Raw genomic sequence first — 72,089 nt, 5'->3', positions numbered from 1 at the left:
TTGCAAGGCAGAGCCAATCCCTTGCAACTTTCTACCACTGCAAGCTCATGGACATACACACCAGCCTTGGCACATAGAGGCAGACAGCACTATTATCCGCGGGACCAACCCCCCTCAGGTTCTGGACTCCCGTCAGCAGCAAATACATCACCTGGCTCATGTCCAACATCCACTGGGGATCTCCATCAGGCCCCTTCCCACACAACATCTCAACCACATCATTCCACATCCTTGTAGCCCCCGTCCAGCACGTCATGAATGTATCCTTTGAGTTATCCGCATTCCATGGTAGATGAAGGCATGCAGAGACCCAGGCCCTTCTTAGACAACGGACGGCAGTACCGCAGGCTCTCCGGGAACATCACTGTGCTTCCCTACCCAGCAAATGTCATCAAGAAGACAGTCAACGAGCAACTGACAAACTTCCTCCACGCAAAGAGCTCCAGGCAACCTGCACCAGACCATCTTCCACAGTAATCACACCACTGCAACCGTCATCATTGCCACCAACACCGACAACTTTGCCCTGCTCAACAATGGTGAGACCACCCCCCTTGACCTCTCAACAGCATTCTACATCATGTGCTACCACACTGTCAGCTCACACATCTCCAACACTGGTATCCAGAGGAGGGCCCATGATGAAATCATCAAGTAGCTCACCAGCAAGGCCCATGGAGTCGGCCTCAAGCCTTCAGCATGTAGAACACTGGGGTCATCTGGCACATGCCCCAGGGCTCATCTCTCAGCGTGACAATCTTCAATGTGTCCATGACCCCCCTCTCCACCATCACATGCACACACAACCTCATCATCTTGTCATACGCCATTGACAGCCAGCTGCTCCTCACCCTCACCAAAGACCCAGCCATTGCCAGTTCCAACCTTCAAGAAGGCATGAGGTCCGTTGACGAATGGCTGAACATCAGCCCCCTGAGGCTGGACTTGGACAGGACTGAGGTAATCATCTGAGGATTGTCCCTTTACGGCTGGGTCAACTCCTTGTGTCCCACCGGCCGGGGCACTGCACCAGCACCCAGTGGCCACGCACGCAAGATGGTGTTCATCATGGACTCGTCGCTCACAATTGCCATGCAACTCAACAGCATCTGTACCTCATGCTGCAACCTCCTCCGCATGCTGCAAATGATCCACAGATAGATCCACTCCAAGGCAAGACATACCGTCCCCCAGGTCCACGACACCAGCCGGCTCAACTACAGCACCGCACTCTACGGAGAAACAACAGCCAAACTCCAGGAGAACTTGTCCACTTCCAGGGTGCATCCGCACACCTCAGCTTCAACATCCCCCGCCCCAGCCACATCACCGTCCAACTGAGATAGCTGCAATGGCTCACTGTCTGCTGCAGGATGACCTTCAGACTCCTCACCCACACTCAGGAGGCAGTCCACAACCCCAGACCCCAAACCAACCTTGGACGTCTGTCATCCAAGACCCCGTTGGCCCAACTCCGTGCGGCCAACCTTGCCCTGGCCACCATTCTTCACATCCACAGAACTACAGCATGCAGGAGATAGTTTTCCCACCTCACCAAACAGACCTGGGACTCCCTCCCTGGACCCCTCCACATGACCCATGATCTCTACGCCTTCATGATACTCTTCCAAATAGGTCTGTCCGCGCAGTATTGCAAGCCCCCTCTCAGCAGCTTGAGGCCATCACGTGTGAGTATTGGGCTCCATGTCTGTATTGGATGATACATTGTGACCCATGTGTGTCCTCGACCGGACTCAGATCCCAGGGTTTGGATGGCTGGAGTTAGTTCAACACTCAGGCATACTTTGACATTTCCCCACACGTATGTTGTGGACTCATGCTAAATGACTGCAACATCAAATTTCAAATATTTTGTTTTGTTCTAGGTCTGGGGTGTGATTTGTGCAAAAAAATAGGTGCTATACAGGGACCATAGAATCCAAAGTTCACAGGGGGAGATGGGATCCTTGGCATTTGAAGTCAGCAGAGTCCAGACCACAGTGTTTGGCATCATTGGTCAGACTGTGACCAGCAAGTACATGTGGCAGAGAATGTCCGTCAATGAGGTGATGCTGTTGCACATGAAGGCCAGGTGCCAGGCCAGGTGACCTGGGAGATGTAGATGGCCCGCTGCCTCTCACAGTCTTTTCCGTGGACGACCCACCTTCCTCGCGGGACCCTCAGATGCAGGCCTTGACGATGCTTGGGATGCTCCGTCGGACGAATCCTCCTCCTCCTCCCTCCCTGTGGCTGGTGGTGGTCTTCGCTTGGTGGCACAGGGAGGGTTGCCCATGTTGTCGGCGATCCGACGGAGTGAATGGCTTATGTCCCTTTGCACCGCCAGGAGCTCAACCAGTCTTGCCTCCATCCATCCTTGGTGTTCTTGTTGACTGGCATGTTGCTTGGCCTGCTGGTTCTTAATCTCTGTGAGGGTCTCCACTACCTGGCTGATCACCCTGGTGTCACGCCGGTATGCGTCCATGATGTTGCGTATGTGTGACATACCGGTCCCTTCAGCTGGCTGGTCAGGTTCTCGCCTCCACTTGCCTCCACTCCCACCACCACTGCCCACACGAGCCTGGCCTGCCGTGGTGGGCACATCGGGTCTACGGGACCCCTGAGGGATGGCAGTTGCGGGGTTGTCTGCCTCCTCCTGGGTGCCCGGCGAACCTTGTCCCTCCAGGTCTGACTGGCTCAGTTGTTCACTGCGGGCAGGGCTCCTCGGTGTCTCCTGGGGGTGGCAGGAATGGGGGTGGTGGTTGGCACAGATGTTCCTGAACCAGGTGCTGCAGGTGCTTGGACACCAGAGGGTCCAGGTGGGTCGGGGTCATCCGCGGAGTGTTGAGAGGCGTCACTGCCGGTGGGATCAGGTTCCTCCCGAGCCTGGGACTGTGATTCTTCTCCCCCATTGTTGGGGGTAGTTTGCTCACGTTGCCCTGTGTGTGAGAGACAGACAATGTTAATGCTGTTTCATGCAACATCCATGTTTCATACATATTCAAGTTGGCACAGTTCCTCCAGGTAGTTGTATGTGCCCAGCATTCTCCTCAATGTTCACTTGTGAATGGGTATGTTGCGGGGGACCGATAGATGTGTTCTCCAGAGTGTTTGACATGTAGATTTTTGGCTTGGATGCTTCTTCGGCTATGGATTGATCTTGTTGTGTGACATGTCCATTGTGTGAGTGGGTAAATCCATTGCCTGCCCCGGGGGTGTGTGCTTGTGTAAGGGATGTTTGTGACAGGGCTTGCTGGTGGGTGTAGTGTGATTTGGCACTGGGGCTCCCAGGTGATGTAGCTGTCCCCCATGGAGCATGCTGCCATAACAGTGAGTGTGAGTTCCTGTCCTAGATATCTGAGCTTGTTGTGTTGGTGTTTGAGTTTGCACTTGTCACAGGAGGGCCTTGGGCTGCCTACAGCAGGGCCAAGTGTCAGCTATCTTGTCAGTACTTTGCCAGTCCCTGTGCATTGAGCATGGTGCATGGGTATGTACCTGGGCCATATGGGATGAGGGCAATAGTGTCTGATTCAGAGTTGAACAATGCGTTTTGTGACACCCCCCCTTCCAGCATGCCGGACATCCATTCTTGGGTTAGTGCTTTGTGTAGCATGGGACATGGCATGGCCTTGCTTTCTGAATGGGGTATACACATGTTAGTGGCATGAGCGTTGTTTTTGAGTGTGATTGTGGCCGGTGAGGGCTTGGTGGTAGTTGCGTGCATTTTGTGTAGTTAGGGTGTGGATGCCATTACCCCCATGTTACATGAGTTGTTTGTGTACTCACCAGGCTCTGGAAGTCCTTGAAGTCCATGTACTCCCACCGGTGGAAGCAGGGCCATCACCTTCTCCTCCCAGGGATAGTAATGTACCGGTCTGCAGGGCGCCCCACCTCCAGTGATGTTGCTCTGGGCGCAGTCTTCGTTCATTTTTCTCTTGACTGCCCTCCGCAGATCGTACCACCTGGCTTGGCATTCAGTCCTGGTCCTTCTGATGGGTGCAACAGCATTCACCCTATCGACGATCCTCTGCCACAGGCGTGATTTTTCAGCTATGTTGGTCTGTCTGACCAATGTTCCAAAGAGCTGTGGCTCGACTCTGATGACTTCGTTGACAAGGATGTCCAGCTCCTCCCTTGTGAACTTTGGATTCTTGTCTGTGGGCATGGTGTGGGGTGAGGCTGTGGATGGTTGTGGGTGTGGGTGTCTGAATGTGAAGGTGTGGGTGTGAATGTGAAGAGGGGGTATGTGTGAAGGAGGTTGTGTGAAGTTGTATATGTTAAGGTGGATGGGTGCAGTTGTTGGGGTGTGCTCTGTAGCTGCAGTGAGTCTGTTGCAAAGGCTCATGGTTTGTGTGTGTGGGCCCTTTTTATTGGTCCATTTGTGGATGTGTCTGAGTTTGAAATTTTGGTGGGTGTGTTATAAGGGGAGGTTGTGAGTTTGGCCCTCTGTTTGCCTGTTTGGATGTGCCAGGTCAGTGATTTCCATGTTTTGTGCACTGTAGATGTGTTTTGTCCTGGTTCAGTATGAGTCGTTTCAACATCGCGTATGTAAGGTGCGTACATACGTGATGTTGTTGTACCGTGCTAGCATACGCGATGTTGTTGTAAGGTCCGTTTATATGCGATGCTGGGGTACGGTGCTGGGTGTACGGTGCGTACTGGTATGGTGCTGGGGTATGGTGCTGGGGTACGGTGCTGGGGTACGGTGCGGGGGTACGGTGCGTACATCTACGGTGCTGGGGTATGGTGCTGGGGTACGGTGCTGGGGTACGGTGCGTACATACGCGATGCTGGGGTATGGTGCTGGGGTACGGTGCGTACAGCTACGGTGCTGGGGTACGGTGCTGGGATACGGTGCTGGGGTACGTTGCGTACAGGTACGGTGCTTGGGTACGGTGCTGGGATACGGTGCTGGGGTACAGTGCATACATACGCGATGCTGGGGTACAATGCGTACAGCTACGGTGCTGGGGTACGATGCTGGGGTACGGTGCGTACAGGTCCGGTGCTGGGGTCTGGTGCTGGGGTACGGTGCTGGGGTACGGTGCATACATACGCAATGCTGGGGTACGGTGCTGGGGTATGGTGCGTACAGGTACGGTGCTGGGGTACGGTGCTGGGGTACGGTGCGTACAGGTCCGGTGCTGGGGTACGGTGCTGGGGTACAGTGTGTACATACGCGATGCTGGGTTACGGTGCTGGGGTACGGTGCGTACAAATGCATTGGGGGTGGGGAGTGGGCATGTACGACTCGTACCCCACACAGCTTTCCCCAGGATACGAGTCGTGCGGGACGTTTTACGTACAGTTCGAGAATCGGAAAGCCGGTCCGGATCGTACTTGAACGGTCGGACTGTATTTTCCTGAATCGTACGTAAAAGTGTCCGGGGACGTCTCGTACAAGTTTTCCCGTTGCGATTCGTATGGATCTGGCTGATCCGTATGTACTTTTTCCTGTACGAATCGTAATTCATGGGTCGGACGTGACCTGTACGATTCGTACGGTAAAAAGTCCGGATACGAGTCGTACAGGGAAAAAAAAATAACGTATCGGAATCTGCACTGTTAGAAATGGGATTTCTGGTTGGCTAGGGCTTGCGCCAAAGCCAGGCAGAAACCACCACTCTAGTCAGGGCTGGGGAGTTACACGCCAAAGATCACCCCTGCTCAGCCTCTAGGTAGCTTGGCACGAGCAGACAAGGCTTATCCCGGAGGCAATGTGTAAAGCGTTTGCGCGCGCACACAGCAACAACACCCTAGGCCCACAACAAAAGAAACTCCACACAAGGTTATATATGAAAATAGCCTTTGTATTATAATAAACACATTAGATGATAATCACATAATTTACACTGTGCCAACTGGCACTGGGCAGAAATTTACAAGGGACTATTTACACGGGACAGGGCCACATGGACCACTGTCAGGATCAGCAAAAATCACCAATTGTACATGTAGAACATATACTAACTGTAACACAAATTATCACTGTAGAGCACAACCAGTAACTACTGGCGCAATAATGACCTCAGCGTCATCACACTAGAATCAGGTATAAAACCTATCCTGCATCCATCACAGGGGCATAAACACATTATGCAATTTCTTATTAGTCTAACGCATTAGACCTTACCTCCTAAGTATAATTACACTAGGGGCATACATCACACAAGGAAGTATAATCTCCCTGACATCAACCCAAACAGGTAAAACAACCTCCTATGCAGAAATATCTAGAGGTATAAAACACAGGGTGCGCAAAACATGCTACACACAGTACATTTCCTAACACCCAACGCATTTAGTATATAAAGCACAATAACACCAAAATCACATTAGGGCCTAGGTTGCGCCAGAACCTAAACGTAGCAGCTGCCCACTACTTGCTGGGCAGCTGGGGACAAGAACAGGGCCTAAACGCTGCAGCTGGCACTAAGTGCTGCGCAGCTGGGGAAGTAAAATGAGGCATGGGCTCTCAATGGCCCCTGAAACAGTATCCAAAAACGTTGGAGTCTACACACACCATGTCCCCCAGTACTGTGGAGCGCACTGGCGCTTTAAATAAATGAAAAGTGCCCCCAAAACGTGGAGTGCCCTGGCCATCGGGGCAGCAGACAACAAAGAATAGGGGACTGGCACCTCGGTGCCCTCGGGCCCCTACAGGGCGTGGAAATAACTTGCCCCCAAACGTTGGAGCCATCCGGGGCTCTAAATATAAACCTGCCCCCGTTGGAGCCAACTGGGGCTCGAGAAACAATCGTGCCCACATGGGAGCGGAGGGGCGCTTAAACACAACATGCCCGCCTCTTTGGAGCCCACTGGGCTCGAAAGCACACCTGCCCAGCATTGGAGCGGCCCACTATCAGACGGGGCCGCTCTGACTCTGTGCCTTCCCGGCACCACACAACGGAGAGGCCCAAACTTACCGGGCTCTCCAGACGGATATGGCACCTCTTCACCCGGGCCCCCTCTTGGGACCCGGGACTCAGCATGGAGCTTGCGAGGCTCCCAACACACAAGGCAGCACGCGGGGCTCCTCTCATCACTGCTGGAGCCCCGCCGATGACACCGCCTCCTCTTCGCTCGGCGCAGTCCAGCGCGGGGTGGGTTCCCGCCTGGACTCTCCCATTACTCCTCTTCCCGGGACTCCTCAGGGGGCGGCGGGACTTCCTCTGCAAAACCGGAAGTCCCGCCCGCCGCCAGGCACATCATTGCCTGACTTCCGCCTCGGCCGCGCTGCGATCGGCAGCCTCCGGCCGGCTCACTTCAGAGTGGGCTGTGGCGGCGATCCTCCCACAACAGCACGCGGGGTGGGCACCCGCACTCAAACACAATTGAAAAGCGGCCATGTGGGGTAGGCACCCACCATTCAAAATAGCAGGGGAGCGGGGTGGGCCACCGCTCTCCACAAATTGCAATCAGCACTCCAAACGTGGGGTGGGCACCCGCCTCTCTCAAAAAGCACCACGGTGGACACAATCGCGGGGTGGGCACCCGCAAGTCAAATGAAGCAAGTCACCAGAGGGGTGGGCACCCGCAACACATCGGACAGAATGGGGGAATCCCCATGTCGGGATTCCCTCGGCGGTGATTGCAGCCCAGTGCTGCCAGGCAAAAACAGGAGCTCTCCTCAGGACTCCCAAAGCGCACCTGGACATATAAAACACGGGGCCCACAGGGTGCAAGGGCCATCAAAAGCAAGTCCTTTTTGGCAGCAAGGGGCAATGCAGGGCCCAGGGAGGCAAGCCCTCATGGCAGCCCCCCTGGACCCCAGCAGCAGCACACCAGGCAGGAACAGCACTCCAAGACTAAACATTTTCATGGGGTCACAGCCTCTCTTTTATACACCAAATCCTTTGTCTCAAGGTGCAGGGAAGGGGCGAACCAGATGCAACTGGTTCGTGAGCACTTTGTTTTGCTCAGCCGCTCTCCCTATTCACAGGACAGGCCAGGGACATTAGACACACCACAGGGGGTGGAGCCAGCATTGTGTGGGGAAAGCCCAGCCCTATTCAGGTCCCAGGTGTACTCCTCCCTGCCATCAACATGCAGATCTCTCCACCCACCACTGGGGCAGACCCATCCTGACTCCTGGAGACAGACACACCAGCCAATCACAAGCCAGACAGTCACTGCCCATTTATTACACAGACATGCCAGCTTCTAGAAGTGGCACTTCTACACTAGCCACATTAACGCCGCACACATCATCGCGCAGCATTCACTCTCACGAGTTCACACATACCAAACTCGACCCTGCACTCCTCTCACATCCGGACTTAACACGGTCACTCAGATCCCCCATGCATTCCTATGGGAGGGCAGGTCAGTCTCACTAAACCATACACAGAGCGCACGCGCTTTCCACTGGGACACAGAGTGAAAGCGCCTAGAGGCCTAAAACCACTAGTACAACACAGGAAAAAGGCTAGGGTAAATGCAAAAAGTTCTAGGGGTGAACTTGCCAGAGGGCCAGGTCCAACACAACCCCCTTCCAGCCAAAACGCAAGGCAGACCAATCACCACCGTGATGGTCTTCCCTGCTTGGGGCGATAGAACACAGACGCAGGCCCGCACTGCAGGGACACCCTCCGGTTCTACGCCATACTGAATAAACGTGGTTCCATCTGGAAAAAAACAACCGAAAAAAAACTCAGGCCCAACTAGGCTACCCCACTGGTCCTACCTAGTTGTCCACGGCCAGGACCAGGCCCTAGGCCACCCAGATATCACTGGTCCTTGCCAAACCCAGAGTGGGGGGTAGTAACCCCTGGCATACAAGCCATTCTCCACTCTCCCTCTCAGTGTAGTTCCAAACTACCACTGATCCTTCAACCTAGGGTCCGCACCCTCAGGCTGACCAGAGGTCACGGGCAAGAATGCCCCACCCTACCTCTACTTCTGGGGTTCCGCACCCTCCCAGAGAAGCACCCACCAGATTGCAACTCTCCCACCAGTTCAGGACCTCTCTCCACCAACTGGTCTACCACCTGTGATCCACGGGGTCAGAGGCGAGGACTCCCTCCCTCTGCACCCCCTTCCACTGTAGAGCAGGGTCTCTTCACGTACGATGAGCCCCACCTGCCCTCAGGACTACAGCTGCCCTTATGTCCAGATCCGGAAACACCGACTACCGGCTCCCCAACCAAGGGACGTACCCTTTGGTCAGATGCCTGGCAAAACAGGACTTAACGAGGGTGACACATAACTAATGTGTCGTGTGACAGTCTGCCTGGCGCTGATCTCACTACCTCCTGTCCATCTGACAGTGCGTGCAGACCCCCCAGGACAGAAGTGGCGACACCCCAGTCACTCAGTGGCGACTCAGCCCTCCCGGCTGGTCCCTGACCTACTGGTTCCCACTGGGGAATCCCTCCCCCTCTCACCCCTCCCTCTGGAATTCCGCACCCTCCCAACTGGAGCGGTACCGCCAGACACCAGGACTGCTAGAGCTCTGATTACAGACACTCCACGTCCTCTAGACACTGGGAGATCCTCCTCAAATGACCTATTGGTACAGCCTAGGCCCCTGACCTGATGTTCCCTAAAGAAACCATCCAGGCCCTGAGACTGGGTTTCGGGCACCTGGAGACACGCAGTCCCACCCAATCTTTCTCCGCAGAGTCAGGACGTGAGCCCCTACACCGAGACCTAGCTGGGCTACTCTGAACCTCTTCCTACCACGCTGAGCTGGAAGACACCTCAGCCACTCCTTTTGGAATCACTCCCCAATGCAAGTTCCCTATCCCAGAGAACTCACACCCAAACAACTAGCAAGCTCCTTATTTCAGAGAACTCACACCAAAGTATTCAGCAAGCTCCTTATTTCAGAGAACTCACACCATTCATCCACACACACACCCCCCAGACTGCTAAGACAGTTTCTACCACCCCTGATTTCTCAACCTGACCACCACGTGACACAGGTACTGTGAGACCGGCCTCGTGGCGTGGGTCCTCCCGACCAGCCAGCTACCCTGCAACCACTCCGAACCTCGATGTTACAGCCTCCTGGCCCCCGTGGGCCAACATCCCGAGGGCCGGCCAGATCCCCAACACGCATGCCCGGCCGAGGGAGGGCGAAACCCCCCCAAACCAGACCGAGAGGCGCCGATCCTGTCACACCTCTGGTCTCCTCCCCGAGGGAGGTTTCGATCGACCACCAGGCTCCCGGTGAGCAGGCACCTCGCCCGCTGGGTGTCTGGAGTCCCTCCCGGATCCACCTGAACAGATCAAAGGGCCGAACCCCCGACACACCGCCCCCAGGCATCAGACCCCTCTCCGCGAGGACTCCGGACTTCAAAGAGGAGGGGGAGTATAACAAGGGGTGCTGAAGGGAAGGGAGGCAGAGAAGACCTGGACTGACGAGAGCCCTGCTGACGCTGTCGCGGCTCCCCGAACCCTGAACCATCTGAGCCCTGCTGACGCTGTCGCGGCTCCTCGAACCCTGAACCATCTGAGCCCTGCTGACGCTGTCGCGGCTCCCCGAACTCTGATCCATCAGAGACCTGCCGACGCCGCCGCGGCTCCTCGAACTACGAACCTCCGGTGCCTGCTGAGTGACTCGCGGCCCGCTCCTCCAAGAGAACCGGCAGAGATTGCCGAGAGAAGCAACACCCCCTCAGCTCGAGGATTGAGAGCTGTGCGCCGGGTACTCGCAGAGACACTGATTCAAACACTGTCCCGCTACCCCTTACCCCTCATCACGAGACCGCTGCCGCTTGTGGCACTAATTCTGCTCCTGCCTTCCGGATCATAAAGATCCCTAACAACCTATGATAAAATCTATTTTCCTGCAAAGAACTATTGTGTGGTGTCCCTCTATCTGAAGAGATTAGGGGCAGCGTGCGCGATCCTAGGTACGAGACCCTTCCAGGAAGGGGCTCCCCGCTCTTGCTCGGCCTAACTCTGGGGAAGGTGGGCCTCCGGGTGGTCAAGAACGTATTCCGCAAACTTCCCCGGGGGAACGCTTTCCAACATTGGTGGCAGCGGCGGGATCCGAGCCAACACCTAGAGATCGTGCAGTAGACGGCTAACGCACTACCCAGAAGAAATGGAAGGAGAAACTTCCCTAGGTGCCGCCGGCACCAACCCGAGCACGACATTCCGAGAGGACCAGTTGGAATCTTATACGCACCGAGAACTGAAACAATTTTGCAAAGACCTTGGAATCGCTACCACCGGACTAAGCACGAAAGAGGACTTCCAGGAAGCATTAGAAACCTGGGTCGAGGCGGGGACTCCCCAGACACAAACAGAAGGAGAGCCTCCTAACGAACCCCGAAGCAGCCCGGGGAGGAACGGCGCCCCCGAGGGGGGCCTATCCCCAGAGGAAGTAGCGGACCGAGAAAGAGGTCGCAACCACGAACTAGAACTAGCAAAATTGAAAATCGAAGGAGAGATAAAGCTGGCCGAAAAGAAGCTGGCGGTAGAACAGTTGCGCCTACAAGGAGAACTTGAGGAAAAGAAGCGACAAAGAGAACACGAAGAAAGAAAACTCCAACTAGAGCACGAACGTAGCCTGAAGGAGATCGAGCTCAAGGCTAAGAACGCAGAGGTTAGACCCCCGGAAAACCGACCCCTTTCCGCCAACGTGGAACTAAAGGTCCACATCCCCAAAGATGTGGTGAAAGAATACTATAAGAACAACGACATCCAGCAATGGTTCAAAGCCTACGAAGTCGCCATGACCTCCCACTGAGTCCTGCAGAAAGACTGGGGGGCCGGGCTGTGGGGCCGGTTCCTGAGCGAGGGAAGAGATACCCTGTTGGACCTGCCTTCCACGGTGATGAACTCCTACAGTCACATGAAAGAGGCCCTAGTAGCCAGATATGGGCTCACCCCTGAAATGTACCGGCAACGGTTTAGAGACTGCAAGAAGATACCCGGTACCACCTGGGTGGAGTACGTGAACTTTTACAGCCGGGCCTTGGACGGGTGGATCAAGGGCAGCAAGGTCTCCACCTTTGAGGAGCTGTTCGACCTGATCGCTTGGGAACACTTGGCCGCTAATTGATTTGTAGAACTACGCCAGCACCTCCTGGACAGCAAACTCACAGACCCTCGAAAACTGGCCATCGAGGCTGACCGGTGGGTAAACACCCGGGCCTCCCGGGGTCCCGTGGGAGACTACGGCCGCCACAGTCAAGGCCCCCCCCGCCAGAGGGGCGGAGGGAATCAAGGCCGGCCAAGGGAACTTCCGGGGGATCCCCACGCAGCCCCCCCAGAGGACAACCTCCACCCTTTCCAGCTCCACCTCCAGCCAGCACCGGGCCACCGGGGAGGCCGGGGCCTCGCGTGAGGATCACCTGTTTCCGCTGCCAACAGTCCGGACACTATGCCAGCGACCCTCAATGTCCCATGTACCAGCGAACCGCCACAACAACTCCGCCGGCTCGGCAAATGGCCTCCGTAGCCCTGGGGGAAGAGATGGAAGACTCCGAAGAATGGGAACCAGCCGCCATGGCCTTGGTCTCCCTGGGGGACCGGGAGATGCTCCCCGGAACGCCCCTGCCCGCTAACACGAAGAAGTACCGACAGCAGGTGACGGTCAACGGTCACCGCGTCGAGGGCCTCCGGGACCCGGGGGCGAGTGTCACGGCGGTTCATTGTCACCTGGTCTCCGAAGATCAGATCCTGCCCGGCGCCTTTTGTCCCGTCATATCCTCAGACAATTCCGAGAGCCTCAGCCGGATGGCTCTGGTTCCCTTCGAATGGGGGGGAGTCACCGGCAAATTAAAAGTGGCGGTACGAACCTCCCAGCCCGTGGACTGCCTCCTGGGCAACGACCTTGAGAATTCCCCGTGGGGACAAGTGGAGCGAAGGGCCCATCTCGAGATGATGGGCCTACCCGAATGGGTATGCGCCACCACGCGCTCGATGACTCTCAGAGTGCCTTCCTCCGAGGGGGGGAGACCATGCCGCGGAGCACCGCCACCATCCCCGAGGTCCCGGATGCGCCACCCGAGGCCAACGACCCCCTTCCGGACGAAGCGTCCGTTCCCGACGAGGGGTCTGTGCCTTCCGACTCCGAACCCCTGACCGAGCTCGGGGACCTGCCAGAACTGGCCCAGTGGCACTGCGAAGGAGGCCCCTCCCGAGAAGAATTCTGCCAAGAACAATCCACCTGCCCTTCCCTCATTGGACCCCGACAACAGACCGAGGCCCAAGCAGCAGGCGACCAGACTGGCAACCACTGGGTATACTGGGAAAACGGCTTCCTGTACAGCGAACAGAAGTCGGCTGAGTTGGGATCGGCCCGAGTACTAGTGGTACCCCTGCGCTTCCGAAGTCTCCTCCTGGACCTGGCCCATGATGTACCCTGGCCGGACACTTAGGCCAAGATAAGACCTACCAGCGACTCGTCACCCACTTCTATTGGCCCAAGATGCGAGCAAATGTGGAGGCCCACTGCAAGTCCTGCCCCACGTGCCAGGCCAGCGGAAAGAGTGGGGGGAAGCGCAAGGCTCCGCTGCAACCCTTCCCAGTCGTCAGTACCCCTTTTGAGCGGGTAGGAATCGACATCGTGGGACCACTGGACCCCAAGACCGCCCAGGGCCACCGGTTCATCCTCGTCCTGGTGGATCATGCCACCCGTTACCCCGAAGCCATCCCTCTCCACACCGTGACGGCCCCCGTGGTAGGCCGGGCCTTGATGGGTATCTTCTCCCGCGTGGGGTTCCCCCGCGAAGTCGTGAGTGATCGGGGTACGAACTTTATCTCCCGGTACATGAGGTCCCTCTGGCAGCAGTGCGGAGTATCGTACAAGTTCACCACCCCGTACCACCCCCAAGGGAACGGCCTAGTCGAGCGCTTTAACAAGACACTGAAAGGAATGATCATTGGCTTCGCGGAACCCCTACGCCGGAGGTGGGACGTCCTCCTCCCATGCCTCCTGTTTGCCTACCGAGAGGTTCCCCAAAAATCCCTGGGGTTCAGCCCATTCGAACTGCTATATGGACACCCCGTCCGGGGACCCCTGAGCCTGGTCAAGGAGGGCTGGGAAACGACCCCCCAGGGGACCCCTCCTGATGTGTTCCGCTATATCCTGGCGCTCCGCAACCAGACCCGGAAATTCCGAGAACTCGCAGAGACAAACCTCGAGGCTAGCCAGGAAGAGATGAAGCGCTGGTATGACCAGAATGCTACGCTGGTCGAGTTTCAGCCGGGCCAACAAGTCTGGGTCATGGCCCCGGTGAAGCCTGCGCCCTCCAAGATAAATGGACTGGACCCTTCAAGGTGGTCGAGCGGAAGAGCCAAGTCACCTATCTCATCGATGTGCAGTCCCTGCGGAACCCCCTCCGGGTTCTCCACGTGAACCGCCTCAAACCCCACTTTGTAAGGACAGAATTGAGTTTACTCCTGGCCACCGACGATGGGGCCCGAAGAAGACACCGAGCCCCTTCCAGACCCCATGGGGGCGAAAGAGACCGATGGTTCCGTGGAAGGGGTGAGACTATCAACCACCCTCACAGCCCAACAGTCCGACGACTGCCGCCAGCTACTAAGGCAGTTCGCGGACCTCTTCTCCCTAACCCCTGGGGTCACCAACTGGTGTGTCCACGACGTGAACACCGGCGACAGCCCGCCAGTGAGACACCGGGCCTACCGGGTCCCTGATCGGGTCCGAACCTGCATCCAGACCGAGGTAGTGAAGATGCTGGCCCTCGGGGTGATTGAACCCTCCGACAGCCCCTGGGCCAGCCCGGTAGTCCTAGTCCCGAAAGCGGCTACCCCGGGTGTCGTCCCCGAGTTGAGGTTTTGCGTGGACTACCGAGGACTCAATGCGGTCACCCGAGCGGACGCTCACCCTATCCCCCGTGCCGACGAGCTCATTGACCGCCTCGGGGCCGCTCGCTACCTCAGCACCTTCGACCTAACGAGTGGATACTGGCAGATTGCCCTCACCGAGGGAGCCAAGGAGCGCTCCGCCTTCTCCACCCCGGATGGGCACTACCGCTTTAGGGTGATGCCGTTTGGAATGAAGAATGCCCCGGCCACCTTCCAGCGGCTGGTGAACAGGGTCCTGTCCGGACTAGAGGGGTTCAGCGCAGCGTATCTCGACAATATAGCGGTATTCATCTCCCAATGGACCGAGCACCTCCAACACCTTCGACAAGTCCTGCTGGCTCTGCACCGGGCCGGCCTCACCATCAAAGCCAGCAAATGTCAAATTGGACACGGCTCCGTGACCTATCTGGGGCACCAGGTGGGAAGCGGGCAGGTCGCCCCCCTCAAGCCGAAGATCGACGCCATCTTGTCCTGGGAACCCCCCACGACCCAAACGGAAGTCCGGGCCTTCCTGGGCCTCACCGGGTACTACCGGCGGTTTATTAACCCCTTCGCTGCTAGGCCTTTTCCCCTCCTGTGCTAAGCCTTTTTTGGGCTATTTGGGGTAGTGCGCGCTTAGGCCCCTGTAACTTTTTGACCACATTAGGTATCCATGCCAAATTTGCGTCCTTTTCTTCCAACATCTTGGGGATTCTAAAGGTACCCAGGGTTTGTGGATTCTCCTACAGGGTTCCCAGAAATTAGTCAAAATACAGCAAAATTTTGGTTTTTTTGTGAAAAATTGGAAAAATGGACTGCAAATGAAAGCTTCTGGGTTTTTCTCTGCAAATGGTATCAAAAAAGGGTTTGTGGGGCTGAAATCACCATTTCTCCAGCTTTTAGGGAATGACAGAATTTTGTTAGAAAACCAACATTTTGTACACAGTTTTGGCATTTTTCTGGGACATACCCTATTTTTGCTATTTTTTGTGCTTTCAACCTCCTTCCAGGTAACGGTAGAAATGGGTACAAAAACAATAATGGATCCTGGAAAGCTATACATTTTTGAAAAGTAGACAAAATTCTGAATTCAGCAAGGGGTCATTTGTGTAGATCCATCAAGGTTTCTTTATAGAAACTTACAGGTAAATATAGGAAAAATTAAAAATTTGTTGAAAAAAGCAGCATTTTGAGTCAACGTTTTCACCTGTAACTTCTTCGAATTATGACATCTCTTTGAAAGCAATGTACCGTTACATCCGGAGGACCTTCCTGGTTGTGGGGACATATAGGACTTGTAGGTTCACCAAGAGCCCAACGAACCCAGAGTAGAAAACTGCGCAGCATTTTGTAATGTTTTTTTTTTTTGTTCCGGGTATATAGCAATTATTGTGGGAAAATGTATACATGGAAAAATCGGTATGAAAGACACCTATGTATTTCTGAAATGGGAACAAATTACAGAGTTTAGAAACAGTGCATATTTGTACATTTTCGAAATTGGGAATACTCATATTTGCATGACAATTATTGGTCATTTTTCAAAATGATTATTTTTTTACACAATGTCTTTCATTTGGAAGGGAGAAATGCATCAAAAATCAATAGGTAATAACAGTTGCTTTACAAATCTGAACTACCCTAAGTCTCCCGATAAAAATGGTACCTCACTTGTGTGGGTAGGCATAGTGCCCACGACAGGAAGTGGCTCAAAACCTAGGGTGAACGCACCACATTTTCACACTGAAAATTTACACTTTATTTGCGAAGAGTCTAGCTGTAGTTTTTGAACCTTAGCCCTGCCGGCACCTAGGGAAACCTAGCAAACCTATACATTTTTGAAAACTAGACACCCAGGGGAATCCAGGATGGGGTGACTTGACTGCCTCCCACCATGGTCTGTTACCCAGAATCCCTTGCAAACGGAAAAAATTGACAAAAAAAACACATTTTCCCCACATTTCTGTGATGGAAAGTTCTGGAATCTGCGTGGATCCACAAATTTCCACCCACCCCGCGTTCCCCAAAGTCCTAAGGGGAAAAATGGTACCTCACTTGTGCGGGTCGGCATAGTGCCCGCGACAGGAAACGGCGCAAAACGCAACGTGGTTTTGCAGTGAAAAATGACCCTTTTTATGGCAAAGTGACTAGCTGTAGATTTTGAACCCTAGCCCTGCCGGCACCTAGGGAAACCTAGCAAACCTATACATTTTTGAAAACTAGACACCCAGGGGAATCCAGGATGGGGTGACTTGACTGCCTCCCACCATGGTCTGTTACCCAGAATCCCTTGCAAACGTAAAAAATTGACAAAAAAAACACATTTTCCCCACATTTCTGTGATGGAAAGTTCTGGAATCTGCGTGGATCCACAAATTTCCACCCACCCCGCGTTCCCCAAAGTCCTAAGGGGAAAAATGGTACCTCACTTGTGCGGGTCGGCATAGTGCCCGCGACAGGAAACGGCGCAAAACGCAACGTGGTTTTGCAGTGAAAAATGACCCTTTTTATGGCAAAGTGACTAGCTGTAGATTTTGAACCCTAGCCCTGCCGGCACCTAGGGAAACCTAGCAAACCTATACATTTTTGAAAACTAGACACCCAGGGGAATCCAGGATGGGGTGACTTGACTGCCTCCCACCATGGTCTGTTACCCAGAATCCCTTGCAAACGTAAAAAATTGACAAAAAAAACACATTTTCCCCACATTTCTGTGATGGAAAGTTCTGGAATCTGCGTGGATCCACAAATTTCCATCCACCCCGCGTTCCCCAAAGTCCTACGAGAAAAATGGTACCTCACTTGTGCGGGTCGGCATAGTGCCCGCGACAGGAAACGGCGCAAAACGCAACGTGGTTTTGCAGTGAAAAATGACCCTTTTTTTGGCAAAGTGACTAGCTGTAGATTTTGAACCCTAGCCCTGCCGGCACCTAGGGAAACCTAGCAAACCTATACATTTTTGAAAACTAGACTCCCAGGGGAATCCAGGATGGGGTGACTTGACTGCCTCCCACCATGGTCTGTTACCCAGAATCCCTTGCAAACGTAAAAAATTGACAAAAAAAACACATTTTCCCCACATTTCTGTGATGGAAAGTTCTGGAATCTGCGTGGATCCACAAATTTCCACCCACCCCGCGTTCCCCAAAGTCCTACGAGAAAAATGGTACCTCACTTGTGCGGGTCGGCATAGTGCCCGCGACAGGAAACGGCGCAAAACGCAACGTGGTTTTGCAGTGGAAAATGACCCTTTTTTTGGCAAAGTGACTAGCTGTAGATTTTGAACCCTAGCCCTGCCGGCACCTAGGGAAACCTAGCAAACCTATACATTTTTGAAAACTAGACACCCAGGGGAATCCAGGATGGGGTGACTAGACTGCCTCCCACCATGGTCTGTTACCCAGAATCCCTTGCAAACGTAAAGAATTGACAAAAAAAACACATTTTCCCCACATTTCTGTGATGGAAAGTTCTGGAATATGCGTGGATCCACAAATTTCCACCCACCCCGCGTTCCCCAAAGTCCTACGAGAAAAATGATACCTCACTTGTGCGGGTCAGCCTAGTGCCCGCGACAGGAAACGGCGCAAAACGCAACGTGGTTTTGCAGTGAAAAATGACCCTTTTTTTGGCAAAGTGACTAGCTGTAGATTTTGAACCCTAGCCCTGCCGGCACCTAGGGAAACCTAGCAAACCTATACATTTTTGAAAACTAGACACCCAGGGGAATCCAGGATGGGGTGACTTGACTGCCTCCCACCATGGTCTGTTACCTAGAATCCCTTGCAAACGTAAAAAATTGACAAAAAAAACACATTTTCCCCACATTTCTGTGATGTAAAGTTCTGGAATCTGCGTGGATCCACAAATTTCCACCCACCCCACGTTCCCCAAAGTCCTACAAGAAAAATGGTACCTCACTTGTGCGGGTCGGCCTAGTGCCCGCGACAGGAAACGGCGCAAAACGCAACGTGGTTTTGCAGTGAAAAATGACCCTTTTTTTGGCAAAGTGACTAGCTGTAGATTTTGAACCCTAGCCCTGCCGGCACCTAGGGAAACCTAGCAAACCTATACATTTTTGAAAACTAGACACCCAGGGGAATCCAGGATGGGGTGACTTGACTGCCTCCCACCATGGTCTGTTACCCAGAATCCCTTGCAAACGTAAACAATTGACAAACAAAACACATTTTCCCCACATTTCTGTGATGGAAAGTTCTGGAATCTGCGTGGATCCACAAATTTCCGACCCCCCCCCCTTTCCCCAAAGTCCTACGAGAAAAATGGTACCTCACTTGTGCGGGTCGGCATAGTGCCCGCGACAGGAAACGGCGCAAAACGCAACGTGGTTTTGCAGTGAAAAATGACCCTTTTTTTGGCAAAGTGACTAGCTGTAGATTTTGAACCCTAGCCCTGCCGGCACCTAGGGAAACCTAGCAAACCTATACATTTTTAAAAACTAGACACCCAGGGGAATCCAGGATGGGGTGACTTGACTGCCTCCCACCATGGTCTGTTACCCAGAATCCCTTGCAAACGTAAAAAATTGACAAAAAAAACACATTTTCCCCACATTTCTGTGATGGAAAGTTCTGGAATCTGCGTGGATCCACAAATTTCCACCCACCCCGCGTTCCCCAAAGTCCTACGAGAAAAATGGTACCTCACTTGTGCGGGTCGGCCTAGTGCCCGCGACAGGAAATGGCGCAAAACGCAACGTGGTTTTGCAGCGAAAAATGACCCTTTTTTTGGCAAAGTGACTAGCTGTAGATTTTGAACCCTAGCCCTGCCGGCACCTAGGGAAACCTAGCAAACCTATACATTTTTGAAAACTAGACACCCAGGGGAATCCAGGATGGGGTGACTTGACTGCCTCCCACCATGGTCTGTTACCCAGAATCCCTTGCAAACGTAAAAAATTGACAAAAAAAACACATTTTCCCCACATTTCTGTGATGGAAAGTTCTGGAATCTGCGTGGATCCACAAATTTCCACCCACCCCGCGTTCCCCAAAGTCCTACGAGAAAAATGGTACCTCACTTGTGCGGGTCGGCCTAGTGCCCGCGACAGGAAACGGCGCAAAACGCAACGTGGTTTTGCAGTGAAAAATGACCCTTTTTTTGGCAAAGTGACTAGCTGTAGATTTTGAACCCTAGCCCTGCCGGCACCTAGGGAAACCTAGCAAACCTATACATTTTTGAAAACTAGACACCCAGGGAAATCCAGGATGGGGTGACTTGACTGCCTCCCACCATGGTCTGTTACCCAGAATCCCTTGCAAACAAAAAAAATTGACAAAAAAAACACATTTTCCCCACATTTCTGTGATGGAAAGTTCTGGAATCTGCGTGGATCCACAAATTTCCACCCACCCCGCGTTCCCCAAAGTCCTACGAGAAAAATGGTACCTCACTTGTGCGGGTCGGCCTAGTGCCCGCGACAGGAAACGGCGCAAAACGCAACGTGGATTTGCAGTGAAAAATGACCCTTTTTTTGGCAAAGTGACTAGCTGTAGGTTTTGAACCCTAGCCCTGCCGGCACCTAGGGAAACCTAGCAAACCTATACATTTTTGAAAACTAGACACCCAGGGGAATCCAGGATGGGGTGACTTGACTGCCTCCCACCATGGTCTGTTACCCAGAATCCCTTGCAAACGTAAAAAATTGACAAAAAAAACACATTTTCCCCATATTTCTGTGATGGAAAGTTATGGAATCTGCGTGGATCCACAAATTTCTACCCACCCCGCGTTCCCCAAAGTCCTACGAGAAAAATGGTACCTCACTTGTGCGGGTCGGCCTAGTGCCCGCGACAGGAAACGGCGCAAAACGCAACGTGGTTTTGCAGCGAAAAATGACCCTTTTTTTGGCAAAGTGACTAGCTGTAGATTTTGAACCCTAGCCCTGCCGGCACCTTGGGAAACCTAGCAAACCTATACATTTGTGAAAACTAGACACCCAGGGGAATCCAGGATGGGGTGACTTGACTGCCTCCCACCATGGTCTGTTACCCAGAATCCCTTGCAAACGTAAAAAATTGACAAAAAAAAACACATTTTCCCCACATTTCTGTGATGGAAAGTTCTGGAATCTGCGTGGATCCACAAATTTCCACCCACCCCGTGTTCCCCAAAGTCCTACGAGAAAAATGGTACCTCACTTGTGCGGGTCGGCCTAGTGCCCGCGACAGGAAACGGCGCAAAACGCAACGTGGTTTTGCAGCGAAAAATGACCCTTTTTTTGGCAAAGTGACTAGCTGTAGATTTTGAACCCTAGCCCTGCCGGCACCTAGGGAAACCTAGCAAACCTATACATTTTTGAAAACTAGACACCCAGGGGAATCCAGGATGGGGTGACTTGACTGCCTCCCACCATGGTCTGTTACCCAGAATCCCTTGCAAACGTAAAAAAATTTCAAAAAAAACACATTTTCCCCACATTTCTGTGATGGAAAGTTCTGGAATCTGCGTGGATCCACAAATTTCCACCCACCCCGCGTTCCCCAAAGTCCTACGAGAAAAATGGTACCTCACTTGTGCGGGTCGGCCTAGTGCCCGCGACAGGAAACGGCGCAAAACGCAACGTGGTTTTGCAGTGCAAAATTACCCTTTTTTTGGCAAAGTGACTAGCTGTAGATTTTGAACCCTAGCCCTGCCGGCACCTAGGGAAACCTAGCAAACCTATACATTTTTGAAAACTAGACACCCAGGGGAATCCAGGATGGGGTGACTTGACTGCCTCCCACCATGGTCTGTTACCCAGAATCCCTTGCAAACGTAAAAAATTGACAAAAAAAACACATTTTCCCCACATTTCTGTGATGGAAAGTTCTGGAATCTGCGAGGATCCACAAATTTCCACCCACCCCGCGTTCCCCAAAGTCCTACGAGAAAAATGGTACCTCCCTTGTGCGGGTCCGCATAGTGTCCGCGACAGGAAACGGCGCAAAACGCAACGGGGTTTTGCAGTGAAAAATGACCCTTTTTTTGGCAAAGTGACTAGCTGTAGATTTTGAACCCTAGCCCTGCCGGCACCTAGGGAAACCTAGCAAACCTATACATTTTTGAAAACTAGACACCCAGGGGAATCCAGGATGGGGTGACTTGACTGCCTCCCACCATGGTCTGTTACCCAGAATCCCTTGCAAACATAAAAAATTGACAAACAAAACACATTTTCCCCACATTTCTGTGATGGAAAGTTCTGGAATCTGCGTGGATCCACAAATTTCCACCCACCCCGCGTTCCCCAAAGTCCTACGAGAAAAATGGTACCTCACTTGTGCGGGTCGGCATAGTGCCCGCGACAGGAAACGGCGCAAAACGCAACGTGGTTTTGCAGTGAAAAATGACCATTTTTTTGGCAAAGTGACTAGCTGTAGATTTTGAACCCTAGCCCTGCCGGCACCTAGGGAAACCTACCAAACCCACGCATTTCTGAAAACTAGACACCCGGCGGCTTCCAGGGAGGTATGGCTTGCGTGGATCCCCCAACGTTTCCTTACCCAGAATCCCCTGCAAACCTCAGTTTTTGCTCAAAAAATCACTTTTTTCACACATTTTGGGGTGGGAAAGTAGTGGCATCACCGGGCTCACACAAATTTACCACCACCCAGCGTTCCCCCAGGTCTCCCGGTAAAAATGGTGCCTCACTTGTGTGGGAGGCCCAAGTACCCGCGGCAGGCAAGGGCCCAAAACGTAGTGAGGTGACATCAAAATGGCCTATCGCAAAACCATCTGGTTTTGCAAGGGGGGTCACTTTGGTTTTTGGCCCGGTGCTCGGCGGCCATCTAGGGAAATGTTGGACCCGGCCTCGTGGCGTGGTCCTTAACCCCCTGGATTGTGCCCGTTCCCCGCCCCGGCCTTCACGGGCCACCCGTCTGAACTGCACCAAGACCCTTCACCCGGAGCTGCACGTGGTCGCATACTCCTCGTGGCTCCGCCATCTTGTTGGCATCCACGTCACACCGTGCCCCAGCCGGCGCGACCCCGCTCAACCCAGCCTCGACCCCAGCGAAGCCCCGCCATCGAGGCACCACGAACTAGCCAGGGGGTGCCGCATGAACCATTCATCGCCCCCGGCGGAGGACAGTATCGATGGGACCCCCAACTGTCCTCCCCTCTCGAGGTGTGATCGCCTGGCAACTCCCATGGGCCTGGCGCCTCTCCTGCTGGGCGTCTGGCCACCTCCACCCGGCCACTCCGCCCCCTCGGGCGCATAGGTCCGGACATCAAAGGGCTCCAGACCTATATCTGGGGCGACCCCACCACAGCTCGGCAGTTGTATCCCGGAGTCGAGAGCCCTGCCTATTGAATCGCGGCTGACCCTACGGAGAAGAACTCTTGTCGGAACCATCACGAGCCCTGCTGACTGCGTCGCGGCTCCTTCCTGTGAACCCCTTCTGAACCGCCTGGAACATCGGAGCCCTGCTGACGCTGTCGCGGCCCAACCTCGCTGAAGCCTCCCTCGGAGCCCTGCTGACGACGTCGCGGCTCGAGCTGAGCAGAAACCATCTTGAGAGCCCTGCTGATTGGATCGCGGCTCTCCACGAACTGTACGCCAGAGCCCTGCTGACGCCGTCGCGGCTCGACCCCTCCGAGATCCGGAGGTCCTCCAGCTTGAGGATAAGAACTGGGCCCCAGGTACCCTCGTACCGCATTCCTGCCAAAGACTGTCCCGCTACCCCGACCCTTCCAAAGAGACACTGAGACTTCTGGTGGATCCCTCGATCCCTTCGTGTAAATATTGCCCTCGTAACCCTTTTATTGCTGATAAAGAATTGCTTGTCACAAGACAACCTCCTTGAGTCCTGTGTGGTGGTGTTACTGTGCTAGTACGTGATAGGAGAAGGATCTCTCAGGAGACTTCTCGGCAGCGCTCGGCTACTTCGTGCAGTGTGAGGGCCCCCCCCCCTTGGTGGTCGCACCGACTCCTCGGGGTCCGCCTTCCAACATTTGGTGGCCAGCGACGGGATCCGAGCCGAACGCAGTACGTACCAGCCAGTACCCACTAGCTACCCATCCAAACGAACAGCATCCTGAGCAGCCAGGAAAACAACGCGACAATGGAGTTCCAGCCCGAACGGCTGGAAGAATATACGCACAAAGAATTGAAACAGTTCTGCAAAGACAAAGGCATTGCAACCACCAGCCTGGGTACCAAAGAGGAGATGCAGAAAGCTCTGAGGGCATGTTTGGAGGCCGGGGCAGGCCCCTCCCAGGAGGAAGGGCCCTTGCCCCTGACGGAGACCGCAGCAACCGCACGGACTCCGGCAACCGGAGGAAGAAAGAGTCTAGAAACCGGCCTCTCCGAAGAAGAAATACGAGAGCGGGAAAAGGTCCGGAGCCACGAGCTAGAGCTCGCCCGACTGCGGCTGGACGGTGAACTCCAGCTGGCAGAGAAGAAACTGGCCCTAGAGCAGCTGCGCCTTCAAGAAGAGATAGAGGAGAAGAGACGACACCGGGAGTTGGAGGAAAAGAAACTAACTCTTGAGCACGAGCGCAGTCTCAAGGAGCTCGAGATCAAGGCCAAGAACGGAGGGACTGACACCCCCAGAGACACTCTACCGCCTTCCGAGGCCAAGGTGCATATCCCGAAAGAAGTCGTCAAGGAGTATTACAAGAATGACGACATCCAACAATGGTTCAAGGCCTACGAGGTGGCCATGTCCTCTCATCGGGTGCCCCGAAAGGACTGGGGCGCGGGCCTGTGGGGGCGGTTCCTGAGTGAGGGGCGGGACACGCTGCTCCAGCTACCGGAGAAGGTGATGACCTCCTACGATCACATGAAGGAGGCCCTGCTCACCCGCTACGGGCTAACAGCGGAAATGTACCGCCAGCGGTTCAGAGACTGCAAGAAAATCCCGGGTACCACATGGGTGGAGTATGTGGACTTTTTCAGTCGGGCCCTAGAAGGGTGGATCAAAGGGAGGAAAGCAACCACCTACGGGCAGCTGGTCGACCTCATCGTATGGGAACACCTTTCCAACAATTGCTTCGTGGAACTGAGGCAGCACCTCCTCGACAGCAAAATGACCGACCCGCGAAAACTTGCCGTCGAAGCCGATCGATGGGTCAACTCCCGGGTCCCCCGGAACTCAATGGGGGAGTACCAGAGGAACCCCAACGGGCCCCCCCGCCAGCGCGGTGGGGGGGAGGGCCGAACAGGAACCGAGACCCTCCCGCCGGGGCCTCCAGGAGCCCCCCTCGAGGGCCACCGCAGCCACATCTCTCCCCGAGCCTAGCCCGAAAGGTGGGCCCGGCCCGACCCGGACCACGGCCGCCAGTGACCTGCTACGGCTGCCAACAAACAGGACACTTTGCCAGCGATCCGGCCTGCCCTCTGAACCGAAGAAACGGGGCCGGCGGGCACCCGCCCCGGCAGCTGACAGCCGCCGCCTTGGGGGGAGAAGAAGAGGAAGAGGAGGCCCTCGACCGAGAGAACACTGAGTGGGAGCCGGCAGCCATGTCCCTGGTCTGCCTGGGTAGCCGAGAGATGGTACCCTGCACCCCCATCCCAACCAACACCCAGAAGTACCGGCAGCAGGTCACGGTCAATGGACAACGGGCCGAAGCCCTTCGTGACACAGGCGCCAGTATCACCGCTGTCCGCTGCCACCTGGTGACCCCTGGGCAGATTCTACCGAATGTGCTGTGCCCCGTACGGACGGCCGACAACAGTGAAAGCCTATGCCAGATGGCCCTGGTCCCCTTCGAGTGGGGAGGGGTGACGGGCCTGCTAAAGGTGACAGTGCGCGACGACGCCCCGGTCGACTGCCTCCTGGGGAATGACTTGGAAAGTTCCCCCTGGGCTCAAGTAGAGCGACGAGAACACCTCCGAATGTTGGGACTGGCTGATTGGGCCTGCGCCATCACCCGGTCCATGACCGCCCAGGCCCCCTGCTCATCCTCGACCTCCGGGACCGCCCAGCCCGAGGGGCTCACACCCCCTCCCGCCAGCAGCGAGGAGGAGGCGGACACCGACCCGGGACCCAGCGAATCCTCCCCCGAAGAGATGGCTACTCCGAGCGCCCTCCCAGAGCTGACACAATGGCGACACGAAGGGGGCCCCACCCGAGAGCAGTTCCAGCAAGAGCAACAGTCCTGTCCCTCTCTCGAAGGGGTCCGACAACAGGCGACCGCGCAAGCCAACGGTGACCAGACCGGCACCCACTGGATCTACTGGACCGAGGGCCTGCTGTACAGTGAACAGAAAGTAGCAGAACTCGGGGCCAGCCGCGTGTTGGTGGTCCCCCTCCGCTTCCGGGAGTTCCTTCTCCACCTGGCCCATGATGTGCCCCTCGCCGGACACTTGGGGCAAGACAAAACGTACAGTCGTCTGGTGACCCACTTCTACTGGCCCCGGATGCGGAGAGATGTGGACAACCACTGCCGGTCCTGCCAGACCTGCCAAGCCAGCGGAAAGACGGGGGGTCGGGTCAAGGCCCCCCTCCAGCCCTTTCCCGCCGTCAGCACCCCGTTCGAACGGGTCGGAATCGATATTGTGGGACCCCTGGACCCCCAAACCGCCCTGGGCCACCGCTTCATCCTGGTCCTCGTGGACCACGCCACCAGGTACCCGGAGGCGGTCCCGCTAAGAACTATAACGGCCCCTGTGGTAGGCCGGGCCTTGATGGGGATCTTCTCCCGAGTGGGATTCCCCAGCGAAGTGGTGAGCGACCGCGGCACGAACTTTATCTCCAGGTACATGCGGTCTCTGTGGCAACAGTGCGGGGTCACATACAAGTTCACGACCCCCTATCACCCTCAGGGGAACGGCCTGGTTGAGCGGTTCAACCGAACATTAAAAGGGATGATCCAGGGCCTGGAAGAACCCCTCAGGCGGAAATGGGATGTCCTGCTGCCCTGCCTCCTGTTTGCCTATCGGGAGGTCCCGCAGAAGTCCCTGGGGTTCAGCCCGTTTGAGCTATTGTATGGGCACCCGGTCCGCGGACCGCTCAGCCTGGTCAAGGAGGGCTGGGAGATGAAACCCCGAGGCGCCCCTCCTGACCTCTACCGATACCTCCTGACCCTCCGAAACCAGACCCGCAAGTTCCGAGCCATGGCCGAAGCCAACCTCGAGGCCAGCCAGGAGGACATGAAGCGGTGGTACGATCGCAACACCTCTACTATAGAATTCGAGCCAGGACAGAAAGTATGGGTCATGGCCCCGGTCGAACCCGGCGCCCTCCAGGACAAGTGGACCGGGCCCTTCAAGGTGGTGGAGAAGAAAAGTCCCGTCACCTACCTGGTCGATCTGGAGTCCCCCCGGAAACCCCTCCGGGTCCTACATGCTAACAGGCTAAAACCCCACTTCGCCCGGACCGAACTGAGCCTGCTGCTGGCGACTGACGAAGGGGGCGAGGTCGACTCCGAGCCCTTGCCCGACCTCTTGCAATCCGACATTCACGATGGATCGATCGAAGGGGTCCAACTCGCCTCGTCCCTGACCCCGGAACAGCGCAACGACTGCCAGCAATTACTGCGGGACTACGCAGCCCTCTTCTCTCTCACCCCGGGGGTGACCCACTGGTGCGTCCACGATGTCGACACCGGGGAGAGCCCCCCATACGGCACAGAGCCTACCGGGTGCCTGACCGAGTGCGGGCCTGCATCCAGGCTGAGGTAGCAAAGATGCTGGCCCTGGGAGTCATCGAGCCTTCCGACAGCCCGTGGGCCAGCCCTGTCGTCCTGGTGCCCAAGGCCGCAGCTCCCGGTCACCCCCCGGAGTTGCGATTCTGCGTGGACTACCGAGCCCTGAATGCAGTAACCAAGACAGACGCACACCCGATACCCCGGGCCGACGAACTCATCGACCGCCTAGGGGCCGCTCGCTACTTGAGCACGCTGGACCTCACCGCCGGGTACTGGCAGATCCAGCTCACCCCCGGCGCCCAAGAAAGATCCGCCTTTTCGACCCCGGATGGGCATTACCACTTTCGGGTGATGCCCTTCGGAATGAAGAACGCCCCGGCCACCTTCCAAAGACTAGTGAACAAGGTTTTGGCCGGGCTTGAGGCCTTCAGCGCGGCCTACTTAGATGACATTGCCGTGTACAGCAACCACTGGGCCGAGCACCTTCGCCACCTGAAGGCCGTCCTGGCCGCCCTTCAGCGGGCCGGGCTCACAATCAAGGCCAGCAAATGCCAAATCGGCCACGGATCCGTGAGCTACCTGGGCCATCAAGTGGGGAGCGGGCAGGTGGCCCCCCTCCAAGCAAAGATAGATGCCATCCAGACCTGGGAACCCCCCACTACCCAGACCGCTGTCCGGGCCTTCCTGGGCCTCACCGGATACTACCGGCGGTTTATCAGGGACTATGGGAGCATTGTTGGCCCCCTCACAGAGTTAACGTCCAAAAAGCAGCCCAAGAAGGTACACTGGACACCCCGCTGCCAAACAGCCTTCGACACCCTAAAAACAGCCATGTGTACTGCCCCGGTGCTGCAGGCCCCGGACTACCAGAAGGAGTTCGTGGTACAGACGGACGCCTCCGAGTATGGGATCGGGGCCGTCCTATCCCAAGCCGACGAAAAGGGGCTCGACCGACCAGTGGCCTTCCTCAGCCGACGACTACTGCCCCGAGAGCAACGCTGGAGCACTATTGAGCGTGAGGCCTTCGCTGTGGTGTGGGCCCTCAAGAAGCTCCGGCCCTACCTCTTTGGCAACCACTTCCGGTTCCAGACCGACCACCGGCCCTTGCAATGGCTAATGCAAATGCGGGGCGAGAACCCCAAGCTGCTGCGGTGGTCCATCTCGCTACAAGGAATGGACTTTGACGTCGAACACCGGCCCGGCAATGACCACGCCAACGCCGACGGCCTGTCCCGCTTCTTCCGCCTTGACGAGGAGAATCCCCAAGGAGATGGGTGACTCTCCATGCCTTCGGCTGGGGGGGACGCCTGTTGGACCCGGCCTCGTGGCGTGGTCCTTAACCCCCTGGATTGTGCCCGTTCCCCGCCCCGGCCTTCACGGGCCACCCGTCTGAACTGCACCAAGACCCTTCACCCGGAGCTGCACGTGGTCGCATACTCCTCGTGGCTCCGCCATCTTGTTGGCATCCACGTCACACCGTGCCCCAGCCGGCGCGACCCCGCTCAACCCAGCCTCGACCCCAGCGAAGCCCCGCCATCGAGGCACCACGAACTAGCCAGGGGGTGCCGCAGGAACCATTCATCGCCCCCGGCGGAGGACAGTATCGATGGGACCCCCAACTGTCCTCCCCTCTCGAGGTGTGATCGCCCGGCAACTCCCATGGGCCTGGCGCCTCTCCTGCTGGGCGTCTGGCCACCTCCACCCGGCCACTCCGCCCCCTCGGGCGCATAGGTCCGGACATCAAAGGGCTCCAGACCTATATCTGGGGCGACCCCACCACAGCTCGGCAGTTGTATCCCGGAGTCGAGAGCCCTGCTGATTGAATCGCGGCTGACCCTACGGAGAAGAACTCTTGTCGGAACCATCACGAGCCCTGCTGACTGCGTCGCGGCTCCTTCCTGTGAACCCCTTCTGAACCGCCTGGAACATCGGAGCCCTGCTGACGCTGTCGCGGCCCAACCTCGCTGAAGCCTCCCTCGGAGCCCTGCTGACGACGTCGCGGCTCGAGCTGAGCAGAAACCATCTTGAGAGCCCTGCTGATTGGATCGCGGCTCTCCACGAACTGTACGCCAGAGCCCTGCTGACGCCGTCGCGGCTCGACCCCTCCGAGATCCGGAGGTCCTCCAGCTTGAGGATAAGAACTGGGCCCCAGGTACACTCGTACCGCATTCCTGCCAAAGACTGTCCCGCTACCCCGACCCTTCCAAAGAGACACTGAGACTTCTGGTGGATCCCTCGATCCCTTCGTGTAAATATTGCCCTCGTAACCCTTTTATTGCTGATAAAGAATTGCTTGTCACAAGACAACCTCTTTGAGTCCTGTGTGGTGGTGTTACTGTGCTAGTACGTGATAGGAGAAGGATCTCTCAGGAGACTTCTCGGCAGCGCTCGGCTACTTCGTGCAGTGTGAGGGCCCCCCCCCTTGGTGGTCGCACCGACTCCTCGGGGTCCGCCTTCCAACAGGAAACCTACCAAACCCACGCATTTCTGAAAACTAGACACCCGGCGGCTTCCAGGGAGGTATGGCTTGCGTGGATCCCCCAACGTTTCCTTAACCAGAATCCCCTGCAAACCTCAGTTTTTGCTCAAAAAATCACTTTTTTCACACATTTTGGGGTGGGAAAGTAGTGGCATCACCGGGCTCACACAAATTTACCACCACCCAGCGTTCCCCCAGGTCTCCCGGTAAAAATGGTGCCTCACATGTGTGGGAGGCCCAAGTACCCGCGGCAGGCAAGGGCCCAAAACGTAGTGAGGCGACATCAAAATGGCCTATCGCCAAACCACCTGGTTTTGCAAGGGGGGTCACTTTGGTTTTTGGCCCGGTGCGCGGCGGCCATCTAGGGAAACCTAGCAAACCCATGCATTTCTGAAAACTAGACACCCGGCGGCTTCCAGGGAGGTATGGCTTGCGTGGATCCCCCAACGTTTCCTTACCCAGAATCCCCTGCAAACCTCAATTTTTGCTCAAAAAATCACTTTTTTCACACATTTTGGGATGGGAAAGTAGTGGCATCACCGGGCTCACACAAATTTACCACCACCCAGCGTTCCCCCAGGTCTCCCGGTAAAAATGGTGCCTCACATGTGTGGGAGGCCCAAGTACCCGCGGCAGGCAAGGGCCCAAAACGTAGTGAGGCGACATCAAAATGGCCTATCGCCAAACCACCTGGTTTTGCAAGGGGGTCACTTTGGTTTTTGGCCCGGTGCGCGGCGGCCATCTAGGGAAACCTACCAAACCCACGCATTTCTGAAAACTAGACACCCGGTGGCTTCCAGGGAGGTATGGCTTGCGTGGATCCCCCAACGTTTCCTTACCCAGAATCCCCTGCAAACCTCAATTTTTGCTCAAAAAATCACTTTTTTCACACATTTTGGGGTGGGAAAGTAGTGGCATCACCGGGCTCACACAAATTTACCACCACCCAGCGTTCCCCCAGGTCTCCCGGTAAAAATGGTGCCTCACTTGTGTGGGAGGCCCAAGTACCCGCGGCAGGCAAGGGCCCAAAACGTAGTGAGGCGACATCAAAATGGCCTATCGCCAAACCACCTGGTTTTGCAAGGGGGGTCACTTTGGTTTTTGGCCCGGTGCGCGGCGGCCATCTAGGGAAACCTAGCAAACCCACGCATTTCTGAAAACTAGACACCCGGCGGCTTCCAGGGAGGTATGGCTTGCGTGGATCCCCCAACGTTTCCTTACCCAGAATCCCCTGCAAACCTCAATTTTTGCTCAAAAAATCACTTTTTTCACACATTTTGGGATGGGAAAGTAGTGGCATCACCGGGCTCAAACAAATTTACCACCACCCAGCGTTCCCCCATGTCTCCCGGTAAAAATGGTGACTCACTTGTGTGGGAGGCCCAAGCACCCGCGGCAGGCAAGGACAACAAACGTAGTGAGGCGACATCAAAATGGCCTATCGCCAAACCACCTGGTTTTGCAAGGGGGGTCACTTTGGTTTTTGGCCCGGTGCGCGGCGGCCATCTAGGGAAACCTAGCAAACCCACGCATTTCTGAAAACTAGACACCCGGCGGCTTCCAGGGAGGTATGGCTTGCGTGGATCCCCCAACGTTTCCTTACCCAGAATCCCCTGCAAACCTCAATTTTTGCTCAAAAAATCACTTTTTTCACACATTTTGGGGTGGGAAAGTAGTGGCATCACCGGGCTCACACAAATTTACCACCACCCAGCGTTCCCCCAGGTCTCCCGGTAAAAATGGTGCCTCACTTGTGTGGGAGGCCCAAGTACCCGCGGCAGGCAAGGACAACAAACGTAGTGAGGCGACATCAAAATGGCCTATCGCCAAACCACCTGGTTTTGCAAGGGGGGTCACTTTGGTTTTTGGCCCGGTGCGCAGCGGCCATCTAGGGAAACCTAGCAAACCCATGCATTTCTGAAAACTAGACACCCGGCGGCTTCCAGGGAGGTATGGCTTGCGTGGATCCCCCAACGTTTCCTTACCCAGAATCCCCTGCAAACCTCAATTTTTGCTCAAAAAATCACTTTTTTCACACATTTTGGTGTGGGAAAGTAGTGGCATCAACGGGCTCACACAAATTTACCACCACCCAGCGTTCCCCCAGGTCTCCCGGTAAAAATGGTGCCTCACTTGTGTGGGAGGCCCAAGTACCCGCGGCAGGCAAGGACAACAAACGTAGTGAGGCGACATTTGGGATAGGCAATGTTGATGTCGCCTCACTACGTTTGTTGTCCTTGCCTACCGCGGGTACTTGGGCCTCCCACACAAGTGAGGCACCATTATTACCGGGAGACCTGGGGGAACGCTGGGTGGAGGTAAATTTGTGTGAGCCCGGTGATGCCACTACTTTCCCACCCCAAAATGTGTGAAAAAAGTGATTTTTTGAGCAAAAATTGAGATTTGCAGGGGATTCTGGGTAAGGAAACGTTGGGGGATCCACGCAAGCCATACCTCCCTGGAAGCCGCCGGGTGTCTAGTTTTCAGAAATGCGTGGGTTTGCTAGGTTTCCCTAGATGGCCGCCACGCACCGGGCCAAAAACCAAAGTGACCCCCCTTGCAAAACCAGGTGGTTTGGCGATAGGCCATTTTGATGTCGCCTCACTACGTTTGTTGTCCTTGCCTGCCGCGGGTACTTGGGCCTCCCACACAAGTGAGGCACCATTTTTACCGGGAGACCTGGGGGAACGCTGGGTGGTGGTAAATTTGTGTGAGCCCGGTGATGCCACTACTTTCCCACCCCAAAATGTGTGAAAAAAGTGATTTTTTGAGCAAAAATTGAGGTTTGCAGGGGATTCTGGGTAAGGAAACGTTGGGGGATCCACGCGAGCCATACCTCCCTGGAAGCCGCCGGGTGTCTAGTTTTCAGAAATGCATGGGTTTGCGAGGTTTCCCTAGATGGCCGCCGCGCACCGGGCCAAAAACCAAAGTGACCCCCCTTGCAAAACCAGGTGGTTTGGCGATAGGCCATTTTGATGTCGCCTCACTACGTTTGTTGTCCTTGCCTGCCGCGGGTACTTGGGCCTCCCACACAAGTGAGGCACCATTTTTGCCGGGAGACCTGGGGGAACGCTGGGTGGTGGTAAATTTGTGTGAGCCCGGTGATGCCACTACTTTCCCACCCCAAAATGTGTGAAAAAAGTGATTTTTTGAGCAAAAATTGAGGTTTGCAGGGGATTCTGGGTAAGGAAACGTTGGGGGATCCACGCAAGCCATACCTCCCTGGAAGCCGCCGGGTGTCTAGTTTTCAGAAATGCGTGGGTTTGCTAGGTTTCCCTAGATGGCCGCCGCGCACCGGGCCAAAAACCAAAGTGACCCCCCTTGCAAAACCAGGTGGTTTGGCGATAGGCCATTTTGATGTCGCCTCACTACGTTTGTTGTCCTTGCCTGCCGCGGGTACTTGGGCCTCCCACACAAGTGAGGCACCATTTTTACCGGGAGACCTGGGGGAACGCTGGGTGGTGGTAAATTTGTGTGAGCCCGGTGATGCCACTACTTTCCCACCCCAAAATGTGTGAAAAAAGTGATTTTTTGAGCAAAAATTGAGGTTTGCAGGGGATTCTGGATAAGGAAACGTTGGGGGATCCACGCAAGCCATACCTCCCTGGAAGCCGCCGGGTGTCTAGTTTTCAGAAATGCGTGGGTTTGCTAGGTTTCCCTAGATGGCCGCCGCGCACCGGGCCAAAAACCAAAGTGACCCCCCTTGCAAAACCAGGTGGTTTGGCGATAGGCCATTTTGATGTCGCCTCACTACGTTTGTTGTCCTTGCCTGCCGCGGGTACTTGGGCCTCCCACACAAGTGAGGCACCATTTTCACCGGGAGACCTGGGGGAACGCTGGGTGGTGGTAAATTTGTGTGAGCCCGGTGATGCCACTACTTTCCCACCCCAAAATGTGTGAAAAAAGTGATTATTTGAACAAAAATTGAGGTTTGCAGGGGATTCTGGGTAAGGAAACGTTGGGGGATCCACACAAGCCATACCTCCCTGGAAGCCGCCGGGTGTCTAGTTTTCAGAAATGCGTGGGTTTGCTAGGTTTCCCTAGATGGCCGCCGCGCACCGGGCCAAAAACCAAAGTGACCCCCCTTGCAAAACCAGGTGGTTTGGCGATAGGCCATTTTGATGTCGCCTCACTACGTTTGTTGTCCTTGCCTGCCGCGGGTACTTGGGCCTCCCACACAAGTGAGGCACCATTTTTACCAGGAGACCTGGGGGAACGCTGGGTGGAGGTAAATTTGTGTGAGCCCGGTGATGCCACTACTTTCCCACCCCAAAATGTGTGAAAAAAGTGATTTTTTGAGCAAAAATTGAGGTTTGCAGGGGATTCTGGGTAAGGAAACGTTGGGGGATCCACGCAAGCCATACCTCCCTGGAAGCCGCCGGATGTCTAGTTTTCAGAAATGCGTGGGTTTGCTAGGTTTCCCTAGATGGCCGCCGCGCACCGGGCCAAAAACCAAAGTGACCCCCTTGCAAAACCAGGTGGTTTGGCGATAGGCCATTTTGATGTCGCCTCACTACGTTTGTTGTCCTTGCCTGCCGCGGGTACTTGGGCCTCCCACACAAGTGAGGCACCATTTTTACCGGGAGACCTGGGGGAACGCTGGGTGGTGGTAAATTTGTGTGAGCCCGGTGTTGCCACTACTTTCCCACCCCAAAATGTGTGAAAAAAATTAATTTTTTGGGCAAAAATTGAGGTTTGCAGGTGATTCTGGGTAAGGAAACGTTGGGGGATCCACGCAAGCCATACCTCCCTGGAAGCCGCCGGGTGTCTAGTTTTCAGAAATGCGTGGGTTTGGAAGGTTTCCCTAGATGGCCGCCGAGCCCTGGGCAAAAAACCAAAGTAACCCCCCTTGCAAAACCAGATTAACTATTGTTACTACAGCGTGAGAATTTAGGAATAATACTGCAAAGAAAATGTGGCAGACAGTTTGAGGTTTACAGGACAATGGGGATAAAAAATATTTTTCAATTCACTAGAGAGACATCACCATGAACTCCCAAGGGTTTTCGACAATATCTACAGTTGGTGGGTTATTCTTACATGGAAAGTGTACCTTGGCAGAGAAACTAAAGACAAAGATTCCTGCACAACCATCTATTCCTCAAACACACACACATACTGGTTGGATTTGGCACGAGGGCGAGTCATGGTTCAGTGTATTAAATTTTATTAACAAGAGATTTCACAAAAATGAAATGCGCTGTCAATAATTAAATTCACAAAAAACCAAACCAATGACTCGCAGCTCGTGAGCTGTAAAGCCACGTCAAGGCACCAACCACTTTACAGGCCATTCACACACCTTTCATACGTGATACAAACAAGACCATTCGCACCACCAGGTACAAAAGCAACACAGTACAAAAATCACCAAAAAGGGACAAGGTACACCCTGCTTCAGAAAGACAAATATTACTGCACAGCCATCTAACCCGCAAGCACACACACATACTGGTTGGATTTGGCACGAGGGTGAGTGATGGTTCAGTAGATAAAATTGTATTAGCAAGTGATTTCACAAAACATGAAATGCACTGGTAATAATTGAAAGGGCGAGAAACTGAACCATTGACTCACAGCTCGTGAGCTGTAAAGCCACGACAAGGCACCAACCTCTTTACAGGCCATTCATACACCTTTCATACGTGTGAGACATACAAAACCATTCACACCGCCAGCCGCGGGCCCATCACATAACAAAACTCACACCAGCACACAGCGCCATTCAAGGGCCCATCACTTTCACACGCCCACAATCCAGACACAGCAACTACACAGGCTGAAGGATTGCGTGGAGTGGCACTCAGCTAGCATTGTGTGTAGTGACCAGCAGAAAGTCACTACTCACACACAGCCAGCCAAGCACCAGTCGACACACACCGCTAGCCAAACGCCAGTCCACGCACACCGCTAGCCAAGCGCCAGTCCAGGCACACCGCCATCCAATCGCCAGTCCAGGCACACCGGCAGCCAATCGCCAATCCACCTACACCGCCAGCCAAGCTCCAGTCCACGGACACCACCAGCCAAGCACCAGTCCGCACACACCACCAGTCCACGCACACCGCCAGCCAAGTAGCAGTCCACGCACACCGCCAGCCAAGCACCATTCCACGCACACCGCCAGCCAAGCTCCAGTCCACGCACACCACCAGACAAGCTCCAGTCCACGGACACCACCAGCCAAGCTCCAGTCCACGGACACCACCAGCCAAACACCAGTCCGCACACACCACCAGTCCACACACACCGCCAGCCAAGTACCAATCCACGCACACCGCCAGCCAAGCACCATTCCACGCACACCGCCAGCCAAGCACCATTCCACGCACACCGTCAGCCAAGCACCATTCCACGCACACCACCAGCCACGCACCAGTCCACGCACACCGCCAGTCCATGCACACCGCCAGTCCACGCACACCGTCAGCCAAGCACCATTCCACGCACACCACCAACCAAGTGCCAGTCCACACACACCAACAGCCAAGCGCAAGCCTACACACACCGCCATCACATTTTGGATTTTTTTAGAAAAAAAAAAAAACACAAACAAATTGCAAATAGATACAAATCTTCTAACAGAAAATCAGCAACTAAATACATTGCACTAACACCAACCTTGAAACAGAATCATATTTTCCAAAGAATACAGACCAGGCAGTTCACTTTACCACTCATAAATGTTCCCAGAAATTTTTACGCGTGTGGTACGCTCTGAAACAAGCAGGGAGACACAGTGCAGGATGAGAGGGACAATCGGGGCAGTACATACGACTCTCCTTCCGCAAACCTCTTCGCCAACAGACTCTACATCTCCTACTGGGAAAATCTTTTGCGGGTGTGGGAGGAATGTGATCTGGAAAGTGGCGTTCTTTCAATCTAGCAACATCCTCCACCAGTCCAACTCTAGGAACACTTGCCTGTTCCACTACAACAAGGCTGCCTATTACAGACTCCTGAAACTTAGCAAAAGTCATCTTTGACTCAGGGCAAGAATCCTGGAACACAACAAAAGCATTAAACATTGCCAAGTGGAAAAGATGGATAGCCAACTTCTTGTACCAAATGTAAGCCTTACGAAGAGCAGCGTAAGGTTCCAACCTCTGATCTACTCTGTCAACACCACCCATGTGCCTATTATAGTCTAAAATGCACACAGGTTTGCGCACTTCAGCGACCTGACCCCAAACAGTCACAGGTGCAGTGCTTTCATCATGGATGGAAGTCAGCATGTAGACATCTCTCCTGTCTGTAAACTTCACAGCAAGAAGCTCCTGGCAACGCAACGCACTGCACTGTCCCCGCACAAGCTTTTGACAAACAAGTTCTTTCGGAAAACCTTTACGGTTACAGCGGATTGTGCCACAAGCAAAAGTGTCCACTTTGGCCAATTCCCTGAACAACCGCACACCAGTGTAGAAGTTATCTACATATAAATGGTGGCCTTTGTTAAAAAATCCTCTACCAAGTTCCCAAACAATTTTCTCAGTCACTCCAAAAGTGGACGGACAACCAGGGAGGTTAAACCTAGATTCCTTACCGGTGTACACCCTGAAATTAGAGACATATCCAGTCCTACTGTCACACAGCATATACAGCTTTATTCCATAGCGTGCCCTCTTACTAGGGATGTATTGCCTAAAAACCAAGCGGCCCTTGAACAACACCAAAGACTCATCCACTGCAATTTCTCTACCAGGGGCATAAATCTCAGAAAATCGATCAACAAAGTGATCAAGGACAGGCCTAATCTTAAAAAGACGGTCACAATCAGGGTGATCTCGTGGCAACGCTAAACCATTATCAACAAAGTGCATCATCCGAAGCAGAAGCAAATACCTGTCACGACTCATGACTGCCGGAAAAATAGACGTTGCCATCAAGGGACTGCTAGACCAATATGAAGCCAATGATGGCTTCCTTAGCAAGCCCATCAAAAAAGTTAAACCCAAGAACTTCTTCATCTCTTCAACATTTGTGGGAGTCCACCGGGTAGCTCTAGAGTGTGGCTTAAGACTGGCACTGTTGTCCCTCAAAAACTGTTCGGCATACAAATTAGTCTGCTCAACAATCTCTGCCAAAAACACATCGTCCATAAACAACTGAAAAAAATTTACAGGCAAAAAGTTCTCAGTATCCACTCTAGACCCTGGAACACCAGTAAACTCTGGAAATTCCGGCTGCACCATGCCAGGGGCAACCCAGAGTTCATCACTTTCAACGGGAAGACTTGCAGCCCCAGCCTGCAGCCCAGATGCCTCTTGCCGCACTACACCAATGGGAAGCCTTGCAGCCCCAGCCTGCAGCCCAGATGCCTCTTGCCGCACTACACCAACGGGAAGCCTTGCAGCCCGAGCCTGCAGCCCAGATGTCTCTTGCCGCACTACACCAACGGGAAGCCTTGCAGCCGCAGGCTTCAGCCCAGATGCCTCTTGCCGCACTATCGGCACATCAGTCTCCTCCTCTAACACAGGCACTTCATCCGCACTAAGAGTATCTTCATCATCCGATGACCCCATACGGAGAGAAAACTCACTGCCAGAATCGTCCCCTGCCTCCTCTCCCTCAGAAGCAGAGTCAGTCTCTGACCCAATATCAGAGGAAGACTCAAACAGCAAACCAACAACCTGCTGAGCAGTCATCCTGCGGCTAGCCATTATACTTACTAAGATAGAAGACTGCACAAACAAGTCAACAACAACCAACAATGTGCAAACCAAGTAAGTAAAGAAATGTGTACCTTTTATCACAAAGATCAATGTACTCAAAAACTATACAATCCAATTACAAGAGACAGCTGCACTCACCAGAAACAAACTCTGCAGTGACACAGCAAAGACCAACGATATCAAACTAGAAAGAAGAAAAAAAAACAAATTACTCACAAGACAACAAAATACACATCGAGCACCAATGCAAAAAGTTTTTGACACTCAAAAACCAAACATACTGCTATTATTACACCATTTGCAAAAAAAAAACAGGCAGAGAAAACAAACACATTTACATTGTACAAAAAAAGTCTCTTACCAAACTACACAAACAGCAGAACCACCAGTACCAAAACGTCAACGTGAAAAGAAGAAAAGCCTTCACCTAGAACAAAAAAGTAAACAAAAAAAAACCATTACAATTGGAAATCACAAAAAATATAACAATAAACATTATAACATGCCATGTCACTACCCAAATGGTCAATCGGGTTGTGTGCCAGGTGGGGCAGAAAACAGCAGGAAAAAAAAGGCTACTCAGTCCCGGGGCGGGTGAGCCAAATACATATAACAAATTGCACCCTGGAAGCGAGGGGTCACTTCTATTTCTAATTGAACTAATTCCCTGGTGTCTAGTGGGCTTTTCTGCCCCCAATGGGAGCAGAAACGGCAAAAAAATAAAACCGATCTGCCCCCAGAGGGGGCAGAAAAGTCTTCAAAAAATTTAGGGGCCCAAGGAAGCGACCCTTGCCCAAGGGGTCGCTTCCTACAATAATATTGATATCCCTGGTGTCTAGTGGGCTTTTCTGCCCCCCCCCCCTAGGAGCAGAAACGGACAGAAAGACGACCAATCTGCCCCCAGGGGGGGCAGAAAAGTCTTCTAAATATTTAGGCCGCAAAGGAAGCGACCCTTGCCCAAGGGGTCGCTTCCTACATAAAGAAAAAGACATCCCTGGTGTCTAGTGGGCTTTTCTGCCCCCCCTGGGGGCAGAAACGGGCAGAAAGACGACCGATCTGCCCCCAGGGGGGGCAGAAAAGTCTTCTAATTATTTTGCCACCCTAGGAAGTGACCCTTGCCCAAGGGGTCACTTCCTACATAACATAAAAGACATCCCTGGTGTCTAGTGGGCTTTTCTGCCCCCCCTGGGGGCATAAACGGGCAGAAATAAGACCGATATGCCCCCAGGGGGGGCAGAAAAGTCTTCGAATTATTTTGCCCCCCAAGGAAGCGACCCTTGCCCAAGGGGTCGCTTCCTACATAACGAAATAGACATCCCTGGTGTCTAGTGGGCTTTTCTGCCCCGCCTGGGGGCAGAAACGGGCAGAAAGAAGACCGATCTGCCCCCAGGGGGGGCAGAAAAGTCTTCGAATTATTTGGCCCCCCAAGGAAGCGACCCTTGCCTAAGGGGTCGCTTCCTACATAACATAAACGACATCCCTGGTGTCTAGTGGGCTTTTCTGCCCCCCCTGGGGGCAGAAACGCGCAGAAAGCGGACCGATCTGCCCCCAGGGGGGGCAGAAAAGACTTCGAAAAATTTTGCACCCCAAGGAAGCGACCCTTGCCTAAGGGGTCGCTTCCCAAATTCAAAGAAACAAATCCCTGGTGTCTAGTGGGGCATCCCTACTCCACGATCGCGACGCTGTGCGCGATCGTGGAGCAGGAATGCCCTGTATTGAGACATCGGGGGAGAGGAAATACTCTTTCCTCTCCCCCGATGCCTCAATACAAAAGAAATCACCCCCGCGGCCCCCACCGGACAAGGGAACCTACCTGTTGCTGCCTTGGACGCGCTGGAAGAAATGGATTCCAGCGCGTCCAACGCTTCCTGATGACGCCGGCGCGCGCTGTGCGCGCTGACGTCATCAGAAAGCGTGGGGGGGCTCGGGGGTGGCAGCGGAAGCTCTTCCACTGCCACCCCCGTAAAGGGGGGCAAGATCGATGCACAAGGGGGGGAGCGCCAGCGCTTCCCCCAGGGGCTGTCCTCATGACGGAACGGTTCCGTCATGAGCACAGCCCAACCGATGCTCATGACGGAACCGTTCCGTCATGAGCATCGAAGGGGTTAAGAACTATGGCAGCATCGCCGGCCCCCTCACAGAACTAACCTCCAAAAAACACCCCAAGAAAGTACAATGGACTCCCTCCTGCCAGAAGGCGTTCGACACCCTAAAAACTGCCATGTGTGCGGCTCCGGTGCTCAAAGCACCCGACTACGCCCAGGAGTTTGTGGTCCAGACGGACGCCTCGGAACACAGCATCGGGGCAGTCCTCTCCCAGTTCGATGACAAGGGCATAGATCGGCCCATAGCCTTTATCAGTCGAAGGTTGCTGCCCCGGGAACAGCGGTGGAGCACAATTGAGAGAGAGACCTTCGCAGTAGTCTGGGCCCTCAAAAAGTTACGGCCCTACCTGTTCGGAACACACTTCCGAGTACAAACGGATCACCGACCCTTGCAGTGGTTGATGCGAATGCGAGGGGAAAACCCCAAGCTGCTACGTTGGTCCATCTCCCTCCAGGGGATGGATTTCACGATAGAACATCGCCCCGGGACGGACCACGCCAACGCGGACGGCCTGTCCCGATTCTTCCGCTTCAGCGAGGAGAACTCCCAAGTGGATGGGTAGTTCTCCCTGCCTTTCAGCTGGGGGGGGCCCGTGTGAGACCGGCCTCGTGGCGTGGGTCCTCCCGACCAGCCAGCTACCCTGCAACCACGCCGAACCTCGATGTTACAGCCTCCCGGCCCCCGTGGGCCAACATCCCGAGGGCCGGCCAGATCCCCAACACGCATGCCCGGCCGAGGGAGGGCGAAACCCCCCCAAACCAGACCGAGAGGCACCGATCCTGTCACACCTCTGGTCTCCTCCCCAAGGGAGGTTTCGATCGACCACCAGGCTCCCGGTGAGCAGGCACCTCGCCCGCTGGGTGTCTGGAGTCCCTCCCGGACCTACCTGAACAGATCAAAGGGCCGAACCCCCGACACACCGCCCCCAGGCATCAGACCCCTCTCCGCGAGGACTCCGGACTTCAAAGAGGAGGGGGAGTATAACAAGGGGTGCTGAAGGGACGGGAGGCAGAGAAGACCTGGACTGACGAGAGCCCTGCTGACGCTGTCGCGGCTCCCCGAACCCTGAACCATCTGAGCCCTGCTGACGCTGTCGTGGCTCCTCGAACCCTGAACCATCTGAGCCCTGCTGACGCTGTCGCGGCTCCCCGAACTCTGATCCATCTGAGCCCTGCCGACGCCGCCGCGGCTCCTCGAACTACGAACCTCCGGTGCCTGCTGAGTGACTCGCGGCCCGCTCCTCCAAGAGAACCGGCAGAGATTGCCGAGAGAAGCAACACCCCCTCAGCTCGAGGATTGAGAGCTGTGCGCCGGGTACACGCAGAGACACTGATTCAAAGACTGTCCCGCTACCCCTTACCCCTCATCACGAGACCGCTGCCGCTTGTGGCACTAATTCTGCTCCTGCCTTCCGGATCATAAAGATCCCTAACAACCTATTGTTGGACAGGCCACATGAAGGGCTTGCTCCCTCCCCGCATGACAGGGCCCGAGCCCCGGCCCTCCAGGTGTTACCCACAGAAGCACCCCGCACCCCGTCTCAAGGCGGGACTCCTGCCCCCGGACATCTCTGTATCATGGGGCCGAACCACTACCGGCTCCCTCGCCCGGCCCGGCCGCCATCTTGGACACTACACCACGAGGCCGCGTGGCCTCAGCTCGACCCTAACCCTGGGCCTGGCCAAGCCCCGACATCCCGGCACCACCATCCACCCAGGAGGTGAACGGACCACTTGGCAGGTCAATGGGAGAAAGAGGTGTCGATGGCTCTCCCCCGCCAGGTGCCGAGCGCCCCCCAGCTCCCCCGGGTGCTGGCTCCACCCCCCTGCTGGGTGTCTGGACTCCCTCATCCCGGACCTCCCGACCTCCAAGTGCGAGGGTCCGGACATCAAAGGGCGCCAGACCTATAACTGGGGCAGCTCTAGAGCAGGAAGTTAGTTGTATCCTGGAGTCGAGAGACACCGTGACGAACTCATCCTTGACGGACTACCGGCGCTGCCGTAGCCCTGCCTTGTGAACCATCATCCTGCCTGCTGGCGCTGCCGCGGCCTTCTGCATCATTCATCCTCATCGGGACCTGCTGGCGCTGCCGCGGACCGTCGTAACTACCATCCTCGTCGGGACCTGCTGGCGCTGCCGCGGACCGTTGTAACCACCATCCTCATCGGGACCTGCTGGCGCTGCCGCGGACCGTGTAACTACCATCTTCACTGGGACCTGCTGGCGCTGCCGCGGCCCGTCCATCTAGAACGCCGAGCTCGAGGATTGTGAGCTATCCATCATAAACATCGCACCTACCAGATTGGTAACAAGACTGTCCCGCTACCCCCTTTCCCAACCAAGAGACTAGAATCGAGGGGACCCCTGAGTCCTGACCTCCTTGTACCATTCTATCGTACCTAAAGATTGCTTATAAAGAACGTTGAACCTTATCATTGTGTGGTGTACATCAGTGGGGGGGAAGTTATTCGTCTGTACGATCGCTGGAGACGGCTCTCCCCGGAGACCTCTCCCCTTGTCCTCGGCCGACCCTCCCGGTCCGTCTAACATTGGTGGCCAGCGGCGCGATCCGAATCAACGCGTAATCGTACAGAGAGTAGCTCACCCCACGACAAAACCACAATGCCAACCAAAGAGAGCGGATCTACCGAGAAATTCCAAATGGAGAAATTGGAAGAGTACAGCCATCGTGAGTTGAAACAATTCTGCATTGAACTAGGCATTGCTACCACCGGTCTGAGTACTAAAGACGATTTCAAGCACGCCATTGAGTCGTGGGCAGAAACCGGGGCCGCCGGATCCCCGGACCAAAACATTGCAACATCTGAGAGGAACACCACGGCTACCGAGGAGCGAAGAACGGGCCTCTCGCAGGAAGAGATCCAAGAGAGAGAAAAGAACAGACTACATGAGTTAGAAATGGCACGGCTCAAAATGGACGGTGAACTAAAGTTAGCCGAACAAAAACTGAACCTAGAACATCTGCGGCTCCGAGAAGAACGGGAAGAAAAACAGAGGCAGAGAGAGCTCGAAGAAAAGAGATTAGCGTACGAACACGAGCGCAAACTGGCAGAAATAGACCTACGGAAGCAGAACAAAGAACTGGAGGTGCCCGAGCTACCGCGCACCTCAGGAGCGACAGAAAAGAAAGTCCACATCCCCAAGGATGTCGTGCGAGAGTATTTACGAGAGGACGACATACAACAGTGGTTCAAGGCCTACGAGATCGCCATGACCTCCCACCGGATCCATCGAAGTGACTGGGGAGCCGGTCTATGGGGGAGGTTCGTCAATGAAGGCCGCGATGCCCTGTTACAGCTCCCAGACCATCTGATGTCATCCTATGACCACATGAAGGCTGCCCTCCTCACCCGGTATGGGCTCACACCCGAAATGTACCGCCAGAGGTTCCGAGACTGCACCCGGATCCCGGGTACAACTTGGGTGGAATACGTCAACTATTTCAGCCGAGCCTTCGAGGGTTGGATCAAGGGAAGCCACGTAACGACCTACGAGCAACTTTTTAATCTCATGGTATGGGAGCACCTCTCTAACAACTGCTTCGTCGAGCTCAGGCAGCACCTCCTCGACAGTAAATTGACTGACCCACGGCAACTCGCCGCCGAAGCTGACCGGTGGGAAAGCACCCGAGTAGGCCGGAGAGGGCCGCACGAACAGAACCGGAACAACCAAGGTCAGCACCGGCCCCGAGGAGGAGGAGGAGGCCAGGGACGAGGAAGAGACACCGTCCCGGCCGCTCCCACTGCCAGCACCCCGCCCCCGGCCAGCCGGGGCAACCCCCCGATGCGCCCGGGGTTCCGAGCCAATGTCATGTGTCACCGATGCCAGCGAGTCGGCCACTACGCCAGCGACCCGAACTGTCCACAGAACCAAACTCCGAGACCCCGCCAGGTAGCTGCCGCCGCCCTGGGGGGAGAAGAGATCTCCGAAGGACAGGAAGAATACGAACAGGAACAACAAGAGTGGGAACCGGCCGCCATGGTTCTAGCGTGCCTAGGGGGAAGAGACATGGTCCCGCGGGCTCCCCTACCCGCCAACACCAGAAAGTATAGTCAGTGGGTGAACATTAATGGACGCCGGGCCGAAGCACTACGTGACACGGGGGCCAGTGTGACGGCCGTCCGCTGTCACCTGGTAAAACCAGAGCAGATCCTGCCGAACGTTCTCTGCCCCGTCCGTTCAGCCGACAATTCGGAGAGTCTATGTCGAATGGCCTGCGTCCCATTCGAATGGGGAGGAGTCTCCGGCATGTTGAAGGTGACGGTCCGAGATGATGCCCCCGTGGACTGTCTCCTGGGGAATGATCTTGAGAGTTCCCCGTGGGCCGCCGTAGAAAGAAGAGAGCACCTGGGGATGTTGGGCCTCCCGGACTGGGCGTGCGTAACCACCCGGTCCATGGCCGCCCGTGCCATCCCCCGACCAGAAGAACCAGAATGGCCAGCACCTCCTCCCCCGATCGCTCCAGTAGAGGACACCGACCATACCGACCCCCCAGAGCAAACCCCCGAAGGGCTCGCTCAAACCCAGGACCTCCCCGACCTGGCTCAGTGGCGTCAAGAAGGGGGGCCCACCCAGGAACAGTTCCGTCAAGAGCAGAAGACCTGTCCCTCCCTCGAGGGACTCCGCCAGCAAGCCCTCGCCCAGAGCGCAGGGGACACCACCGGAGCCCATTGGATCTATTGGGATAACGACCTATTGTACAGTGAACAGAGAATCGCGGAGTTAGGGGCCAGTCGAGTGTTGGTGGTGCCCCTCCGTTTTAGAGACTTCTTGTTAAATTTGGCCCACGATGTCCCTCTGGCTGGACACCTGGGCCAGGACAAAACCTACAGTCGCCTGGTGACACACTTTTTCTGGCCAAAGATGAGAAACAACGTCCTCAACCACTGCCGGTCCTGCCCCACGTGTCAGGCCAGCGGGAAGAGCGGCCGCAAACTTAAAGCCCCTCTGCAACCCTTCCCAGTTGTCACCACCCCGTTCGAGAGGGTGGGAATAGACATTGTGGGGCCCCTGGACCCCCGTACAGCACAAGGACATCGGTTCATCCTGGTACTGGTGGACCACGCCACCCGCTACCCCGAGGCTGTGCCCCTGCGAACTGTAACAGCCCCGGTGGTCGGCCGGGCCTTAATGGGGATCTTCTCCCGGGTGGGCTTCCCCCGAGAAGTCGTCAGCGACAGAGGCACAAACTTTATTACCAAATACATGAAGTCCCTCTGGCAAAGGTGCGGGGTCACCTACCGATTCACGACCCCCTATCACCCTCAAGGAAACGGACTAGTCGAGCGGTTCAACCGCACGCTCAAGGGAATGATCGGGGGGTTGGAAGAGCCCCTCCGTCGCCAGCGGGATGTGCTACTTCCGTGCCTCCTCTTCGCATATCGAGAAGTCCCCCAGAAGTCCCTCGGCTTCAGCCCTTTCGAACTCTTATACGGGCACCCCGTGCGAGGGCCCCTCAGCCTAGTCAAAGAAGGTTGGGAGATGGCCCCCCTAAAGACCCCTCCAGACGTCTTCAAGTACCTCCTGACCCTACGCAATCAGACCAGGCGATTCAGAGAGATGGCGAAAGCGAACCTTGAGGCCAGTCAGGAGGACATGAAAAAATGGTACGATCAAAATGCCTCCTCAATCGAATTCGAACCTGGCCAGCAAGTGTGGGTGATGTCCCCCACCGAACCATGTGCCTTGCAGGACAAGTGGACGGGGCCCTTCAAAGTGGTCGAGCGCAAGAGCCCCGTCACCTATCTCATCGATATGGAATCCCCACGGAACCCCCTCCGGGTCCTCCACACCAACAGACTCAAACCCCACTTTGTGCGCTCGGAGCTCAGCCTCCTGATGGCTACAGACAGTGGAGCGGAAGAAGACTCCGAGCCTCTTCCTGATCTCCTAAAGACTCGTGAGAAAGATGGTTCCGTGGACGGGGTCCGGCTCTCCGATGCCCTCACCCCGGAACAGCGCCAAGGCTGCCGGGACCTCCTGCTGCAGTTTGCGACCTTGTTTTCCCTCACCCCAGGGGTCACCCCCTGGTGCTTGCACGACGTGGACACTGGGGACAGTCCCCCTATCAGACACCGGGCATACCGCGTACCAGATCGGGTACGGGCCTGCATCCAAGAAGAGGTATCAAAGATGCTCACGCTCGGGGTCATCGAGCCCTCGGACAGCCCCTGGGCCAGCCCGGTCGTGCTGGTCCCCAAAGCGGCTGCCCCCGGCACCACTCCTGAGCTCCGATTCTGCGTCGACTATCGGGGCTTGAATGCTGTCACCAGAACCGACGCTCATCCCATCCCCCGAGCGGATGAACTGATCGACCGCATGGGGGCGGCCCGCTACCTCAGCATCTTCGACCTGACAGCGGGCTACTGGCAGATCGGTCTCACACCCCGGGCCCAAGAACGATCCGCCTTTTCTACCCCCGATGGCCACTACCACTTCAAGGTCATGCCCTTCGGCATGAAGAATGCCCCAGCTACCTTTCAGCGACTGGTGAACCAGGTCTTGGCGGGACTAGAGGAGTTCAGCGCCGCCTACCTGGACGATATCGCTGTGTACAGCCGCCACTGGTCCGACCACCTCCACCACCTCCGAGAGGTCCTGCAGGCCCTCCAACGGGCCGGCCTCACAAACAAGGCCAGCAAGTGCCAAATTGGTCAGGGGTCCGTGACCTATCTTGGACACCAGGTGGGAAGCGGCCTGGTGGCCCCTCTACAACTCAAGATCGCTGCCATCCAGTCCTGGCAGCCTCCAGTCACGCAGACCGAGGTCCGAGCATTCTTGGTGCTCACCGGCTACTACCGGCGGTTCGTGAGGGACAATGGCAGCATTGTGGGGCCCCTCACGGGACTCACATCCAAAAACCACCCGAAGAAGGTCAACTGGACCCCCGACTGTCAAGCGGCCTTCGAGAAACTGAAAGCCGCCATGTGCACTGCCCCTGTGCTCCAGGCCCCCGACTACAGTCGGGAATTCATCGTGCAAACAGATGCCTCCGACCATGGCATCGGGGCGGTCCTCTCCCAGTTGAACTCCGAGGGACTTGACCAGCCGGTGGCCTTCATCAGCCGACGCCTCATGGCCCGAGAACAGCGCTGGAGCACTATCGAGAGGGAGGCCTTCGCAGTGGTGTGGGCCCTCAAAAAGCTCCGGCCCTATCTCTTCGGTACCCACTTCCGGGTGCAAACAGATCATCGGCCCCTGCAGTGGCTAATGCAGATGCGGGGGGAAAACCCCAAACTATTGCGTTGGTCCATCTCCCTGCAGGGGATGGACTTCACTGTGGAGCATCGACCGGGCCAAGACCACGCCAACGCGGATGGCCTGTCACGCTTTTTCCGCCTCGACGAGGAGAGTCCCCAAGAGGATGGGTGACTCTCCCCGCCTTCAGCTGGGGGGGACGCATGTTGGACAGGCCACATGAAGGGCTTGCTCCCTCCCCGCATGACAGGGCCCGAGCCCCGGCCCTCCAGGTGTTACCCACAGAAGCACCCCGCACCCCGTCTCAAGGCGGGACTCCTGCCCCCGGACATCTCTGTATCATGGGGCCGAACCACTACCGGCTCCCTCGCCCGGCCCGGCCGCCATCTTGGACACTACACCACGAGGCCGCGTGGCCTCAGCTCGACCCTAACCCTGGGCCTGGCCAAGCCCCGACATCCCGGCACCACCATCCACCCAGGAGGTGAACGGACCACTTGGCAGGTCAATGGGAGAAAGAGGTGTCGATGGCTCTCCCCCGCCAGGTGCCGAGCGCCCCCCAGCTCCCCCGGGCACTGGCTCCACCCCCCTGCTGGGTGTCTGGACTCCCTCATCCCGGACCTCCCGACCTCCAAGTGCGAGGGTCCGGACATCAAAGGGCGCCAGACCTATAACTGGGGCAGCTCCAGAGCAGGAAGTTAGTTGTATCCTGGAGTCGAGAGACACCGTGACGAACTCATCCTTGACGGACTACCGGCGCTGCCGTAGCCCTGCCTTGTGAACCATCATCCTGCCTGCTGGCGCTGCCGAGGCCTTCTGCATCATTCATCCTCATCGGGACCTGCTGGCGCTGCCGCGGACCGTCGTAACTACCATCCTCGTCGGGACCTGCTGGCGCTGCCGCGGACCGTTGTAACCACCATCCTCATCGGGACCTGCTGGCGCTGCCGCGGACCGTGTAACTACCATCTTCACTGGGACCTGCTGGCGCTGCCGCGGCCCGTCCATCTAGAACGCCGAGCTCGAGGATTGTGAGCTATCCATCATAAACATCGCACCTACCAGATTGGTAACAAGACTGTCCCGCTACCCCCTTTCCCAACCAAGAGACTAGAATCGAGGGGACCCCTGAGTCCTGACCTCCTTGTACCATTCTATCGTACCTAAAGATTGCTTATAAAGAACGTTGAACCTTATCATTGTGTGGTGTACATCAGTGGGGGGGAAGTTATTCGTCTGTACGATCGCTGGAGACGGCTCTCCCCGGAGACCTCTCCCCTTGTCCTCGGCCGACCCTCCCGGTCCGTCTAGCACCTATGATAAAATCTATTTTCCTGCAAAGAACTATTGTGTGGTGTCCCTCTATCTGAAGAGAGTAGGGGCAGCGTGCACGATCCTAGGTACGAGACCCTTCCAGGAAGGGGCTCCCCGCTCTTGCTCGGCCTAACTCTGGGGAAGGTGGGCCTCCGGGTGGTCAAGACCGTATTCCACAAACTTCCCCGGGGGAACGCTTTCCGACAGGTACCATTACTCCGGGAACTGGGAATTAGACTTTCACATTCATCCAGCGCATTACACATTCATCCCCACCCCTCCCAAGACTGGTAAGACAGTTTCTACCACCCCTGATTTCTCAACCTGACCACCACGTGACACAGGTACCATTACCCCGGGAACTGGGAATGGGAATACATGCACTGGACACACATCTGCTGCCACCGCTGGATTTCACCCTTACTGGTGAATCCAGAAACACATTTCCACAGAAATGACACTTAAAACAAACTTAGAACAATAATCCCTTTCCATGTGACTATCTAAATGCAGAGTTTTGTAGTGCAGCCAGCTGTCACTGTGGTATTGCGCAAACGCAAGTCCTAATCCCACCGCTGATCACCAATGTTAGAAATGGGATTTCTGGTTGGCTAGGGCTTGCGCCAAAGCCAGGCAGAAACCACCACTCTAGTCAGGGCTGGGGAGTTACACGCCAAAGATTACCCCTGCTCACCCCCTTGGTAGCTTGGCACGAGCAGACAAGGCTTATCCCGGAGGCAATGTTTAAAGCGTTTGCGCGCGCACACAGCAACAACACCCTAGGCCCACCACAAAAGAAACTCCACACAAGGTTATATATAAAAATAGCCTTTGTATTATAATAAACACATTAGATGATAATCACATAATTTACACTGTGCCAACTGGCACTGGGCAGAATTTTACAAGGGACTATTTACACGGGACAGGGCCACATGGACCACTGTCAGGATCAGCACAAATCACCAAATGTACATGTAGAACATATACTAACTGTAACACAAATTATCACTGTAGAGTACAACCAGTAACTACTGGCGCAATAATGACCTCAGCGTCATCACACTAGAATCAGGTATAAAACCTATCCTGCATCCATCACAGGGGCATATACACATTATGCAATTTCTCATTAGTCTAACGCATTAGACCTTACCTCCTAAGTATAATTACACTAGGGGCGTACATCACACAGGGAAGTATAATCTCCCTGACATCAACCTAAACAGGTAAAACAACCTCCTATGCAGAAATATCTAGAGGTATAAAACACAGGGTGCGCAAAACAGTACATTTCCTAACACCCAACGCATTTAGTATATAAAGCACAATAACACCAAAATCACATTAGGGCCCAGGTTGCGCCAGAACCTAAACGTAGCAGCTGTCCACTACTTGCTGGGCAGCTGGGGACAAGAACAGGGCCTAAACGCTGCAGCTGGCACTAAGTGCTGCGCAGCTGGGGAAGTAAAATGAGGCATGGGCTCTCAATGGCCCCTGAAACAGTATCCAAAAACGTTGGAGTCTACACACACCATGTCCCCCAGTACTGTGGAGCGCACTGGCGCTTTAAATAAATGAAAAGTGCCCCCAAAACGCGGAGTGCCCTGGCCATCGGGGCCGCAGACAACAAAGAATAGGGGACTGGCACCTCGGTGCCCTCGGGCCCCTACAGGGCGTGGAAATAACTTGCCCCCAAACGTTGTAGCCATCCGGGGCTCTAAAAATAAACCTGCCCCCGTTGGAGCCAACTGGGGCTCGAGAAACAATCGTGCCCACATGGGAGTGGAGGGGCGCTTAAACACAACATGCCCGACTCTTTGGAGCCCACTGGGCTCGAAAGCACACCTGCCCAGCATTGGAGCGGCCCGCTATCAGACGGGGCCACTCTGACTCTGTGCTTTCCCGGCACCACACAACGGAGAGGCCCAAACTTACCAGGCTCTCCAGACGGATATGGCACCTCTTCACCCGGGCCCCCTCTTGGGACCCGGGACTCTTCATGGAGCTTGCGAGGCTCCCAACACACAAGGCAGCACACGGGGCTCCAATCATTACTACGGGAGCCCCGCCGACGACACCGCCTCCTCTTCGCTCGGCGCAGTCCAGCGCGGGGTGGGCTCCCGCCTGGACTCTCCCATTACTCCTCTTCCCGGGACTTCTCAGGCAGCGGCGGGACTTCCTCCGCAAAACCGGAAGTCCCACCCGCCGCCAGGCACATCATTGCCTGACTTCTGCCTCTGCTGCGCTGCGATCTGCAGCCTCCGGCCGGCTCACTTCAGAGTGGGCTGCGGCAGCGATCCTCCCACAACAGCACGCAGGGTGGGCACCCGCACTCAAACACAATTGAAAAGCGGCAATGTGGGGTAGGCACCCACCATTCAAAATAGCAGGGGAGCGGGGTGGGCACCCGCTCTCCACAAATTGCAATCAGCACTCCAAACGCGGGGTGGGCACCCGCCTCTATCAAAAAGCACCACGGTGGACACAATCGCGGGGTGGGCACCCGCAAGTCAAATGAAGCAAGTCACCAGCGGGGTGGGCATCCGCAACACATCGGACAGAATGGGGGAATCCCCATGTCGGGATTCCCTCGGCGGTGATTGCAGCCCAGCGCTGCCAGGCAAAAACAGGAGCTCTCCTCAGGGCCCCCAAAGCGCACCTGGAAATATAAAACACGGGGCCCACAGGGTGCAAGGGCCATCAAAAGCAAGTCCTTTTTGGCAGCAAGGGGCAATGCAGGGCCCAGGGAGGCAAGCCCTCATGGCAGCCCCCCCTGGACCCCAGCAGCAGCACGCCCGGCAGGAACAGCACTCCAAGACTGAACATTTTCATGGTGTCACAGCCCCTCTTTTATACACCAAATCCTTTGTCTCAAGGTGCAGGGAAGGGGCGAACCAGATGCAACTGGTTCGTGAGCACTTTGTTTTGCTCAGCCCCTCTCCCTATTCACAGGACAGGCCAGGGACATTAGACGTACCACAGGGGGTGGAGCCAGCATTGTGTGGGGAAAGCCCAGCCCTATTCAGGTCCCAGGTGTACTCCTCCCTGCCATCAACATGCAGATCTCTCCACCCACCACCGGGGCAGACCCATCCTGACTCCTAGAGACAGACACACCAGCCAATCACAAGCCAGACAGTCACTGCCCATTTATTACACAGACATGCCAGCTTCTAGAAGTGGCACTTCTACACTAGCCACATTAACACCGCACACATCATCGCGCAGCATTCGCTCTCACGAGTTCGCACATACCAAACTCGACCCTGCCTGCACTCCTCTCACATCAGGACTTAACACGGTCACTCAGATCCCCCATGCATTCCTATGGGAGGGCAGGTCAGTCTCACTAAACCATACACAGAGCGCACTCGCTTTCCACTGGGACACAGCGTGAAAGCGCCTAGAGGCCTAAAACCACTAGTACAACACAGGAAAAAGGCCAGGGTAAATGCAAAAAGTGTTAGGGGTGAACTTGCCAGAAGGGCCAAGTCCAACAGGCACCAAACATATTTTCTCAGAATGAATTACTTTAGTTTAAATACTTTGCAAATAGGCAATAGACTTTTAAGTACAGTAGTTACAGTTGTTGCGATGGGCAACACAATTTCAAACACAATGCAACATTGAGCTCAATGTGAATTTCTAGTCAAATGCATTTAGTTACTTTATGGACTACTTTTCTAACCACAGGACTGGATCCTAGATTCAGTCTTTGGACATCTCCTGTAAACAGTTGAGTAAAAGCGTTTTGGTTACAGTAGTTATTTTTAAGGAATATTATTGTATTTTAAAAGTTGACACAGAAAATGTTTCACAAAGAATCACCAATGTTATCCTACGGCAGAAAATTCACTTAGCAGGTAAGTGTGTTATCGTTACTTTTTCTTAATCGGTGTTGGATCCTGGATCCAGCACTGGTGAATCTCCTGTAAACAGTTGAAAGAATGTGTTTAAGTCATACAGACGATTTTTTAGGAATATTTTTAGTTTGTGAAAATAGACAGAAAATATTCTGGTGAAAAATACACAATGGATTCCTATGGAAGGAAATACAAGTTACTGGTAAGTACGCTTAGAATTACTTTTCAGAGTCAGTGCTGGGCTAATAGATGCAGCCCTGGGTTTTCTCCTGATAACAGGTGAGTAAATCGGAATTTGTAGTTCGACTGATTTTAGAGGAATATTTGTACGTTTCAAAAATGGACACTTTGAAACTTTTCTGCTGAAAACCACACACTGGATTCCTATGGAAGGAAATACAAGTTACTGGTAAGTACGCTTAGAATTACTTTTTAGGGTCAGTGCTGGGCTAAAAGATGCAGCCCTGGGTTCTCTCCTGATAACAGGTGAGTAAATCGGAATTCGTAGTTCGGCTGATTTTAGAGGACTATTTGTACGTTTCAAAAATGGACACTTAGAAACTTTTCTGCTGAAAATCACACAATGGATTCCTATGGAAGGAAATACATGTTACTAGTAAGTACGCTTAGAATTACTTTTCAGGGTCAGTGCTGGGCTAAAAAATGCAGCCCTGGATTCTCTCCTGATAACAGGTGAGTAAATCGGAATTCGTAGTTCGGCTGATTTTAGAGGGCTATTTGTACGTTTAAAAAATGGACACTTCGAAACTTTTCTGCTGAAAACCACACACTGGATTCCTATGGAAGGAAATACAAGTTACTGATAAGTACGCTTAGAATTACTTTTCAGTGTTAGTGCTGGGCTAAAAAATGCAGATCTGGGTTCTCTCCTGATAACAGGTGAGTAAATCGGAATTTGTAGTTCGACTGATTTTAGAGGTCTATTTGTACATTTCAAAAATGGACACTTTGAAACTTTTCTGCTGAAAACCACACAATGGATTCCTATGGAAGGAAATACAAATTACTGGTAAGTACGCTTAGAATTACTTTTCAGGGTCAGTGCTGGGCTAAAAGATGTAGCCCTGGGTTCTCTCCTGATAACAGGTGAGTAAATCGGAATTCGTAGTTCGGCTGATTTTAGAGGACTATTTGTACGTTTCAAAAATGGACACTTAGAAACTTTTCTGCTGAAAACCACACAATGGATTCCTATGGAAGGAAATACAAGTTACTGGTAAGTACGCTTAGAATTACTTTTCAGGGTCAGTGCTGGTCTTAAAGATGCAGCCCTGGGTTCTCTCCTGATAACAGGTGAGTAAATCGGAATTCGTAGTTCGGCTGATTGTAGAGGAATATTTGTACAATGGTGAAGGAAGGGGGTGGGGCCTGAGGTGACGTTTGCAAACACTCCCTGTGGCGCGTTTTAAGTTGGGGAATTAATTCCTCTTCAATCCTGAGGTCTCCTGGGGGCCAACTAGACCACCAGGTACCTCCAGTATGCGCCAGGTAGCTGCATTGCAGAGAGGTGTTCAGAGGCCACGTCCCTTTTTACAACACTCTACAACGCAGCTCCGTGGCACTTACTGGAGGTACATGGTGTGCTATTTGGCCCCTAGGGGACCTCTGGATTGAAGAGGAATTAATTCCCCAACTTAAAACACGCCACAGGGCGTGTTTGCACACATATCACCTCAGGCCCCGCCCCATACCTTCACCACTGTGCAAACGCGCCCCGTGGGGTGTTTTAAGTTGGAGGATTAAGTCCCCTTGAATCCTGAGATCCCCTGGCGGCCAACTAGCCCACCAGGTACCTCCAGTATGCGCCAGGGAGCTGCGTTGCAAAGAGGTGTTCAGAGGCCACGCCCCTTTTTACAAGACTCTGCAACGCAGCTCCTGGCGCTTAGTGGAGGTACCTGGTGGGCTAGTTGGCTGTGTACCCCACCAGGTACCATCATCAGTGATGTCATTTAAGATGTCATCAGTGATGTCATCAGTGATGTCACTGACGATGTCATGAATGATGTAATATGTGACATCATCAGCAGTGGATTGCCGGCGTGCGAGTTATAGTGAGTACAACTAACTATAACGGAGGAATTTCAATGGTTTTGTAAGAGTGAAATGTCCAGCTAACTATAACAGCCCTGAAACCTATGTTTTTTTCAGTAAATTTCTAAGGTTTTTTAAATGCTAATTCCTAACTATTACAACAAACAAATGATGGACGGAATGCTGACAATGCAGACATTCTCCCCCAGTCAAGAGATCTGGGTTAAATCCATCGTTCTTTTGCCCACTACGCCACCCCAGTTTAGACATGGCCATATGCAAATCAGTCTTGATCCTGTGCCTCATGGGAACAGTCCAGCCCGAATTGCCAAGCCATGTCTTCCCTGGACCGGAATCAAGCATCCTAGGACCGGTTTCTGGCTATCAGCCGTCATCAGCCAGGATAGCTTGACTCCAGTGGCGTAGTGAGCATGGGTCCCACGTCTGGGAATACCCATCCCACTTAGTGCGAAAAGCGTTACAACAAACAAATGATGGACGGAATGCTGACAATGCAGACATTCTCCCCCAGTCAAGAGATCTGGGTTAAATCCAACGTTCTTTTGCCCACTACGGAAGGCATGGCTTGGCAGTTCGGGCTGGACTGTTCCCATGAGGCACAGGGTCAGACTGATTTGCATATGGCCATGTCTGAACTGGGGTGGCAGAGTGGGCTAAAGAACGGTGATGGATCAAACCCAGATCTGTTGACTGGGTGTGAGTGTTTGATTGGTTCTGATGCTCCGTCCATCACCACCCCCTTTTGTACCGCTTTGTTCGCCATAAGTTGGCAGGGTATGCTCAGACGTGAGTCCCTTGCTCACTTTGCTACTGGATTCAAGCAAACCTGGCTGAAGATGGCTGAAATGCCAGAAACCGGTCCTAGGAAGCTTGTTTCCGGTCCAGGGAAGGCATGGCTTGGCAGTTTGGGCTGGACTGTTCCCATGAGGCACAGGGTCAGACTGATTTGCATATGGCCATGTCTGAACTGGGGTGGCAGAGTGGGCTAAAGAACGGTGATGGATCAAACCCAGATCTGTTGTTTGGGTGTGAGTGTTTGATTGGTTCTGATGCTCCGTCCATCACCACCCCCTTTTGTACCGCTTTGTTCGCCATAAGTTTGCAGGGTATGCTCAGACGTGAGTCCCTTGCTCACTTTGCTACTGGATTCAAGCAAACCTGGCTGAAGATGGCTGAAATGCCAGAAACCGGTCCTAGGAAGCTTGTTTCCGGTCCAGGGAAGGCATGGCTTGGCAGTTCGGGCTGGACTGTTCCCATGAGGCACAGGGTCAGACTGATTTGCATATGGCCATGTCTGAACTGGAGTGGCAGAGTGGGCTAAAGAACGGTGATGGATCAAACCCAGATCTGTTGACTGGGTGTGAGTGTTTGATTGGTTCTGATGCTCCGTCCATCACCACCCCCTTTTGTACCGCTTTCTTCGCCATCAGTTGGCAGGGTATGCTCAGACGTGAGTCCCTTGCTCACTTTGCTACTGGATTCAAGCAAACCTGGCTGAAGATGGCTGAAATGCCAGAAACCGGTCCTAGGAAGCTTGTTTCCGGTCCAGGGAAGGCATGGCTTGGCAGTTCGGGCTGGACTGTTCCCATGAGGCACAGGGTCAGACTGATTTGCATATGGCCATGTCTGAACTGGGGTGGCAGAGATGGCTAAAGAACGGTGATGGATCAAACCCAGATCTGTTGACTGGGTGTGAGTGTTTGATTGGTTCTGATGCTCCGTCCATCACCACCCCCTTTTGTACCGCTTTGTTCGCCATAAGTTGGCAGGGTATGCTCAGACGTGAGTCCCTTGCTCACTTTGCTACTGGATTCAAGCAAACCTGGCTGAAGATGGCTGAAATGCCAGAAACCGGTCCTAGGAAGCTTGTTTACGGTCCAGGGAAGGCATGGCTTGGCAGTTCGGGCTGGACTGTTCCCATGAGGCACAGGGTCAGACTGATTTGCATATGGCCATGTCTGAACTGGGGTGGCAGAGTGGGCTAAAGAACGGTGATGGATCAAACCCAGATCTGTTGACTGGGTGTGAGTGTTTGATTGGTTCTGATGCTCCGTCCATCACCACCCCCTTTTGTACCAATTCCTAACTATAACATGTCTGAAACCTATGGTTTTTTCAGTGAATTTCGAAGATTCTTTAAATGATAATTTTTAAATGTAATAATAGTTATATGTATTTTTATACTGATTTTTACAGTTTTTTAACTGTTTATTTTACATATTTTAATTTTTAAATTACATTATATATTTTTAATATAAATGGAAATAAAAATATTTTTTAAAATATTGAAACTGAAATATTGTTTTTTTTGTTGACTGTTTGAGTGCAGAACTATAAGTGTGTTGGTTAGTTAGGATACTGCATGCATAGTGGATAGGGGTTTGAGGCAGTCCATGTGCTAATGCCTGGCTCGCTGCATGAGTACTTGGATACTGACTGAATGATTAGAGTACTGCAAGGAGAGTGCCTGGGTGAATTTATCAGTGTTAGAATTACTTTTCAGAATCAGTACTGGGCTGAAAGATGCAGCACTGAGGTCTCTCCTGATAACAGGTGAGTAAATCGGAATTTGTAGTGCGGCTGATTTTAGATGAATATTTTAAAGTTCCAAAACTGCACTCTTAGAAAAATTTCCAAGTGAAACCAGTCAATGTTAGCCTATGGAAGGAAATTCAAGTTACTGGTAAGTACGGTTAGAATTAATTTTCAGGATCAGTACTGGGCTCAAAGATGCAGCACCTCTCCATGTTCACGGGAGTACTATTGAACAGGAACAGGGGTGGGAGCACACCGCTTCACCTCCCAGCAAGGTTCGCCCCTGGCATTGTGGTAAATGCAGTTTCAGTTACTTGCTTGCTTCAAGTGTGTTTGAGTGTTTCGTCACAGTTGGCGCAGATAGTGCTGATCTCTAGACACGTGTTTCTGGTTCTTTGACCGTCATCAGTAGAGATTACAGTCTTTGAAATCTGAGGTTTGCTGAGTAGGCTGCCAACATCTTTCTCAGGTCAGGTACCTCTCACAGGCACGCAGGTGCTTCATCCACCAGCTCGTCAGCTCAATGACTCACGGGAGAACTATTAAACAGAAACAGGGGTGGGAGCACACCGCTTCACCGCCCAGCAAGGTTCGCCTCTGGCATTGTGGTAAATGTAGTTTCGGTTACTTGCTTGCTTCAAGAGTGTTCGAGTGTTTCGCCACAGTTGGCGCAGATAGTGCTGATCTCTAGACACTTGGTTCTGGTTCTTTAGCCGTTATCAGTAGAGATTACAGTCTTTCAAATGTGGGGTTCGCTGAGTAGACTGCCATCATCTTTCTCAGGTCAGGTACCTCTCACAGGCATGCGGGTGCTTCATCCACGAGCTCGTCAGCTCAATGACTCACAGGAGTACTATTAAACAGGAACAGGGGTGGGAGCACACCACTTCACCTCCAGCAAGGTTCGCCCCTGGCATTGTGGTAAATGCAGATTCGGTTACTTACTTGCTTCAAGTGTGTTCGAGAGTTTCGCCACAGTTGGCGCAGATAGTGCTGATCTCTAGACATGTGTTTCTGGTTCTTTAACCGTCATCAGTAGAGATTACAGTCTTTCAAATGTGGGGTTTGCTGAGTAGGCTGCTAACATCTTTCTCAGGTCTGGTACGTCTCAGAGGCATGCAGGTGCTTCATCCACGAGCTCGTCAGCTCAATGACTCACTGGAGAACTAATAAACAGGAACAGGGGTGGGAGCACACCACTTCACCTCCAACAAGGTTTGCCCCTGACATTGTGGTAAATGCAGTTTCAGTTACTTGCTTGCTTCAAGAGTGTTCGAGTGTTTCGCCACAGTCGGTGCAGATATTTCTGATCTCTAGACACGTGTTTCTGATTCTTTAACCATCATCAGTAGAGATTTCAGTCTTTCAAATGTGGGGTTTACTGAGTAGGCTGCCAACACCTTTCTCAGGTCAGGTACCTCTCACAGGCATGCGGGTGCTTCATCCACGAGCTCATCAGCTCAATGACTCATAGGAGACTATTAAACAGGAACAGGGGTGGGAGCACAGCGCTACGCCTCCCAGCAAGGTTCGCCCCTGGCATTGTGGTAAATGCAGTTTCAGTTACTTGCTTGCTTTAAGAGTGTTCGAGTATTTCACCACAGTTGGCGCAGATAGTGCTGATCTCTAGACATGTGTTTCTGGTTCTTTAACCGTCATCAGTAGAGATTACAGTCTTTGAAATGTGGGGTTTGCTGAGTAGGCTGCCAACATCTTTCTCAGGTCAGGTACCTCTCACAGGCATGCGGGTGCTTCATCCACGGGCTCGTCAGCTCAATGACTCATGGGAGAACTATTAAACAGGAACAGGGGTGGGAGCACACCGCTTCACCTCCCAGCAAGGTTCGCCCCTGACATTGTGGTAAATGCAGTTTCGATTACTTGCTTGCTTCAAGAGTATTCAAGTGTTTCGCCACAGTTGGCGCAGATAGTGCTGATCTCTAGACACGTGTTTCTGGTTCTTTAACCGTCATCAGTAGAGATTACAGTCATTCAAATTTGGGGTTTGCTGAGTAGGCTGCCAACATCTTTCTCAGGTCTGGTACCTCTCACAGGCATGCGGGTGCTTCATCTACGAGCTCGTCAGCTCAATGACTCACTGGAGAAATATTAAACAGGAACAGGGTTGGGAGGACGCCGCTTCACCTCCCAGCAAGGTTCGCCCCTGGCATTGTGGTAAATGCAGTTTCAGTTACTTGCTTGCTTCAAGAGTGTTTGAGTGTTTCGCCACAGTTGGCGCAGAGTGCTGATCTCTAGACACGTGTTTCTGGTTCTTTAACCGTCATCATTAGAGATTACAGTCTATGCAATCTGGGGTTTGCTGAGTAGGGTGCCAACATCTTTCTAAGGTCAGGTACCTCTCACAGGCATGCGGCTGCTTCATCCACCAGCTCGTCAGCTCAATGACTCACGGGAGAACTATTAAACAGGAACAGGGGTGGGAGCACCGTTCGCCCCTGGCATTGTGGTAAATGCAGTTTCAGTTACTTGCTTGCTTCAAGAGTGTTGAGTGTTTCGCCACAGTTGGCGCAGATAGTGCTAATCTCTAGACACTTGGTTCTGGTTCTTTAACTGTCATCAGTAGAGATTACATTCTTTCAAATGTGGGGTTCGCTGAGTAGACTGCCAACATCTTTCTCAGATCAGGTACCTCTCACAGGCAAGCGGGTGTTTCATCCACGAGCTCGTTAGCTCAATGACTCACGGGAGTACTATTAAACAGTAACAGGGGTGGGAGCACACCGCTTCACCTCCCTGCAAGGTTCGCCCCTGACATTGTGGTAATTGCAGTTTCAGTTACTTGCTTGCTTCAAGAGTGTTCGAGTGTTTCGCCACAGTTGGCGCAGATAGTGCTGATCTCTAGACACGTGTTTCAGGTTCTTTAACCGTCATCAGTGGAGATTACAGTCTTTAAAATCTGGGGTTTGCTGAGTAGGGTGCCAACATCTTTCTCAGGTCAGGTACCTCTCACAGGCATGCGGGTGCTTCATCCATCAGCTCAATGAATCACGGGAGAACTATTAAACAGGAACAGGGGTGGGAGCACACCGCTTCACCTCCCAGCAAGGTTCGCCCCTGGCATTGTGGTAAATGCAGTTTCGGTTACTTGCTTGCTTCAAGAGTGTTAGAGTGTTTCGCCACAGTTGGCGCAGATAGTGCTGATCTCTAGACACGTGTTTCTGGATCTTTAACCGTCATCAGTAGAGATTACAGTCTTTCAAATGTGGAGTTTGCTGAGTAGGCTGTGTACATCTTTCTCAGGTCAGGTACCTCTCACAGGCATGCGGGGGCTTCATCCACCAGCTCGTCAGCTCAATGACTCACGGGAGTACTTTTAAACAGGAACAGGGGTGGAGCACACCGCTTCACCTCCCAGCAAGATTCGCCCCTGGCATTGTGGTAAATGCAGTTTCAGTTACTTGCTTGCTTTTTTTTTTTTTCCTTTTTTTTAAATTTTATTGATTCAGCGAAGTTACATTCCATTTTTGCCATAAAAAAAAGAAAAAGAAAAAAAGAAGATAAATAGAAAAAACAAGAATATAAACATCTGAAATTCCTCATCAATATAACAATAGTGCAGGTAGCCTCAATAACATTATTGTAACCAGTTTCTTATCGGCTCCCATATCGAGGACCCCAATTTTTTCTTTGACATACCTTTCAGTTTATACAATGCCGATTCCATATTATATATTGAAATAACCCTAGCTCTCCATTTAGCAAAAGACGGGGGCTCCGAATACAGCCACTGAGAAGTTATACATAGCCTCAAAACCGACATACAAATGAACTTAAGGCCTCTGTGAGATACCGCTCGCCTACGGATGTATGTCGTTACAACGCACACTTTTACAACGCATGCACTTACAACGCATTTTTTACAACGCAACATCCACTACAACGCATTCCATTACATAGCATGACACTACAACGCATGTTTAAAAACTACCTTTACAACGCATTCCATTACATCGCATACTACCTTTACAACGCATACCATTACAACGCATAGTATAGGGGTAAAAATTACTATTCAAACTCCAGGGGGTGCAACAGTAGGGTAAGTGTTGGATGCGTTGTAATGGTATGCGTTGTAAAGGTAGTATGCAATGTAATGGAATGCGTTGTAAAGGTAGTTTTTAAACATGCGTTGTAGTGTCATGCTATGTAATGGAATGCGTTGTAGTGGATGTTGCGTTGTAAAAATTTCGTTGTAAGTGTAGTGCGTTGTAACAGTTGCGTTGTAAAGGTTGTTCACTGATTGCAACATATAACACTCAATATCTAGCAAAAGTGGCTGAAGTGCGGGACATGAAAAGAACATGTGTACCGAATCTGCCGCTTGGAGTCCACATCTTGAGCATTTATCCCCCCTCCCCGCCTTCCATTTTGCGATCTTTGCAGGGGTATAATACAGATTGAGCATTGCCATATACGATTGACTTTTAAGGCTACCAGAGAGTAATATAGAGTTAGCAGTTTGCGTTACCAGCTGTAAATCGAGATTATTTACCATCAATTTCTCCTCCCATATTACTTCCTGTCTAGCCATATCATCAGATTGTGTTAACATAAGTTCAATATATATTTGCCCTATTTTACAATTCCCTTTCAATAGATCCAAAATTCGAATCTGTCGGACCTGACATCTCCCCCCCGTAATTGCACCCTGCAAGAAGCTTCTCAGCTGTAAGTATTTAAAAAAATCAGACTTTCTAACCCTAAATCTCTCTTGCAGTACTGAAAAAGAGACCATTTCCCCCGCTCCAACAGGCCCCCGATTAATTTAATGCCATACTGTGCCCACCTCCGCGTAATCGAGTCATGGAATACCGCAGGTAATAGGGCATTCGAATCCAATGGGGTATGCCATGTAATACTAGGGATATGAAGCTGCTTTCGTAGCCTATTCCAAACTGAGTATGCTGCCTGAATAATTTTAAATCTGGTCTTTTTGTCTCCAATACTTTCAAAAGTAACCCTTGCGACGATTTGCCCAGACACCATTCATATATTGAGGGCGAGAAAGCGGGATCCAAAACCGCCATCTCGCCACAGACCAGGACTCCCATAAATTGAAGTAACGAGGCACAATAGTATAAATAAAAATTTGGAAGTGCCAGGCCTCCACGTTCCCTTGGCAAATAAAGCCATTTAATTGCTCTTCTAGATCGGCGATAACCCCAGAGAAATCGTGAGCACATTTGTTCTATTTTAGTGAATATAGAGTTAGGGAAAAAAATTGGGATAGCCCGAAAAAGATAGAGGAACTTCGGAAAAATCAACATTTTCAATACATTGCCCCTTCCATATAGAGAGAGATGCAACCGATTTAATCGCTCCAAAGTTTTATTCGAGGATACAAGCATCGGTTCCACATTAATCCTTGGGATATTTTGAATTTGGGATGAGATAATTATACCCAGATACGTTGCCTCTGTGACTCCCTCTATCTCCGGAGGTAATCCGACCTCCGTATGTAACACTTGTGTCTTCCCTAAGTTTAATTTATAGCCGGACACTGCTCCAAACAGCTTAGTAATAACCTCAATTCTCTGCAGCGCCTTGTTCATATCAGTAGACACAACCGCGAAGTCATCGGCATATGCTAAGACTTTGACTGAGTGTGACTGCGCTGTTGCAGGTCTAATTTCCATGTCAGCCTCTAGTCTAGAAATGAGAGGGTCTATAAACAAAGCGAAAAGAAGTGGGGAGCAGGGGCAACCCTGCCGGGTGCCCCTGTTAACCATAAACCTCTGTGACTCCTCTCCCCCCAGCCGTACTATTGCGCCCGGGGTGGAATACATTGACTGTATTGCCCGTATAAAATCATTAGGAAATGCCTTCCACCTCATCACTGCCCATAAGAACTCCCAGGAGACCCTGTCGAATGCCTTTTCGGCATCCAACAGGGCCACCCCTACTGGTACCCCCATCGCCTGAGCCCAATCAAAAACGGAAATAAGTCGTCTAACATGGTCCGTAGTCCCCCTCCCAGCAATAAACCCATGTTGCTGTCATGAGACTAATGGAGTAATAACTCCCCCTAATCTCTTTGCCAGGCATTTCGAATAAATTTTATTACCAGCGTTAGTTAAAGAAATTGATTGGTATGAGGAGAGCTCATAGGGATCCTTTCCTTTTTTTTTTAAAACTACTATTACTGTCTGAGACCAAGAAGCTGGGGGAACCCCATCAAACGCCCCTTGAAATACTGAAGTCATTATCCCCTCTAAGGCCTTCCTAAACTTAATATAAAACTCTAAGGGGATCATATCTGGGCCCATCGCCTTCCCTGATGCTAACGACAGCATAGCAGTTTCAATCTCCTCCCAGGAAACCACTCCAGACAATACATCTTTATCCATCTCATCTAACCCCAAAACCGCCATTTCATCAAGATAACTCTCGGGTCTTGCAACTGACTCTGCCGTGTATAATCTTTCATAATATCTTTTAAAAGAATCTTGGACCAAAGAAGGGATCTTTACAAGTTTCCCCTCCATGTCTTTTATCTTAACTATCCTAGAGTGAACCTCTTTTTGTCGTAACCTATTAGCAAGAACACTCCCGACCCTCTCTCCATATTCGTAACATTCGCTCCTATATACTTGATACTTGACCGCTGCCTCATCTGCATAACCCTGTTATATTTTTTTTGCTCGATAAACTGCAATTTCCGCCTGGACCTCCTTAACCCTACCCCCACTATTTATTTCTCGGACTAATTTTTGCCGCTAAATCGTTTATAGTCTTTACACGCTCGGTTTTACGCTTCCTGGCAACAAATCTAACTGTCTCACCTCTCACCCCGGCCTTCAGTGCATCCCAGACAAAATCTATCCTGGCTGACCCTATATTCACCTGGATAAATTCGGGAATCCATTCCTTCATCCAATTACAATAGTCTTCGTTGAGGAGAAGCCTTCTATCGAAAGACCATTTTGTGGTCCTAGGCGTTAAATCAGTACATTCAAACTCCAACACCACCGGATTATGATCCGATATAATTTTAGGAAGGATCTTAATAGATGCACTCGATAAAATAGCATCAGAGACTAAAAAATAATCTAACCATACCATTTTTCCATGGGGGGCAGAAAAATATGTATACCCATCTTGGCCTGAGTTAAGTTCCGCCCAGGCATCATACAACCTTTGATCTTGAACCAGCGCTTGCAGACCACTAAACCCACATGGCTTCCTTCCCGTATAGGATTCACCCATTCTAAAATTAAACCGTGAATGAAGATGAATATTTAGATCACCACAGATTATCATAGGTTGTGAATATAATGACAATTCTGTATTAATCACTTGGAAAACCTCTGGGTCATCTAGATTTGGCCCATATATTGAGCACAGTGTAATGACTTGCTGGGAAACCATGGCCTCCATAATAACCCAACGTCCCAGCTTATCGACTTTATGCTTCCTAACCTCCATCAGTCCCTTCTTGGCAAGTATCGCAACTCCTTTAATATTAACTGACTGGGATGTACAAGCTAATAATTCCAAACCAAGGGAGTTAAGCCAGGCCCTATTAGACCATGCTATATGCGTTTCTTGCAAAAATAGCAAGTCCCACGAGCATTAATATAAAATACCCGTCTTTTCCTAAAATCGTTCAGCCCGCAAATATTCAGAGTACAGCATATTAATTTCCTCATCCGAAGTCCTTATCAATTTCCAGATTTTGTGTCAAAGATTCGGCACAATAAGGTTCCTCCCGCAGAATAACTTTAGGCCAACAACAGTTACTTGCTTGCTTCAAGAGTGTTCGAGTATTTCGCCACAGTTGGCGCAGATAGTGCTGATCTCTAGATACTTGTTTCTGGTTCTTTAACCGTAATCAGTAGAGATTACAGTCTTTGAAATCTGGGGTTTGCTGAGTAGGGTGCCAACATCTTTCTCAGGTCAGGTACCTCTCACAGGCATGCGGGTGCTTCATCTACGAGCTTGTCAGCTCAATGACTCACTGGAGAACTATTAAACAGGAACAGGATTGGGAGGACGCCGCTTCACCTCCCAACAAGGTTTGCCCCTGGCATTGTGGGAAATGCAGTTTCAGTTACTTGCTTGCTTCAAGAGTGTTCGAGTGTATCGCCACAGATGGCGCAGGTAGTGCTGATCTCTAGACACGTGTTTCTGGTTCTTTAACTGTCATCGGTAGAGATTACAGTCTTTAAAATCTGGGGTTTGCTGAGTAGGGTGCCAACATCTTTCTCAGGTCAGGTACCTCTCACAGGCATGCGGGTGCTTCATCCACCAGCTCCTCAGCTCAATGACTCACGGAAGAACTATTAAACAGGAACTGGGGTGGGAGCACACCGCTTTACCTCCCAGCAAGGTTCGCCCCTGGCATTGTGGTAAATGCAGTTTCAGTTACTTGCTTGCTTCAAGAGTGTTCAAGTGTTTCGCCACAGTTGGCGCAGATAGTGCTGATCTCTACACACGTGTTTCTGGTTCTTTAACCGTCATCAGTAGAGATTACAGTCTTTCAAATTTGGGGTTTGCTGATTAGGCTGCCAACATCTTTCTCAGGTTTGGTACCTCTCACAGACATGCGGGTGCTTCATCTACAAGCTCGTCAGCTCAATGACTCACTGGAGTACTATTAAACAGGAACAGGGGTGGGAGCACACCGCTTCACCTCCCAGCAAGGTTCGCCCCTGGCATTGTAGTAAATGCAGTTTCAGTTACTTGCTTGCTTCAAGAGTGTTGAGTGTTTCGCCACAGTTGGCGCAGATAGTGCTGATCTCTAGACACTTGGTTCTGGTTCTTTAACCGTCATCAGTAGAGATTACAGTCTTTCAAATGTGGGGTTTGCTGGGTAAACTGCCAACATCTTTCTCAGATCAGGTACCTCTCACAGGCAAGCGGGTGCTTCATCCACGAGCTCGTTAGCTCAATGACTCACGGGAGTACTATTAAACAGTAACAGGGGTGGGAGCACACCGCTTCACTGCCCAGCAAGGTTTGCCCCTGGCATTGTGGTAAATGCAGTTTCAGTTACTTGCTTGATTCAAGAGTGTTCGAGTATTTCGCCACAGTTGGCGCAGATAGTGCTGATCTATAGACACGTCTTTCTGGTTCTTTAACCGTCATCAGTAGAGATTACAGTCTTTGAAATGTGGGGTTTGCTGACTAGGCTGCCGACATCTTTCTCAGGTCAGGTACCTCTCACAGGCATGCGGGTGCTTCATCCACCAGCTCCTCAGCTCAATTACTCACGGGAGAACTATTAAACAGGAACAGGGGTGGGAGCACACCGCTTCACCTCCCAGCAAGGTTTGCCCCTGGCATTGTGGTAAATGCAGTTTCGGTTACTTGCTTGCTTCAAGAGTGTTCAAGTGTTTCGCCACAGTTGGCGCAGATAGTGCTGATCTCTAGACACGTGTTTATGGTTCTTTAACCGTCATCAGTAGAGATTACAGTCTTTCAAATTTGGGGTTTGCTGAGTAGGCTGCCCACATCTTTCACAGGTCTGGTACCTCTCAGAGGCATGCAGGTGCTTCACCTACGAGCTCGTCATCTCAATGACTCACTGGAGAACTATTAAACAGGAACAGGGGTGGGAGGACGCCGCTTCACCTCCCAGCAAGGTTCGCCCCTGGCATTGTGGTAAATGCAGTTTCAGTTACTTGCTTGCTTCAAGAGTGTTGAGTGTTTCGCCACAGTTGGCGCAGATAGTGCTGATCTCTAGACACTTGGTTCTGGTTCTTTAACCGTCATCAGTAGAGATTACAGTCTTTCAAATGTGGGGTTTGCCGAGTAGACTGCCAACATCTTTCTCAGATCAGGTACCTCTCACAGGCAAGCGGGTGCTACATCCACGAGCTTGTTAGCTCAATGACTCACGGGAGTACTATTAAACAGTAACAGGGGTGGGAGCACACCGCTTCACCTCCCAGCAAGGTTCGCCCCTGGCATTGTGGTAATTGCAGTTTCAGTTACTTGCTTGCTTCAAGAGTGTTCAAGTGTTTCGCCACAGTTGGCGCAGATAATGCTAATCTCTAGACACGTGTTTCAGGTTCTTTAACCGTCATCAGTGGAGATTACAGTCTTTCAAATGTGGGGTTTGCTGAGTAGGCTGCCAACATCTTTCTCAGATCAGGTACCTCTCACAGGCATGCAGGTGCTTCATCCACCAGCTCGTCAGCTCAATGACTCACGGGAGTACTATTCAGCAGGAACAGGGGTAGGAGCACACCGCTTCACCTCCCAGCAAGGTTCGCCCCTGGCATTGTGGTAAATGCAGTTTCGGTTACTTGCTTGCTTCAATAGTGTTCAAGTGTTTCGCCATAGTTGGCGCAGATAGTGCAGATCTCTAGACACGTGTTTCTGGTTCTTTAACCGGCATCAGTAGAGCTTACAGTCTTTGAAATTTGGGGTTTGCTGAGTAGGCTGCCAACATCTTTCTCAGGTCAGGTACCTCTCACAGGCATGCGGGTGCTTCATCTACGATCTTGTCAGCTCAATGACTCATGGAAGTACTGTTAAACAGGAAAAGGGGTGGGAGGAAATTATATCCTATGGAAGGAAATTCAAGTTACTGGTAAATGCGGTTAGAATTCCTTTTCAAGATCAGTACTGGGCTCAAAGATGCAGCACTGAGGTCTGTCCTGATAACATGTGAGTAAATCCGAATTCGCAGTTCGGCTGATTTTAAAGGAATATTTGTAAGTTCCAAAACTCCACACTTAGAAGAATTTCCAAGTGAAACCAGTCAATTTTAGCCTATGGAATGATATTCAAGTTACTGGTAAGTACGGTTAGAATTACTTTTTAGGATCAGTACTGGGCTTAAACATGCAGCACTGAGGTCTCTCCTGATAACAGGTGAGTAAATCGGAATTCGTAGTTTGGCTGATTTTAGAGGAATATTTGTACATTCCAAAAATCGACACTTAGAAACTTTTCTGCTGAAAACCACACAATGGATTTCTATGGAAGGAAATACAAGTTACTGGTAAGTACGCTTAGAATTACTTTTCGAGATCAGTACTGGGCTTAAACATGCAGCACTGAGGTCTCTCCTGATAACAGGTGAGTAAATCGGAATTCGTAGTTTGGCTGATTTTAGAGGAATATTTGTAAGTTCCAAAACTCCACACTAAGGGCCTCATGTAGGTAAATAAATTTTACCGGTTCATAAATACCGAGCCGTACCGAATCGGTAAATTAGAACCGGTAAGTTATATGTAGGTAAAAATTCGGTAACAGTTACCGATTCGGTAACATTCGGTAAATACGAATCGGAAGTCACCGAATCGGTAAATACCGAGGTGGTATCCACCGAATCGGTAAATACCGAGGTGGTATTTAGCGAATCGGAAAATACCGAGGACACCACCACCTTCCCTTAACTAAGTAGCCAATATCACAATCATGTCATTATCGAAGGTCCCTCAGGCTTGAATAGGGGACCCCATACCTCCAAGATCAGCTTAGTGAAATCACATCACAGGAGCATCAGGAGTCTCCTCGCAGGAAGGCTCGTCTTCGGTCTGAATAATAAACATGACGTCTGAGACATGAAAAGCACCAACTGTCAGGTATGTGCAGCTGCGCGTGTGCCATGGCTAAATCGTGGGTCGAACAACCTAGAGTGGAAAACATGCATTGTGTAAAATTCCAGACTGTGTGTCACAGCATGCGCAGAGCTTGGGATGGGAACAACAGAATGCACTCGTCTGAAGGAAGTCTCGAGTCAGCAGTTTATTCAAGAAAGAACATGTAAACGCAGTGTCGTGTGCAAAGACACAAATATGGCTACAAAACATTCAACGTGGTAATGCCAACTGAACAATGCATGTACGTATTCAGGGAGAACTCACTACACGCCCCCTTGAGCGAAGCAATATGTAATAGGCAAGAAAAGAGAGAACGCAGAGTTCAGTTTCGTCAGAGCAGAACAGGGCGTAACCAATGCAGCGCCAAAGTCCTACAGTCCAATTAATTGCAGCATACAATTCCAAAAACACAATGCAAGTATAGTAAAAAACTCAAGCAGACCATCAGGAAGAGAAAAACGAGAACTAAAAGAAATAAATGTAGCGCCAGGGTGCTGTCCAGTAGCACAGGCGCAATGGACGACAATCCAGTTAATCCATGAATGTATAGGCGGCATATGTGGCCACGGCTTCCAACAAGCAATCGTTTTCAGGGCCACTAAAAGTCTCAGCCATCCAATTGAGTAAAGAAAAGGAACATACGTGTTCTCCAACCAACGGAGCCTCTAGCACAATCAGAGGGCACCCGGAATGTCCCTCCAAATAGCTCATGGACAAGAAGTCGTAGGCTGCCGCTGAGATGTCCCAATTACCCAGGATACCATGCGCCGCTCCACACGCCATGATCCGGACACCAGAACAGGACAACTCGTGAGACACTAAGGGCCTCATCAGTCGATCGAAATCCGGCACCGGAGACACCATGTTGGTCAAGCACAAATCCAGAGGCCATTCAAAGGGACAATCCAGGCAGTGTAATACAGGTTGTACGCAGGTGAAGTAGGAATACCTGAAGGATAATCCATAAGCCAGGCTCAAAGTCGCCAATGGCAAAGTACCATAGAAGTCAAGCATCCTATCACGAAGAAGATGCAGACGGGACAGGTGCTCGTGTGGCACAGAAGGAGCAGCCATTCCGTAGTATGAAAAGTAAAAGCAGCACACCTGCCACCAGCGCCAGAAGCAGCGGAACACCTCCAGAGATGCTCGAGAACAGTGAATGAACAAATGCCGGAATTACACCACAAATTGTTTGGAAAGAGGTCACGAGACCCGAGCCCCACATGTTAGAAAAAATTGAGCCAGGCCGGTCGTGGACGAGGCATTGATAATACTTTGGATCAAAGAGCCGTAATGCAGGGGGAGGTCAGTATTCAGAGGCGCCTGTTCCTCAGTGCGCGTAGTTGCAACGTGAAGGACAAATATTTTAACGAGAGGAAGTCAAAGGCACCTCTTTGTGGGACAATGGCGCTCTATTCTGCTCAACTTGTTGGACTCTGCTTTCAAGGTTGGAATCGAAGGCCAGATGGAAACATCCCGCCGCCCATGCGGGGGTGGAAAAAGAACAGTATTGCAACAGACAACTTCATGCGAGACAGTTATGTACGGAATTACCACTCACATCCCGCAGCAAACTTCATTAATCATTATTAAATGAATACCGTTTGCAAGCACAGTGAATGAAGGTGTAATCACAGGCACTGGGATACCTCGTAGGACGCACGCCAAAATCCGGGCTTGTACATTGCATGCGCCGTGTACTTGCATGCGCCTATTGTCTCATGTATGAATCCTAGAAGTGAGAGTGCTAGAGCTAATATCTATAACGGCTTAGGCCTTCTCCATGTTTGCTTGGTCAATAGCTCTCAGTCTGGAAGCCGCCTCACTGTGCGACAACTTGCAGACCTCGTTGTAAATAGCATACGCGCACCTTTTGGTTCTGCCACCCACGGGACCATTCACAATATCATTCCATTCGGTATGCACATTGATGGAGTGGGTGGACTTCCTGATCCTGTAGATGTGCTCTGTGTCAGCTGGTGGACAGAGTGGGATGTGTGTCCCATCAATGCAGCCAATATAATGGGGGAAGTAATTCCTGAAGGAACGGGACAGGCAACTCTGGGATACACCACCCACCGCAGCTGTCACCACCTGAGAAATGCCGGATGCCAGCAGATGTGGGCTGCAGAGCACCTGCACATGTGGGGGTATGGCGTGCGCCCTTCTCATTGGCTGGTCCAGGAGTGGGTGCGGGTCCCTGATTGAGTCCATGATGGTTTCGGGGTGTAGCCTGTACCTCTCATGTATCTCTGCATCAGTCAGCTGGAATAGTGTGATGCGCTGTCTGTGGATGCGTTCCTTCCGTCGCCAAACCCTCAGTCCTGCTGCCTCTAGACGTAGGCGCATTGCAATGACGTACATAGCTGCCAGGGTGTCCACGCTGTTGCATTTTGGGATTGCTTAGCTGCACTGTTGTTGGTTACCACCTGCTTTCAATCCGTGTTAATTACCGACTCTTTTTTACCGATTTTCTTGGATTTCTTAATTACCGAGTGCTCCTACATGTCATTTTCACTTTTTACCACTTCATATTTACCACTTCATATTTACCGATTCGTTAATTATGTATTCGGTAAGTATGAATCGGTATTTGCCGCCTCATATTTACCGAAAAGTGGTTTTTGGTCTCCTACATCTCACTTGTCTGAATACCGGTCGGTAACGGAATATTTACCGAAATTGGGCCGTTACCGACCGGTATTTCGCTACCTACATGAGGCCCTTAGAAACTTATCTGCAGAAACCACACAATGGATTCCTATGGAAGGAAATACAAGTTACTGGTAAGTACGCTTAGAATTACTTTTCAGGGTCAGTGCTGGGCTAAAAGATGTAGCACTGAGTTCTCTCCTGATAAAAGGTGAGTAAATCGGAATTCGTAGTTCGG

This window comes from Triturus cristatus, chromosome 7 (assembly GCF_964204655.1).
Source record: "Triturus cristatus chromosome 7, aTriCri1.1, whole genome shotgun sequence".
Taxonomy (NCBI): Eukaryota; Metazoa; Chordata; class Amphibia; order Caudata; family Salamandridae; genus Triturus; species Triturus cristatus.
Note: the sequence above shows the minus strand (reverse complement) of the source record.